General features: G+C 35.5%; 3 non-coding genes across 3 annotated transcripts; 1 reads left to right on the forward strand and 2 right to left on the reverse strand.

Moving 5' to 3' along the window:
• Window positions 1-12,186: 12,186 nt before the first annotated feature.
• TRNAC-GCA (transfer RNA cysteine (anticodon GCA)) lies at window positions 12,187-12,262 on the reverse strand. The gene has a single exon. It is a non-coding gene; the product is annotated as a tRNA-Cys (tRNA).
• Window positions 12,263-12,569: 307 nt separating this feature from the next.
• TRNAC-GCA (transfer RNA cysteine (anticodon GCA)) lies at window positions 12,570-12,645 on the forward strand. The gene has a single exon. It is a non-coding gene; the product is annotated as a tRNA-Cys (tRNA).
• Window positions 12,646-49,474: 36,829 nt separating this feature from the next.
• Window positions 49,475-49,543, reverse strand: TRNAF-AAA (transfer RNA phenylalanine (anticodon AAA)). The gene has a single exon. It is a non-coding gene; the product is annotated as a tRNA-Phe (tRNA).
• Window positions 49,544-72,089: the final 22,546 nt, after the last annotated feature.

Here is a 72,089-nt window from a genome sequence, read left to right on the forward strand (position 1 = left end):
AGACTGAAGTACGTCATCATAAGGCTTACAAACTACATTCCAAGTAAAGAAAAATAATAAGATGGACAATTTTACGTGTTCACATGAATATTTATGGTGAATTCAATTTTAAGCTATTTTTACTTGGTTATTTAATGACGCTGTATCAACTACTGGGTTATTTAGCGTCGATAAAATTGGTAGTGGCGAGATGAGGCCGAGGATTCGCCGTAGATTACCTGACATGTGCTTTACGGTTGGGAAAACCCTCGGAGAAAACCCAATCAGGTAATCAGCCCATAAGGAAATCGACCTCACCCTCGAGTGCAACTACGGATCTGCAGGAAAAAGCGCTACCGCCTGAGCTACGCCGGTGGCTCACTTTTATGTTCTATTTATTGTATTACTTAACATTACTTTCAGCCACCGGCGAGTCCAGGCGCTTGCCTGCTGATCCGGAGTTGCACTCGGGCGCGGGTTCGGTTCCCGCTTGGGCTGATTACTTGGTTTGGTTTTTTCCGAGGTTTTCTCCAACTGTAAGGCAAATTTCAGGTAATCCATGGCGAATCCTCTGACTCATCTCGCCAAATATAATTTCGCTATCATCAATTCCATCGACGCTAAATAACCTCGTAGTTGATACAGTGTCATTAAATAACCAAATAAACAAACAATAAACATTACTTTCAATACACGATTAATAATGTCTCCATTTTGTATTTTTAACTGTAATAAAATGCATACAGTTCCGCGTTGTGTAACTTTCTCCATTCTCCTGTATCTTCATCCCTCTTAGCCCTAAATACATTCCTAAGCACATTATTCTCAAACACGCTTAGCCTCTGTTCCTCTCTCAAAGTGAGAGTCAAAGTTTCATAACCGTACAGAATAATCGGTAATATAACTGTTTTATAAATTCTAACTTTCAGTTTTTTTGAGAGGAGACTGGGTGACAAAAGCTTCTCAACCGAATAATAACAGGCATTTCCAATATTTATTCTGCGTTTAATTTCCTCCCGAGTGTCATTTATATTTGTTACTGTTGTTCCAATATATTTGAATTCTTCCACCTCTTAAAGGGATAAATTTTCAATTTTTATATTTTCTTTTCTTACTATGTTCTGGTAGCGAGACATAATCATATACTTTCTCTTTTCGGGATTTACTTCCAAACCTATCTCTTTACTTGCTTCAAAAATAACTTATACCGTAGCTGTTCCCAAATATTTAAAGGTTGATGAATACTAAATTGTTTCCTGTGCATAACAATTTTTAAATATCTTATAGATTGATGATTCACTATTAAAAAAATATTTGAAACTTTATATAGAGGGTATCATACCAGAAGGGCCTATCAACAAATGCACAGTTATTTAAATATTTTAATGGAAGCTATTTATGTCCGAAAACAATCGTTTGAGAATTAAAATGGGCATGAGAAAGTACCTTGTTATATGGAGAAAGACAGGAAACATTATTATTCTATATTGAAATGTCTCTAATGTGAAGTTGCAGTTTTGTTAATACGCCCTTCTGGCATGAAGCCCTCGATATATTAATTAAATAATTCAATAATTCAAAGTACTGCCCTGAGGATTTATTAAAAGTGACGAAGAAAAGTATAAAATGAAGAAGGTGGTCATCACAACTTTAAAAATTATTCGAAGTAGCAAATTAAGATTTCAGGAATAACTCCGTGTAAAGTTAATTTGAATAATTTCGAGGGAAAAATTGTTCTGGGGCTGCGTATCGCACCCGGGACCTTTGGTTAAACGTACCAACGCTCTCCCACTGAGCTACCCGGGAACTCTACCCGACACCGATCCAATTTACAGGGAGTTATTCCTGAAAGCTTAATTTGCATAATACACGTCTCTGTACCTAACAGAAAACCACAATTTAAAGTCACACAGAGTTAGTGTGCACTCAAATGTTGGTTGCTTGACAGTTGTCAGCCCACTTTGAGGTCTGTGGATATAGAGGGAAAAATTGGATCGGTGTCGGGTAGCGTTCCCGGGTAGCTCAGTGGGAGAGCGTTGGTACATTTAACCAAAGGTCTCGGGTTCGATACCCGGCCCCGGAACAATTTTTCCCTCGAAATTATTCAAAGTAGTTTTTAATTTCGAAACATCTCAGAAAATGACGTCAAGATATTCTTCAGAATTTTTTCCTACTTTAACGGAATTTTAACTGGACTCCTGTCCTGAGAGTTTTCGCACCCTCGTCGTACGCTAAACGTTAACGCAATATTGACGTCAATAATTACGTATTCCGTGTCGTATGTTAATGTTCGTAAAACTTCGGAAAGAAGCTCCTATCATAGTCAATCGCGTCGTAATTTTTTTTATTGATAGCTCAATATCTAAGGAAAACATAGAAAAAAAATTCGAAATGAAAATCTTTTTCCAAAAGTAATAAAAAAAATTACCAACTTCGATGTGATCTATTTAGAATAGACATTTTCATCTTCAAACGTTGATAAGAGGTAAACTTTTTTTTATTTTTCACGTTAGATGGGGGGGGGGTCGAATCGAGAGAAATACTGAGAAAGAATGAAAACTACTTTCAAAAGTGGTCACTACTCAAAATATTTACTGGTTTCCGAGTTACGGAGAGTTAAACAATGGAGCGTTTTCGCTTGGCGGGGTACTCACGACTCAATCTTTTATCTATTGCAACCTCAACTAAAAATACTTCTTGTAGGCCTACTTCTACCTGAACTATTTATCTATTTTGTGCTGTTCTAAGTAGACGAACATCATCCACAGTGATAAATCTCAAACGAGATACCATGTTTTAACACCGAAATAGGCCTACGGTAAACTTCATTCACGTCCACGTTATCCGCCTAGGGATAGCAGGTTCTGCTACTGAAATAATGTGAGGTGAATGGTTCTGATTGGCTCTTTTATCTATGACGTCAACATAGCTTTAAATGTGAACGCTATATTGACGTCAGTAATGACGTATTTGGTGACGTATGTTAATGTTCGTAAAACTTCGGAAAGAAACTCCTATCATAGTCAATCGCGTCGTAATGTTTTTTTTTATTATTGATAGCTCAATATCTAAGGAAAACATAGAAAAAAATTCGAAATGAAAATTTTTTTTCAAAAGTAATAAAAAAATTACCAACTTCGATGTGAACTATTTAGAATAGACATTTACATCTTCAAACGTTGATAAGAGGTAAACTTTTTTTTCACGTTAGATGGGGGGTCGAAGCGAGAGAAATACTGAGAAAGAATGGAAATTACTTTTAAAAGTGGTCACTACTCAAAATCTTTACTGGTTTCCGAGTTACGGCGAGTTAAACAAAGGAACGTTTTCGCTTAGCGAGGTACTCACGACTCAATCTTTTATCTACTGCAATCTCAACTAAAAATACTTATTGTACTTCTACCTCAATTATCTATCCATCTTGGCCACCGGAGTGGCTCAGTCGGTTAAGGCGCTTGCCTGCCGGTCTGAAGTTGCGTTCGGGCGCGGGTTCGATCCCCGCTTGGGCTGATTACCTGGTTGGGTTTTTTCCGAAGTTTTCCCCAACCGTAATGTGAATGCAAGGTAATCTATGGCGAATCCTCGGCCTCATCTCGTCAAATATCATCTCGCTATCACCAATCTCATCGACGCTAAATAACCTAGTACAGTGAAACCTGTTCAAGACGGAAGTGACATGGTCCTAATTTTTTTTTCCGTTGTGGACAGGTTTCCGTATTATTCAGGTGTGATATTAAAATGGAATATTTTGTCATTCATATACATGAAAAACAAAATGGCACGCAGCAAACTGCAAGAATTACAAAATATTCCGTTTAACACTCATCACATTAAATCAGCTTTCTGTCGCTCATTACGTTGGTGACACATCTTGATTAAAATCTCATTTTCTATATTAATGTTATCGTAACTCACTCATTACTCATTAAACATTACTAAAGTTTACTAATCTCATTCTATTTAAAATCTAACACTATACTCTAATACTGTACTGCATATCACTGCACATTATTAATTAACTGGACTAGAAGCCATCTATTAGAAGCCTTGAATTCTGGTTTATTTAATTTCTTTCCCAGTTCAATAGCTTGCTTTGCAGAACAGATCCAGAAATTGGCTTGTTCTTTGAAAGGTCATGAAGAACCCACTCCCACAACAGTTCATTATTTTCACATAGACAGTTGCTTTCTGGTTCCTTTTGTGTTATCAATAATGGCCGCACGCCACTAACTCATTATGATCTTTATTTTTTAAAGTGTCACACCTGAGTTTTCCACAACTGTACTTCTATATAATTTCACATAGACTTTGTTTCTAATTTTCCTTTATCTGGATAACTTTTACTTCATCACTTAATGTTAATGCCACTTTTATGCAACTTTTTTTAAAACTATAAATCACTACACTAGCGCTCTGTCTAGCTACGACAGTGTACGGGTGTGAAGCATTGAACATCTTTGAAGGGACTCGTCTGCCTAGTCAACAGGGTAATAAAATTTATGACCGACAGGCCAACACACCCTCGTACCCTCTAGAATTTTGCAAAGAAAACTTGTTTTTATCTTAACGACCTACATATTTCGTATATTCCTTGAAATTGCACGCTGTTTCAAAATATAGTTACAAAATATAGTGTGTCCAAAATATTGTTTCCGTTTTGAACAGTAGCAGACAGTTTCCGTTTCCGCGTTGGACAGTTTCCGTTTTATTCAGGAAAAATTACACATAATACATACGAATTTCATCGGGACCAATAAATTGTTCCGAAATAGACAGGATTCCGGATTATTCAGGTTCCGATTTGAACAGGTTTCACTGTAGTTGATACAGAATCGTTAAATAACCAACTAAAATAAATCTATCCATCTTGAGCTGTTCTAAGTAGATGAACATCATCCACAGTGGTAAATCTCAAACGAGATACCGTGTTTTAACACCGTAATAGGCCTACGGTAAACTTAATTCACGTCCACGTTATCCGTAGCGGGTTCTGCTACTGAAATAATGTGAGGTGAATGGTTCTGATTGGCTCTTTTATCTATGACGTCAACATAGCGTTAACGTTTAGCTTACGGCGAGGTTAAGAAAACTCTCTATTGATTAGTCTTCCCATAAGTACTGTTAAACGATCTGTGTCGCTATTCTTTGGACGACGGCCAACAAAAGTCTTGTAAGCAGAAGACTCTGCGAGTGTTTTGCGCGCGGTGTGAAAACAGGAGCGAGCTCACAAGTAGCACTCAGCGCTCTAAATTGAAGCGGAGCGCGGTAGCCCGCACGCCTGATTGCTAGGAAGCAGGGGGACATTTCATTCTCTGCGAAGCGAAAATAGAACCTCATTCACTATGACATGCTGCTTTGTGTGACTAAAAACTGCGCTCTTTGGGGCTACAGCGGGATCAATAACCTAACAGCGCAGTGACTGTCTTCTACCTGTCCTTTGTAATTCAGAGGAATTCAACGTGTTAACATTACTAGCCATAATTTGTGTGACAGACGAACGCCGTTGGTTAATACTCGAAAAGTCATTAATAATTGTATGTAATATTTTACAGACTTATTTTATTTATAAATGTTATAATATTGCAATTCCATTTGGGTTGAATTCTGATGATAAAAATTATTCATTTTAGCTAATTCCAATAATGATGAAGGATGAGTGGAACGGAGAAAAATTCTCTCTGGCACCGGGATTTGAACCCGGGTTTTCAGCTCTACGTGCTGACGCTGTAGCCACTAAGCCACACCGGATTCCCATTCCGATGTCGGATCGAATCCTCTCAGTTTAAGTTCCACTCCTTGGGTTCCCTCTAGTATCCTACCCTCATGCACGTAGAGCTGAAAATCCGGGTTCAAATCCCGGTGCCGGAGAGAATTTTTCTCCGTTCCACTCGTCTTTCATCATACGATGACGCAGAATTTCTGCACGGAAATATCATATGTACTTCGGTACATCATAATAATATATACTTTCAATAAGACAAAAATAATAGCAGATAACATAATAAAATTAAGTTTAGTTTAGTTGCATCCGAAACATTAATTTGGACCTCAGATTTTTAGAATCGAATAGGATAAGTTGCAACAATTTTATGTAAAAATCCCTAATTATATGCAACACGTGTACTCCCGAGCAGTGATATTGCCTAATACTAGATGCAATAAAGATCTATGTTTCAGTCTACGCTAAACGAGCCTAAAAATCCGAGTTCTAATTATTCAATACTAATTTTGTAGTAGGGTTTGAAATTTAGATTATAGCTGAAAGATTTTTATTATTCAATCCAATTAACAAGAAGCAAATAATTTCAGTCAACATGGGTAAAGAATTAAGTGCAACGTTTATGTTGGATTTAAAAGTTACTAACTTTTCAAATTAAATTGGGGGAAATTAATTGCATTCGTCCTAGAATATAAGTTTAAGCCTGAAGTTTATGCTGCATTCAGAATGTATTTATTCCATGTATCTTGAATTCATTCATTCAATCATAGTGTTCTGCCCAAGGGCAGGTCTTTCCCTGCAAACCCAGAATTCTCCAGTCCTTCCTATTTTCTGCCTTCCTCTTTGTTTCCTCATGTGATCCACATATCTTAATGTCGTCTCATCTGGTATTTTCTTCTGCCCCGAACTCTTCTCCCGTTCACCATTCCTTTCAGTGCACCCTTCAGAAGGCAGTTTCTTCTCAACCAGTGACCCAACCAATTCCTTTTTCTCTTTCTGATCAGCTTCAGCATCATTCTTTCTTTACTCACTCTTTCCAACACAGCTTCATTTCTTATTCTGTCTGTCCACTTCACACAGTCCATCCTTCTCCATATCCACATTCCAAATGCTTCTCTTCACTTCGTAATAATGTCCATGTTTCTGCCCCATACAATACTACACTCCACACAAAGCACTTCACTAGTCTCTTCTTTTGACTTCTTGGCAGCAGCAGGAACAGTTAATTGCAGTGAACATAAGATAGAAATTTAAGCTTAAAGTTTATGTTGAATTCAAAAGGTATCATTTATTGAAGTATCTGATTGAATATGGCGCAGATGATAACGAGGGAATCATACCAGAAAGGCGTGCCAAGAAGAAAAATAAGATCAATCTTCCTATTTTTTGTTGTATTTTTCCTGGCGTCGAAATAACATACGACAGCATTTGTGTGCTCTTTTCATCTGTCCGTATGGATTTGTGGGAGAGAATGACGATGGCTGCACGATAGCTGCTGTTGAAATAAACAATTGAGTTACCTCCCATTGTGATCACTCTTTTTTTTTCAGCAATGTAACCCGGTGACAACGATAACAATTTATTCGTGTGAGCTAAGTCCACATAACAATACACACAACGTACCGGTAGGTTTTCTACACACAAGCAGTCAACTAGTAGCTTGTCAACAACTGACCGGAAATCCATTTCCAGCAAATCCTATGAACGCAATTTGCATTTCCGTTAGTTTCTTCTTGCTTCTACACCCATTATTATTACTGCCATAACAATAAATAAATATTTACAGTAAACATGTTATTTAATCTTAATATTAACACTTACAGCATTTGAAAATAGAGGCCTTTTTCGTCATTAAAACCGTAAATATATAACATGAGCATCTTCTTTTATTAGAGGAAAAGGTGGAAAATAAGGGTGCACCAAAAATGCACCTGGTCTGGATGAAAATTGTATCTTGAGTCGCTCTTATTTGTGGGACTTCATTGTCTACACCAGTGATGTCAACTGATGCCCATAGGAGCAAGCGCGCGCTCTAAAGCCCAGGAGAGCCTGAGCACTTTACAGCGGAAAGGAAAGAGACAGAAGAAAGAGGTAGTATATGCGACTTGGTCGAGATATATTCAGGGATGGCCAGCACTAATTCAATGGATAAAGGGAAGAGAACTTATTAAAACTGTATCCATGTTAATTTTTAGATTTGTCTGAGAAGTATAAGTGCATTATAAGAATATAAGTTTTAATTTTAATGTTCATTTTTCACAAGTTTGCTTTTTTATTCAAAAAGAATATTTTTTCAACTCTTTTACAGAAAAGTGAAATTTTCAGACGTTTGTTTAGTAGCCTTACAGTTACTGAAACAATGTTTTCGTAAATCTAATATATCGTAAATATGTATTGCTGAAGATAGTGTATTGAAATGTTTGAAAATATTCGCATGGAAAATGTTTGTAAGCAAATACTGTTACATCACAAACAAAAGATATGTGCCTATGTGTTGGTAAAACGTGAGCTCTATAGCTTCAGCAGATTTCAAGATAATCTAATATTCTGATAACAGAAATTTGCACACCAATTTCACCTAAAAGCATAATGCGATAAGAGTTTTATTATGTAATATCAGTTACAGTTAAAACATATACCTAGACAACTTTTCTTTGTACCGTACTATAATATTGTTTTGATTACTTTTATAAGGCTAAAGATATCGGTTTCAACTTATCATGTCATATTCAGTGTCTTTCTTTGCGATAACACTTTCTTTATGAATGATGTGTTTAATTCACTTAGTACAGTATAGTTGTAGTTATTGTGGAATTTGTGTGAATATTTCTTTTTCACTCTTTATTATGTTATTAACGTTTAAACCACAACTGCAATATTAGGCTAAAAAATAAGTGTTAGTACTTTTGTTTTACAGACAACATAGAAAATATCAAACAGAAAGAAGCCATATAAAATAACGACAAAAATTTCACGTTCCGTTTGAAGTTTGTGCACCACTGTTTTCTTAATCCAACAGGCTGCTTATTCCTCCTAGCATACTTAGCGCTTAATGCCCGCGCTCGACGTCAAGGTCAGAAAAATGCGCTTGCTTTGACATCACTGGTTTACACGGTGGTAGACTATGATATTTGCTTTGCTATGTCTATTTGTTAAAAATAATAAGCGATTCTAATGTAACACTTTTTTGGACATTGTCACCGAGCGGTTGGCGAACTATCATGCGGCAGTTATGAGATTAAACTTAAAAAATATATTATAAAATTCAATAGTCAATGGTGGTCTGCAGGGTTTATAAAGTGAACATTCATTTCATAATCCTGAGAAACACTGCACTACGACAGAACGGTCTAAAGTTTGCATAGTTACAGAATTACGGAGTCCCCAACTCTAAGCCAGTGTTACACTACTAAGCCCCTGTTAAGTCTGCAACTCGGACACACAATGCCTCTACATAGATGTTCCCACGTTGTAATCCGTGTCATCACTAACGTTCATTGTCGATGTTTGACAGTGTTTACGTATAGAACAATATTTGCGGGTTTCCTAGCTTGAATTCTTTTAAAACGACCATATAATTAATAGTTATTTATGAGACAAGTTCATAAAGATTCTCTTTTTGGCACGAGTGTAAAGTTTGTGAAACGAGTCGAGTTTCACATACACACGAGGGCCAAAAAAGATAACTTTACGTACGTGTGTCATACAATGTTTTTCCTACGATAGCACAAATTTACATTAAATAAATATTTGAAGTTGGAGAGGTTATAAGGTCTTAATTTCATGGCCGTCTAATCTCAAAATCAATAAAACATAAGTATCCATGGAATGGCAGTATGTTTTATTCATGTTCACTATTTCATGGCCGTCTACACTGGCCATATAATCAACAAAACTATTAGGAACAGTTAAATGATAAAATCTTGTTACAATCAGTACTAGGGGAGAGTCGGGTAGTATCGGACATCGGGTAATATCGGACAGTGAGTTTCTTTCATCTACCACACGATGATAGTACCTGATTGACATGGTTACGTTTCTGTGATGTTTCATAGAGAAACGTAACCATGTCATTCAGGTACTACCATGTGGTGGTAGATGAAAGAAACGCACTGTCCGATATTACCCGATGTCCGATTCTACCCGACTCTCCCCTACATGTAACGCCAGAATAATGACTGAAATGCAGATATGAATGTTAAATTTGTTGCTTATTTGTGTTACTAAGTGTAATATTTAAGTAATGGAAGATCGAGGTAATGTATTATTTTCTTACTGAATGAAGTTTATACATTGAATATTACATTTTCTTTGGCAATACGTAAAATGCATAGAAGTGCCTAAAGTGATTACTTACGTTTCTTACGCACTAGTGCTTTAAAGGCTCACTTTAGGTACTGATAACTTACACTTACTGGCTTTTAAGGAACACGGAGGTTCATTGCCGTCCTCACGTAAGCCCGTCATTGGTCCCTATCCTGAGCAAGATTAATCCAATCTCTACCATCATATCCCACCTCCCTCAAACCCATTTTAATATTGTCTTCCCATCTACGTCTCGGCCTCCCCAAAGGTCTTTTTACCTCCGGTCTCCCAACTAACACTCTATATGTATTTCTGGATTCGCTCATACGTGCTACATGCCCTGCCCATCTCAAACGTCTGGATTTAATGTTCCTAATTATGTCAGGTGAAGAATACAATGCGTGCAGTTCTGTGACTTCATCTCTCTTAGCCCCAAATATTTTCCTAAGCACCTTATTCTCAAACACCTTTAACCTATGTTCCTCTCTCAAAGTGAGAGTCCAAATTTCACAACCATAAAGAACAACCGGTAATATAACTGTTTTATAAATTCTAACTTTCAGATTTTTTGACAGCAGACTGGATGATAAAAGCTTGTGAACCGAATAATAACAGGCATTTCCCAAAATTATTCTGTGTTTAATTTCCTCCCGAGTATCATTTATATTTGTTAATGATAACAGTGGGTAAAATGCAGCTTTACGCAATATCGTAGAAAAAAAATATTTTAAATGACTGCCAATGATTACTGCATTCCTATACGAGAAACCAAATAAAATGCTGTTGCCCAAAGATAAAGAAGATATGTTCAGAAACTTACCCGTTTCAATTAGCAGTATTTCACAAAATCTGCATTATTCTATAACAACGTAGTCTTTTTTTTTTTTTAATATATTGCGTGCGAAGACTTACAACACTGTTATATAGGGCGATTCATAACTAATGATCCGTGCTTTAGGAATCAATTTTATAGGCCATTTTGCGCATAAAATACCATAATAATACCATTACTTTGAAAGTTATTCGTAAAAATCCAAACGACATACTGTGAATCAGGCTTTGGAATTGCTTGCATCGTCATACCAGCGTTGGAACGTAAACTAAGCGGAGTGTTATGATGTGATGTGAAGTACGGCACTGAAGAGGAAGGTAGGTCTGGTAATTATCAGCTGCTCTTATCAAGGACTGTAGTGACGAGATACGGAACGCTACGCGCGCCATTCACATCCGTGCGGCCAAGTGTATTGAAATGGAAAGAGGGATATTTTAAAATCTGCTTCCAAACCGAGGTATGTTCATTTTACGATTAATACAGTATTTTGAATTGATATTTCTGTGTATTTTAAGTGAATAACTCTTAGATCTGCTCAAAACTACTGTTATTTTCATAGGATTCGATCAGTTGTAACTTCTTGACTGTTGATAAATAATCAGACGCATGTTCATATGACATTTTATGCTCAAAAGGACCCATATAACTGATTCCTAAAGTGCGGGTTTTTTTTTTTCTAAAAATGTGTCTCCTTTTTATTCAGTATGCTCCATTGCAGTAATGCAATACTACACACATTTGTTGCTACACTGTTCTTACATTCTGTCTGAACTTAAAACAAAAACTAATAGTAAACTATTTGTAACAATAGTAATGCTTTGACTATTTACAATATTTACAAGGATATAAAGTCAGCTGACTGAATAGAGTTTATGAATTGCTTACAATTATTAATACTAATACTAATTTTAATTGGATAGTATTTTCACTATTTACAATATAATACACTGCCGTGAAGTCTATTGACTTAATAAAGGTCGTGAATTGCTTGTAATTATTTTAACATATCTAACTTGAATACTAATACTAATACTAATTTTAAGTAGAGTAGTATTTTCACTATTTACAATATAATACACTGCCGTGAAGTCTATTGACTGAACAAAGTTTCTGAATTCCTTAAAGTGTTTTAACGATAGTTTCTCATGTGACACTGGCCATCTATCTTGATTTCTATATATTCCCTGCTTCAGTATATCTCTTTGTTTATTCAATTTGACACACGAGTATATTAGGTGATCTACTGCATCAAATATTCATATGTATGAGGTCTCGCCCACCTCATTGAATATTACACGACTAATATGAATTAGTCTATTGTATTATTACTATTAAATACGAGAAAAATTCCTACCGGCACCGGGAATCGAACCCAGGACCTCTCAGCTCTGCGCGCTGAGCGCTCTTACCAACTGAGCCATGCCGGGACACGATCCACGGCGCCGGCCGAACTCCTCTCGTAATGCTATTTTACGGCCTTACTACCTGCACTTGAGACGATACACGTCATATGTATGCAGGAGCGCATATTTTTATATGACTTTGTGGCCATATTCAACATCAGTTTCATGACAACTGCTAACGGTTTAATACATCAAATATTCATATGTATGAGGTCTCGCCCACCTCATTGAATATTACACGACTAATATGAATTAGTCTATTGTATTATTACTATTAAATACGAGAAAAATAGCATTACGAGAGGGGTTCGGCCGGCGCCGTGGATCGTGTCCCGGCATGGCTCAGTTGGTAAGAGCGCTCAGCGCGCAGAGCTGAGAGGTCCTGGGTTCGATTCCCGGTGCCGGTATGAATTTTTCTCGTATTTAATAGTAATAGGTGATCTACTGTTTGTGCATCTTCAAGGCATGAACACGTTGAGTCGTCTTTGACCCCGAAACGGTGTAGGTATTCCTTGGTTTTTCCATGGTCTGAGATCATGGTGGTTACTTCTGCTGTCAGCGTGATATTTTGTTTCATCCTCTGACGTACAGATGGGAAGAACTTCGGGTTATTAGTCGTGAATCACCCTGTATACTCACGCATTTCATGATTTGCTGTGCTCTCAATCCGATTGCTGAACATTATTTACTCTATACTGGAATATGTAACCACGTCATTTATTACCTTTCATCGATCTATAGAATCAAATATGTGTATTCAATTCCTACGTGTGAATTTTCAATATCAGAGATAGGCTACCACCGAGATGGCTTAGGCAGTTAGATCACCAGTCATTAGCTTCTACTCGCATATATGTGTGTCTCCCCAAACTAGGCATTCCTTCTTGTACTAGCAAGACTCGCCAATAGGGCGTTCTTCGAGTAGGAATCGGCAACAGTCCCTATTCCAACGGGTCTCGACAATTGGGCGTCTCCATCTGACGCCGGGAGACAATCGATCTGGGTGATTCTACAATTTAGGGGACAGTTTCATGTCTCAGCTCCGTAAAACTGTTTACTGTACTGGCAGAGGAATTTCAAACAATTTTCCATAAAGAAGAGCTACACCCCTTCAGTTCCTCTAAGCTTCCTTGGAAAATTACTACAAAATAGGAAGGAAAATTATATTTTATATTATATTATATTATATTATATTATATTATATTATATTATATTATATTATATTATATTATATCATATCATATTATATCATATCATATCATACCATATCATATCATATCATATCATATCATATCATATCATATCATATCATATCATATTATATTATATTATATTATATTATATTATATTATATTATATTATTCTATTATCTTACATTATATTATATTTTATGCTCGACCATGCCGAAATGTAGTAATTATATACCTGGTAATAGCCCTTTAATGCACCTCATTAAAGTACACCTATTCATTAAAGCTCAGGTGTTCAGCCAATGACAAATCACCTTTGTACCATTATAAAACCGCAAGTATCGATTATTCTCGGATATGCAATCGAAAGACAACTAGCGAAAAGTCACGGAGGCTGGAAATCCAATACTGTCTGTTACTATAATAATTAGCGTTAATTGTAAATAATATTCAAATAAATTCAATTTGTCATCTCGTTTTTCAATTCTAAATCAATTTCCAGGTTATATCAAGACTAATGTTCATCTTATTCTCTACGTTATATCAAGGTCAATGACATTCGGTCTCGGAAAAAAATCAATACTTTCGCGTCTGCGCACATCTCACAATTCAGGCCAGTTCCGCTCCTCACTTACATAACCATAACATGAATACTTATGAATAATTTCAAGTTAGGAATATGGTCGAGCATAAAAAGTCGTATGAAACTTGCCTATAATGGTAATTAAGACGCTCGTATGAAAATTATGAAACTCGCTTGCGCTCGTTTCATAAACAAGCATACTCGCGTCTTAATTACTACCATTATAGGCTCGTTGCATAATGTACTAATATTATATTATATTATATATACAATTTGTCATTAGCATGAATGTCCCTCATATGACCTGTTTAAGATCAAATGAAATATTTTCCAAAATGTCAAGCTATTTTTCTGAAATAAACGAATGTTGGTATAATAATGAATATTTGTTATAAAGAGTAACTTTTCCATCAATAAAAGAGCAATGAGGGGCTAATAAACTTTGTCCCCCAAATTCTATATCATTAGCATGGATGAATTAAATTCGAACATGCGAAGGAAGGGAATTTTTTTCTTTGGTTTAATAGTACATGTGGTAGCACTGATCCAAGCTACAGTGAGTGGCAGTGTGTTGTGGGTGAAAATTATGAAACCGATATCTCTATGAATATTTTCCTTCAGAAACTGAGGTTATTATGCATTTTTTTTGTCATTAGCATGGACTATGTGTAATTCAGTGTAATAATATTAAAATTATGACAACATAATACATTTACTTATTGAAATGTTCACTATCAAGAGCCCATACTTGGGGGCAGTACAATCTAATTTCTAGAACAGACAAATCAAAGATGTCTACTTTGTCATTGACATGGATATCACCATTGTTATTAGCATGGATGTATTTTGTCCACTTCAGTGATTCTATGTCATGTTAATGATACTTTATTTAGTTTTTACTGAAGCGTGTGTGAGTAATATTTTGACAGTTATTAGCCCAAATTAAGTAATATTTTGAGAAGTTATTAGCCCAAATTAAGTAATATTTTGACAAGTTATTAGCCCAAATTAAGTAATATTTTGACAAGTTATTAGCCCAAATTAAGTAATATTTTGACAAGTTATTAGCCCAAATTAAGTAATATTTTGACAAATTATTAGCCTAAATTAAGTAATATTTTAACAAGTTATTAGCCCAAATTAAGTAATATTTTGACAAGTTATTAGCCCAAATTAAGTAATATTTTGACAAGTTATTAGCCCAAATTAAGTAATATTTTACAAGTTATTAGCCCAAATTAAGTAATATTTTGACAAGTTATTAGCCCAAATTAAGTAATATTTTGACAAGCTATTAGCCCAAATTAAGTAATATTTTGACAAGTTATTAGTCAAAATTAAGTAATATTTTGACAAGTTATTAGCCCAAATTAAGTAATATTTTGACAAGTTATTAGCCCAAATTAAGTAATATTTTGTCCAGTTATTAGTCCAAATTAAGTAATATTTTGACAAGTTCTTAGCCCAAATTAAGTAATATTTTGACAAGTTACTAGCCCAAATTAAGTTATATTTTGACAAGTTATTAGTCCAAATTAAGTAATATTTTGACAAGTTATTAGCCCAAATTAAGTAATATTTTGACAAGTTATTACCAAAGTAATATTTTGACAAGTTATTAGCCCAAATTAAGAAATATTTTGACAAGTTATTAGCCAAAATTAAGAAATATTTTGACAAGTTATTAGCCCAAATTAAGAAATATTTTGACAAGTTATTAGGCTAAATTAAGTAATATTTTGACAAGTTCTTAGCCCAAATTAAGTAATATTTTGACAAGTTATTAGCCCAAATTAAGTAATACGAGTATGTGGACAAGTTATTAGCCCAAATTAAGTAATATTTTGACAAGTTCTTAGCCCAAATTAAGTAATATTTTGACAAGTTACTAGCCCAAATTAAGTTATATTTTGACAAGTTATTAGTCCAAATTAAGTAATATTTTGACAAGTTATTAGCCCAAATTAAGTAATATTTTGACAAGTTATTACCAAAGTAATATTTTGACAAGTTATTAGCCCAAATTAAGAAATATTTTGACAAGTTATTAGCCAAAATTAAGAAATATTTTGACAAGTTATTAGCCTAAATTAAGTAATATTTTGACAAGTTATTAGCCTAAATTAAGTAATATTTTGACAAGTTATTAGCCCAAATTAAGTAATATTTTGACAAATTATTAGCCCAAATTAAATAATATTTTGACAAGTTATTAGTAGAGTCGGGCAAACAGCCTCTTACTCCCGCTCGTCTCGTAGGCGAGACTGGCTGGCCGATAACGCCAGTTCCGAGAATCGTATTCTCGAGATTGGCACTCTCGGGAACGAGGAATACCGGGTCCCGGCCTGTTATCGCACGGCCGACTTATCGTTATGAAATGCGTACACTGATTGCCGGCTTAATTGCCGCTCATCACTGCAATTCGTGACTCTTTCTGAAATATTAATGTTCATAAAGTGATTTAAGAAGGCACAGCAGTGTGGTATGCAATAAATAATACAGCACATTATGATTGTCGACATTCTTACAGAAGTCACACTATTTTAATGAACTATTTATTGCCTTTCCGGAGAAACAAAATAATGCAGCACTTTCAGCCGTTACCTAATCCTAAGCTAGTCTAAAACAATAACAAGTTATGGTTGGAGCTATGATATACTTTCTTGCTATCAGCATTTCGTTGACATTCCATATTTAATCTTTCGATAGTGTTTTGTATACGCTATAGTAATGGATAACACACGACTGTATTATTATATTGCGCGTTCACATCTGGATGTTTCGTTGTTATGCAACGGCATCTTCATCAGCCTGGGTAATTATTGCGCTGCGTAAGGACGAAATAAAATAATACTTATTTATATTATTATAAAGGACCTTTAAGTTTATGATTATCAGGATTATTATGATGGTTATTATTTATTACTGTCTTGTAAGTTATCATTAGGTACCGGTACAAGTATTAGAAATCTGATTAATTCTTAATTTGTTATTCTCGTTCCTATAACATATAGGATAATTATTATAAACCATATAGGCCTATATAATTTTATATTGTAACATGGCTAGAATACAATAATGATTGTTCTGTAACAATAATTTATAACGTGCACACCAATAGAAAGTGTAGTTTTCTATAATATAGGCTGGTTCACAATAAACCGGGAACGGAAACGAGAACGGAAATAATGTTAAAATAAATGTACAGTATTTAAATGTGAGCATTCAGAATAGTTAATTGTGAATGCTTACCTTTAAATACATTTATTTTAACAATATTTCCGTTCTAGTTCTCGTTGCCGTTTCCGTTCTCGGTTTATTGTGAACCAGCTTTTAATATTTTCATGTTTCATATCATTGTGTTACAAACTATTTTTTTATTTAGTTGTTATAAAAGATAGCCTAATTACTGTAAAGTGTAAACCATCTTGGACTATATAACCTCATTTTCAACTACCGGTATTAAAATACCATTTAATACCATCCGTACAATAACGAATTTTCAAGCGTTGAAGGGTTCCGTACAAATTTCACGGAACAAACGTTTGAGTCATGAGTCCCGAGCTAACAGGTTAACTCGCCGTTATTCGAGAACCAGTAAAAATTTTGAGTTGCCATCACTTTTAAAAGTAATTTCCATCCTTTCTCAACATTTCTCTCGCTTTGACCCCCCATCTAACGTGAAAAACAAAAAAGTTTGCCGCTTACGAGCGGTGAAGTCTGAACAGATCAATCTCCATCGAAGTTAATATATATTTTTTTCACTTTCCAAAAAAGATTTTCAGTTCGATTTGTTTTTCTACGCTTTCCTTAGACATTGACCTATCAATCCAAAAAATTACAGCGCGATTGATCAAGTATTATAGGAGCTACGACATGATATATATTTAAAGAACCGGGAAGTGTATAAGCCAATGCTTCCTATAGGAGCGCGGCCCGAGCGATATTGCTTGCTTATCAGTACTACAGTCCCGCCTAGACCTGCGAGACTGTCGGGAGTGATCTAGTATCGGTAATCTCGGGAGCAAGAGAATCTCGTGTTCTCTATCAATGAGTCATTTGGCTACGTTAGGTACTCGCGCACTGGGCGAGACTGAGGTGATTACGCAACCGAGAACGGGCGATAATATGAGGCAGTCTGCCCGAATCTAGTTATTAGCCCAAATTAAGAAATATTTTGACAAGTTATTAGCCCAAATTAAGTAATATTTTGACAAGTTATTAGCCCAAATTAAGTAATATTTGGACAAGTTATTAGCCCAAATTAAGAAATATTTTGACAAGTTATTAGCCCAAATTAAACAAATTAAATTAAAATTAAATGACATTTACTAGTACATTCATAGTAACAATTTCTATGTATATAGAGCCTAGTTACGAAACATATGAATATTAAAAAAAAGAAATGATTTTTTTACATGGTTGGTTTTTATTGGATTTTAGGTTCTGTACAACATCTGAACATTAGAATTAAGGATTGAGTCATTAGTATGTCCGTAATGTCATTATAATGAATCATCATGATTTATATACCCAGCAGAGCTGAATTTTCATAAACATCTGTTCTGTTTACTTGTTAATTGCATCTTTCTCTAACATATTTTGGAACAGAGGGAATATTATTTATTATGAAATTAAGGGGAGGCAGAGGTGAAATTTTCGAACAAAACTGAAGAAAAAATGAAAATTTGGTTTTTTCCATTTTTATTATCTTTATTTTGATATTCCGATGTTATTTTTTTATTTTGTGCCCATAAAAGTATAAAATTAAAACCAACATAACTGTATTACTATATTATTCCCATAATAAACTAATACTTATCATTATTTATATACCTTCTCTGAACATATAAATAAAAAGAAACATTGAAAATTTCTTACAATATGGTGCATGGAGCATTTTATATCAAACGATATAAAGTTTTATAAGATTATTAATATTTACAGAACTATTGTACTTAGAAAGTTGAAACTTGGTATGTCCATTACTAATAACATTCTTATTATCCATGATAAATTTAAAATAAATCGGATAAATTTTGTGGATTTTTAAATATTCACCTCTGCCTCCCGTTAAATACAGATTTTAGACGCTTGGCAGATTCTGATAGACAAGTTCATATCTAGACTTCTTAACTTACGAATGCAGCAATAGTTGGAATATTGTGTGCATAATCTCAACCAGAATTGATCCCTGCGATTGCGCTGTTTCCGTCAGCATCTCCTGCCTCACTCATCTCCTCACCTGAGCCGCTCACAGCTGATAGCCCGGCTGTCTCCTGCGTTGTATTTCATTTCCGAAACAAGCATTGAGCGGAAACAACAGCCTGCAATGTATCTCGTTGCAGCATACCTTCTCATCCGGGGTTCGTGGCCCCAATACACGCGCTCTGTCTATCAGTGCAGCGTACCACAACCTGCAATGAGCATTACATACATAGCTTCAATGTTCGGATATGTTAAATCGGATTTACGAACAATAAAAAAGCGTCTTGCGCTTTACTCGAAATTATCAGCTACTCCTTCACGAGAATTTATCATAAAATGTTTGAAGTAATCAAATAACAAAAAATAAGGATTTATTACAGGAAGCTGGTAATGCATGTGAAAACTTTACATTTACATTAATTGAGGCGCTGACATGGGAAAGGTAGTAACTGCCAAAAACAAAATTTTTCAGGGGAAGCAAAAAACAAATTTATGAACACTTTCTCACTTACATTATTACAGAAACTGCTTTAAATGAAAGGCATACACTCATGTTTGTGTTACATGTGAAATTTGAAAAGTCTGGCACAGATTTATCTGTGAAATTCTATTTTATGAAAATACAACATTGAAATCACTCCTTAGCCAAACTGAGAATTAACGTTATTTGTACATTATGCACAAATTTTTCGGTAAAATGCATGATACTTTTCATCGAGGAAGTCTAACATAAATAACAAGTCTCTCTTTTTGGCATCAGGGACGACTGGTCTTCTTTCAAGGCATTGCAAGCACTGCAAGTTAGTGATTGACGTTAATGACTGTTCTTTCTTAAAAATCCTGTGCTCTGTTCACATTTCAAGGTCATTAAATGACTGTCTTGTTTTTATTAGAGGCAAATCAGCTCTTAAGAGTCTAATCCAGTTGAGGGTGCTGATTTTGATAGGAGTTGTATTCAAAAACTTGTCACATTCTGCAGAAAAGTCGAAGAAATCCTCATCCTTCATCATTATTACATTATTAGGCCTTATCTCTTCTGGAACCATGGTCTTGCATCTTTTTTTTTTTTTCTTTTCTCTATGATGCCAAATTCCCTATCACATGGCATGTAGGAATGTTCTGAAACCAGGAATTTCAAGTCCACTGTATCAAAATGTTTCTTGGCAATAATGTAAATCAGGACCATTAGAATCATCCGATTCTTATTCTGCCCTGCACAGTTATCAGCCCATATTTGTCTAGACACACTCTGATGTTGTAAAAGGAGTTACTACCTTCTCCGCGCCAACAGCTGTGCACATACAACTTACAACATCTAGTGACTACGTTTCCAACTTCGTTTCATTACATACGGACATACTACCTTCTCTGTGCCATTGGCATGGCCACTTACTACCTTCTCAATGAAAAACCTAAACATTCGAATTTTTGGCAGTTACGACCTTTCCCATGTCAATGCCTCAATAGTCAATATATTGAGCCATTTGTTTTCATCTATACTAATAATAAATCTGTAGCCAAAATGTTTCTGGTAATTTTCGATTTTCCAAAAATAATTGTTGTTAACATGTATAATTAACCATCCCGAAACCGAAAATCGCTTTTTTGACATTTTTGTTTGTATGTCTGTCTGTCTGTCTGTTTGTCTGTCTGGATGTTTGTTACATTTTCACGCGAAAATGGCTGAACCGATTTATATGAAAATTGGAATATAAATTAAGTTCGTTGTAACTTAGATTTTAGGCTATATGGCATTCAAAATACTTTATTTAAAAGGGGGTTATAAGGAGCCCTGAATTAAGTAAATCGAAATATCTCGCTTATTATTGATTTTCATTAAACGTATTACATAACAAAAGTTTCTTTAAAAATAATTTCCGATAAGTTTTGTTCTATACAAAATTTTGATAGGACTGATATTTAATGAGGTAAATGAGTTTTAAAATTACAATAACAACGCCATCTAAGGCGCTGTACTGAAATAAAAACAAAATGGCTTCGGCTATAAGGGGCCTTGGACAGCAACAATCGAAAGCTATTAAACATAGCCTACAGAGAATGTTTCTGTGTTTGTGTGAAGTAATATCGGAAGCTAATTAATTGTTTAATTATTATTTCACCATTGGAAAGTTTAGTTTCTCTAGATGGACATAATTCTACAATGTTATTACAGTAACTTTTGAAGCATATAGCAAGTAATATAAAGTATACACATTAAAACTAAATGGTATGTCAATCTTCATTAAACTATGGTTGCATGTCATAACAAGAAACATGTTAAAGGAATTGTCATTGCACCAAATGATTGCTCTCTGGACCAAAATGACCGCATTTTAATTATTTAAATACAATTTAAATTAAGTAACACATTAAATGATTTATCCTTCTATCAAACACGAATGTTCCCTGGATCAAACGTCCTATTTTAATTATGCAATTACTTTATATTTGTTTCTAACTGGTGCAGCGGAGCGCACGGGTACGGCTAGTCTTACAATATATACGTACTTCTTAACATACCTTCGATTTCTGAAGAAATCTAGATGATAACAATTTTCGGGCATTTTTCTCTCATTCATTCATTCATTCATTCATTCATAGTGTTCTGCCCAAGGGCAGGTCTTTCACTGTAAACCCAACATTCTCCAATCTTTCCTATTTTCTGCCTTCCTCTTTGTCTCCGCATATGATCCATATATCTTAATGTCTATCATCTGATATCTTCTTCTGCCCCGAACTTTTCTCCAGTTCACCATTCCTTCTATTGCATCCTTCAGTAGGCAGTTTCTTATCAACCAGTGACCCAGCCAATTCCTTTTCCTCTTTCTGATCAGTTTCAGTATCATTCTTTCTTCATGCATTCTTTCCAACACAGCTTCGTTTCTTACTCTGTCTGTCCATTTCACACGCTCCATCCTTCTCCATATCCACAATTCAAATGCTTCTACGCGTTTCTCTTGACTTCGCCATAATGTCTATGTTTCTGCCCCATAAAATTCTACACTCCACACAAAGCACTTCACTACTGTCTTCTTTAGTTTTTTCTCCAGAGGTCCGTAGAAAATGCTTTTCCCTCAAAGTCTTCTTATTGCGTTTCGTCATCTCTTGCAATATCGATGAACTGATTTTCATCTTTTCAATCTATGCGATTATTTTCACTCGTTTTGAGAACATTCTGTGCATTTCGCAATATTTTGGATTTTTCGTTATTTTCTTGACTTATATTCCTATTTTCTTCTGCATTCAATTTTTACACAATATTGTTATAAATAATAATCTGAGAATTAGAATTTATAAAACAGTTATATTACCGGTTGTTCTGTATGGTTGTGAAACTTGGACTCTCACTTTGAGAGAGGAACAGAGATTAAGGGTGTTTCAGAATAAGGTGCTTGGGAAAATATTTGGGGCTAAGAGGAATGAAGTTACAGGAGAATGGAGAAAGTTACACAACACAGAACTGCAGACATTGTATTCTTCACCTGACATAATTAGAAACATTAAATCCAGACGTTTGAGATGGGCAGCGCATATAGCACGTATGGGCAAATCCAGAAATGCGTATAGAGTGTTAGTTGGGAGGCCGGAGGGAAAAAGATCTTTAGGGAGGCCGAGACGTAGATGGGAAGATAATATTAAAATGGATTTGAGGGAGGTGGGATATGATGAGAGAGAATGGATTAATCTTGCTCAGGATAGGGACCAAAAAAAAAAATGTTATGTTTTATTTAACGACGCTCGCAACTGCAGAGGTTATATCAGCGTCGCCGGATGTGCCGGAATTTTGTCCCGCAGGAGTTCTTTTACATGCCAGTAAATCTACTGACATGAGCCTGTCACATTTAAGCACACTTAAATGCCATCGACCTGGCCCGGGATCGAACCCGCAACCTTGGGCATAGAAGGCCAGCGCTATACGATAGGGACCAATGGCGGGCTTATGTGAGGGCGGCAATGAACCTCCGGGTTCCTTAAAAGCCAGTAAGTAAGTATTGTTATAAATAATAATAATAATAATAATAATAATAATAATAATAATAATAATAATACTGTTTGTGCTCACAAAAATACAGCACAAAGAAATTGTAAATTTGTAAAATTCTAGCACTCCCTTGAAAGAGAGTGATCTCGTGTTCAGAGCAGGATTTGATACATAATAAATTTACATGCATAAATTACAATAAAATAACACCTAATAATTAATAATTACTCATAACAAATTGCTTACATACATTTTTAAATTGTTGGAGATATATATATGTGGGTATTTCTTTATTAATTTTGTTATAAATTCTAGGACCGATATTAGTACGTGGTTGAAAGCAGTGCTCGTTAGTCAAACGTATTGTATTTATGTCTCTCATGCATGTTGTATTCATGAATGTTGAGCTCGAGACTCACATCTGTATTGATACTGAAGTGACCTCAATCTCGCATACTTCACCCATTCCATTTGTCAATCATCCCATCTATCTTATTCGTCTACACCATTCAGCTCATTCATCCATCCATCTTAAGCATCCGCTATATCGGGCCTGGGCGCTAATACCTCAATTGAGTCACTTCAGACCATCCCTTAACTCCCCACTGCACCTTCCCTGGCTGTGCTAATAATGTTTTGGTGTTGAACGAGCAGACAGGAAGGTCAGTGACGAATTGTATTAGATGGACATCGTAGTTTTTACGAACTTTCGGCTCTCTGGTCGCCTATAATCCACCACTGATGCACAGGGCTTTACTGTGAGTTTGTTAATAAGGCGGTGTAAGCGAAAATGATATGGGCGGGAGTTTTTCCATCCCTTTTACTTCCCCAACCGTAAGGCAAATGTAGGGTAATCGACGTCGAATCTTCGGCCTCATCTCGCCAAATACCCTCTCGCTATCACCAATCCCATCGACGCTAAATAACCTTGTAGTTGATACGGCGTCGTTAAATAACCAAGTAAAAATTATAACGAAAATAAGCAATATATCAGTAGAGTAATAATAATAATAATAATAATAATAATAATAATAATAATAATGATGATTTATTTTAGCTGGCAGAGTTAAGACCTTCTCTTCTACTCAACCAGCAAAAAGTATACATACAAAGAATTCAACAATTTGATTTAGATAAGAGCTACATGTATACAAGAGTTATTACGAATTAAACAACAAAATACTATGAACTGTTAATTAAACACTGAGGGCCGTATTCATAGACATTTTTAGCGCGGACTTCCGGTGGATGATCAGAGTTTTTCGTATTCATAAACCAGTGTTAGCGATAGGATATGATTTGAATTCTGTACTAGTGGATAGCCGGGGCTAGCTTAGTACGCTCGTAGCTCGTGCTGCGAAATGTCTATGAATAGCACCCTGAAATACAAACTATGTAGCAGAATTAAGCTAAAATACATAGAATGTTAATATATTTCAAATAATGTTAGATAATAGAAAGAGATTATTATGAGACAATTTTGAAAATACAGCACTATCAGGATGCATGTCTAAAGGAAGGAGTAACAATGTAGACAGTGATAGTTTAAGTCAGTATGATTGGAGTGAAATGCTAATAAGTAGGGAACGGAATTTGGAGTAGTAAAAGCTAGTATTGGCATCTACACAGCCATTTGTTTACAACCCTTTATACCAAGCCCTCCCCTCCGTGACATACTCGCAGCTCTCTGGACGTCAACAACAGGTGAACGGGACAGTTGTCGCATAAGAACCTCAACGTGCAGGTTTGCAGTTCAGAGTAGTGAAGTGCGGGTACAATGCCGAAAGTGAAACCAACTAACAATACAAAATTGAAAGACTAGCCTATATTTGTAAAAGCTCCAGATCGAGTATCAAAATTCAGGAAACAATTCCCTAAATTGTCGCTTCCCCCATGTCCAGTTCTTAAGAGCTGGGGGTCATGGTTAGAAGCTTGCAATTTTTACGCACATCACCTCAAATCTGTGAAGAAAGTGGTTCAGTCTTTCGATCTCGATGATGCCGCTGCGATTCAAATACGCCAGGAACTGCTAAATGATAGAAAAATCGAGAAAGAAGTCATGGATATTAAGACAAATTTTGGATATTTACCGGATGCCATTATTCAATTAGAATAGTCAGGAGTGGAACTAGTTGAGCAAATAAATATGATGAGGACTATTGTAAATAAACTGAGTGCAGTAGAAGGTAAAATAGGAAAACGTGTTGGTGAAAAAATGAACAGAGGTTTGATTAAAAATAATGGGTACGGTATTCTTAGTCGGATTTCAGATGTACTAACAAGGATGTGTCCCAATGACATCATTCAACATGTGAATTTAATTGACGTATCTTGTTTCAAGTACTTTCCAATTGTCTCTCCTAGATGTAGAGCGGAGTTTTTCCATGTTAAAAAATTTCCTTCCTTGCAACAGAGCAAAGTTGTATTTTGAAAATTTGAAAATAATATTTACAATTTATTATAATAAGGCACTGCAGGAATAATTGTTTCATCAACAAAACATAGCATTAATTGAAAATGCCATTTCGTTTGGTTCTACATTTTGTTCAACATTTAATGATACTGTATTAGGCTATATTGTAAATATTGTAGTATATTGCATATATTTTAAATACTGTAGTATACGTTGTATACATATTATCATATTTCATGATATTGTAAATAAAGGTTTTAATTTAACACGCTCCTGACAGAAAAACACAAATATTCAGAGGCGAGTTCCATACAGAAGACAAATGTCTATCAGCCATCAATATGTCCACTGAACCGCGAAGATGCAGAGGTTGATATTTAACTATATATATATATATATATATATATATATATTTGTAATGTTGTTTATTGGTGTCTTGTGCGTTGCCAAGAAAAGTACATATAGTTAAAAAAGGAATGCAGATTATGTATGTAGGTCACTATATGTCATTAAACTATTCCATTTGTTTATTCTGAAATACGTTTACAGCACGTTGCGGGTAAGTGTGTATGAAGTGGACTGTACTCGTCCATGCTCTGTGACGCAGCTCGCTTGACAGTCACTGAGCTACAAATATCTATACTACGTTTCACCATTCTTTATAATACTCCAAATCCCTTTCCCTGCTAATAAGGTTATCTTTTAAGCTGTTTTTTTTTAGTGTTTATTGTCTTGCAGCCCCTAATACTTTGTGACAGGGAATTCCATTGTCACGAAGTGGATACTGTAAAAGATGATGTAAAAAAGGATGTAACATCAAATTCTTGAAATATGTGATTTAAGTGGAAGAAGTAATGTTGAAGCATTCAGGCCTATTTATAAAAATGAATTATTAATTCGATGGCTGAATAAACTTGTATCCTTGGTTAGTCAAATTTATTTATGTATTTATTTTTATTGCTAGTAAGTGTGAAATGAATACAAGTTAAGAAATACAATGAAAGATAAACTAGCCCACTCCTGAATGAGTAAGACTCGTGCTCAGGGGGGGATTCCAATACAGACGAAAGTAAAATTAAAATTTAGAGTGAATATAGATTAAATAGTGTTTACTGTAATATGTTTAAACCCAAACTATAAATCCAATACAATTTTTTTATATTTTTTTATTAATTTGGAGAGGATTCGTGGTTGAAATATTATTGGAATAAAATTTGTTTAATAATCTGGGACCTTGACTCATGCTATGATAAAAATTAGTTTGCTTTCTGCTGAAACTTGAATTAAAGTTTTGTAGGTTACATCCTTATGTTTGTGTTGTACCGGAGGTGGCCCTGGCATTGAGCTGATCCCTCATCCGGGGAGGCCCTCCATGTCCTTGTGTGGTCAAAAAGTATGTATGTGATCCATAGATTAATTCCTCTCCCGACAGGTCGCGGCCCTGTAAGGCCCTTGTGGCATGGGTCGTATAAATGAACCTAAAAGGGAGAGGTTAAACTAAGGTAAAGTAAAGAAAGAAAGAAAGAAAGAAAGAAAGAAAGAAAGAAAGGTTATATTCTTATTACAGGGAGGTCTTCAATAATAAAATATAGGTCACAGAAATAGATTTATCCGAAAATAATAAGATTACTATAAAGGAAACAATACTTACTTACTTATTTACTGGCTTTTAAGGAACCCGAAGGTTCATTGCCGCCCTCACATAACCCCGCCATTGGTCCCTATCCTGAGTGAGATTAATCCAGTCTCTACCATCATATCCCACCTCCCTTAAATCCATTTAATATTATCTTCCCATCTACGTCTCGGCCTCCCTAAAGGTCTTTTTCCCTCCGGCCTCCCAACTAACACTCTATATGCATTTCTGGATTTGCCCTTACGTGCTACATGCCCTGCCCATCTCAAAGTCTAGACTTAATGTTCCTAATTATGTCAGGTGAAGAATATAATGCATGCAGTTCTGCGTTGTGTAACTTTCTCCATTCTCCTGTAACTTCATCCCTTTTAGTCCCAAATATTTTCCTAAGCACCTTATTCTCAAACACCCTTAACCTATGTTCCTCTCTCAAAGTGAGAGTCCAAGTTTCACAACCATACAGAACAACCGGTAATATAACTGTTTCATGAATTCTAACTTTCAGATTTTTTGACAACAGACTGGATGATAAAAGATTTTCAACCGAATAACAACAGGCATTATATAAAGGAAACAATATTTAAATAAAACATTTAGAAAACAGTGTGTTCTATTTAACATAAATCTACTCCCGGTACGAGTAAAACTTTGTTCGCCGACAACGGAGTACAGGAAAGGAAGTAAAGGTCTGGATTATGAAGAAAATGTCTAGAAGATGAAAATAGCTTTGTGATAAAATAACGGTTAACAAATAAAGGCTTCGATTATGAAGAAAGTGTTTAGAAAGTGAAAATATATTTCTGTAAAAAAAAAAACGAGAAAAATAAAGGTTCGCATTCGCAGCCGTGGGACTGAAGCCGGATGGTCTATGGCGAGTCCTCGGCATCAACCCCTTTGATTTGATTACCCCTCTTTGATTTGATTACCTGGTTGGGTTTTTCCGAGGTTTTCCCCAACCAAAAGGCAAATGCCGGGTAATATTTTGGCGAATCCTCGGACCTCACCTCATCTCACTACATCTCGCCAAAATATTGTAAAAAATTGCACAAAATTGTAAAAATTGTAGAAAATTACTGAATTGTAAAACTATAAATTTTTTTAAAAATTGTAATTTTAATATTGTAAAATTTTGACTTGTTCCACATCTTAAAGCTTCATTGCTCATGTAAGATCTATGGAATAAAATAAATGGATGAATGAATGAAAATAAGAAGAAAGTAAAAATGACTTTGTGGGATAGTAACTGTTAGTAAATAATAAGGCTGTGAATTATAAAGTACATCAATTCCATTTCCTTAGCAGTAGGTTTAGTAATGTTCGACAGAGAAGTATATACGACAATTTAGGAGCAACCCTTATACAGATATAACATTTTGAACATCGTAATTTACGTGAAGAAATATATAGCTACGTACTACATACCGAAATTATCTCTTCTGTTACTTAAGCTCACGCCACAATGGAAAAAGAGACACAGGTTCTTCGTCTTACAACAATAAACGTACTGATCGAACTTTCGATAACATTGGTCTCCTAAGATGACCTCCACTCTGAGGTGACGTAGCTGGGTCACTAGGGTTCCGTTCGAAACGAATATACATGGAAACGTCGACATTAGAACTTGGAAACGACTCTAGGGGTCTCTTCTCCAGTTGGTACCGACTCCGTTCTCCGGATTTAAAGGGGAAAGCTTGTTGAAGTTGACCGTTCGCTCTGAAGTTTGTAATGCTAAGAATTTTAAGTGAAGGGAATTCATATAGTTCCGGGTTATTACAAGGCATTTGTTGCAAGACATCAATATTTTATGCACATACTGTTCTCGTAAGATTTGTTTACATAGCACTCTCGTTGTGACTTGTATCTCATGTCACTTGCCCAACATATATATATATATATATATATATATATATATATATATATATATAATTTGAACTGGTAATTGAAATTACGGGAAAACGGCTGAACGGATTTTAATAAATGACCCCTCATTTTGAAGCTTGGAACCCAACGTTTTTCAGAATAATAGTAGTTTTTAGTGAATTGTCAATTTCTCAACATAATTTTCCTATTTTCCAAAATCCATCTGTCGTCAGTTTTGAGAACTAGCTAATTGCATTTCCGAATAAAACAAAACACACACTACAGTAAATAATATTACACGAAGGCCATGATCTGCAAGAATGCTGACATATTTAGAGCTCAAATTAAATTTGTTATAAAAAACTTAACTTATTAAAATGAACCTACGGGTTCGATTCTGTGGTGTGTAATTTTCTGAGTACAGCTGTATATTGGATATTAAAATCTACAAAACTTGAGGTGGTTTGATGACATTATTACCATTATAGTTAATGCCATGCTGTGACTATTTTTCATTAATTATACTATTAATGCTATACTGATGATATGAAAGTGAAACGTTTTGGGGTTATATAAGTAGATGTAGAGAATATCTTAAATTAGATCTTGATTTCTATAATTTACTAAGTGGCGGCTATAGGCCTATAGTATATGTTATTGAAAACTATAAAACTTACGTAAGATAATAATATTGTTATTAAAAATCAAATATTTTTGTAGTTATTAATCAAGAGGGGTTGGTCTTTTTCATATATTTAATGGCGGTGTGGTGGTGCGTGATTTTCTTCAGTATTGGCTCGAGAGAGCGCAAAATTTAGATTTCCTAAGGAAAGACCAAAATGTATTACTTACTGATAAAATATGAGGCCTACAAGATTTTGTAATCTCCCTATCATTTCAGTAAGATCTCTTAGCAGGATAAAATGATTTTACCCTCTACATTTACGAAACATGCAGCAGCTATACCAAGATGCTATGTCTATTGTTCGAAAGCATAGTAAGCCTGACTTTTTTTTAACTTTCACCTACAATCCGCAATGATCTGAAATAGCTACTGCTTTACTCCCACATGAAAAACCGACTGATCGTCCTAACATTGTTACTTGCGTTTTCGCGTTCAAACTAAAAAACTGAAGGTGGATAGATTCAAGAAAAAGTATTTGGCATAAAAAACATTCAGAGGGAGTATGTTTCATTATTATGGAAGCAAATAACTTTCAGAATGTCTGATATTATTCATTGAAAATAAATCGGAAAAATGTTTACTTGAATGTCTAATGAGCTTAGTTTGCAGCATTTGCTGCACAAGCCACTAGTATAAATCTAATTTACAATCAATCAATTAAAATGTTTAATAAATCATTAAAAATCGTTTCTTATTTTACAAATTGTTTGTATATAAAAACAAAAAATAAAGAAAAGGTTTGACCGAGGAACAATCCCCAGTATAAATCTATACTAATAATAAATCCGTAGCCGAAAATTTTCTGGTAATTTTCGATTTTCCAAAAATAATTGGTCCTAACATATATAATTAACCACCCTGAAACCGAAAATCGCTTTTTTGACATTTTTGTTTGTATGTCTGTCTGTCTGTCTGTCTGTATGTTTGTTACCTTTTCACGCGATAATGGCTGAACGGATTTCGATGAAAATTGGAATATAAATTAAGTTCGTTGTAACTTAGATTTTAAGCTATATGGCATTCAAAATACATTATTTAAAAGGGGGGTTATAAGGGGGCCAGAATTAAATAAATCGAAATATCTCGCTTATTATTGATTTTTGTGAAAAATATTACAAAACAAAAGTTTCTTTAAAAATAATTTGCGATAAGTTTTATTCCTTGAAAAATTTTTATAGGACTGATATTTAATGAGATAAATGAGTTTTAAAATTAAAATAACTGCCATCTAAGGCCGTGTAATGAATTAAAAAACAAATGACTTCGTCTATAAGGGGCCTTGGACAGCAACAATCGAAAGCTATGAAAGATAGCCTACAGAGAATGTTTCTGTGTTTGTATGAAGCTAAATTAACCGATTTGTATCATTAATTATTGTTTCACCATTGGAAATTGTAGTTTCTCTAGATGGACTAATGCTATAATGTTATTACAGTAACTTCTGATATAATATAATATAATATAATATAATATAATATAATATAATATAATATAATATAATATAATATAATATAATTTAAGTTATTTGAAGGGTTCAGAACCATAGTGGGCCAAGCGCCATTTACTGAATACGTAGAAAACAAGGGTTAAAATTAAGTTATTACCATAATTCAATGGAAACCTATAACAAGTAAAATAAAATATACACATTAAATCTAAATTATGTCAATCTTCATTAAACTATGGTTGCATGTAATAAAAATTAAGAAACATGTTAAAGGAATTGTCATTGCACCAAATGAGTGTCTCTGGACCAAAATGATCGCATTTTAATTATTTGGATGCAATTTAAATTAAGTAACATATTAAACGATTTATCCTTCTATGAAACACGAATGTTTCTTGGATCAAATGTCCTATTTTAATTATGTAATTACTTTATATTTATTTCTAACGGGTGCAGCGGAGCGCACGGGTACGGCTAGTAAATAATAATTATAGACTTCACCATTTTACCAAACGATTGCATCGCTCGGCAGCTATTAACGTTTGCATGTCTGTGTTGCACATTTTACGCCTGCGTGACCTCAGACCGCTGCCATGCATTCATTACTACAATATCTGAAATGAATTCAGCCACTGCGAGCAGATGAAAACGTCAGCTCAAATATTAAACAACCTCCCCCATTTGTCTGTGCTGCCTCACGCTTCAGAGTCTTGCTTCTAGATTTACTAAAGCAAACAGTGAATACCGAGCTGTGAATTGCAATAAAACATTTTCTTCATAGTTCTCGCAGTTTACTGTCGTACATTAGACAAAAAAACCGAATTGGTGTTAACATTACATTTTCCTTACTATTAATATCTCCTCAATTGTTGCTTGAATACAACAGATCAACGATATAGGCCTATGCTATGTCAATATTTAATTCAAATCTTGTTTTCGGGAGAAGATGAATCCACGTGCAAGATTTGAGGAATTATAATTTTGTTTATTTATTAGGTGTTTTCTCGTATTTATTACTGATCAGCCAGACAGGCTAGCTGTTCGTAACGATATTCACAGTAGGTTGTCACCTGATGACGAAGAGAGATCCACTCTTCGAAACGTTGTGTTGGAATTTTTTAAAAATTAGTAATGGAAAAAAAGTTCAAAAAGCTTAACTATTGTTCAAGATTTAGAGTGTTCAATTCCAATAAAAAATTCATACAGTGTCAAAATAATAGAAATTCGGTACATCATAGTAATATGATAAAGTGTAAGTAATCACTTTGTGACGGCGCCATGTTCCGTCGGACCCCGGCCACTTAGTCACTCGTAATGAGTGCACCTCTGTACTTGTGGTTGGACATTGCATCTACTATCTCACATACTGTGACACGGTACATGAGAGTAGGCCAACAAAGGGAGAACTTAAAATGAGAGGGATTCAATCCAGCATCGGAACTGGAATCTGGCGTGGCTTAGTGGATAAAACGCCAGCACGTAAAGCTGGAAACCCGGGTTCGAGTGCCGGTACCGAAGAGAATTTTGCTCCGTTCTACCGATTCTTCACCTAAGACATAAAGACTTGCATCTTCACTTATTTGAGAATGATCACTTTCGAAACATCCTACTTTACATCCCAGACAATGATTTTGAAAAATTACCCCTAAAATGAACACAGACATGAAACAAAGTATTACTAACAGTTGAATTTAAATATATAATGTTGGAATATGAAGGTGATTTATATTCGTATGCTGATGATATTTTTTTTTTTACTTTTTAGTGGAAAAACTTGGACTGGTGCTTATTATAGTCTAATGTAAATTGCGGCTTAAAATTAATAAAAAAGTGGTTCGATTTAAATTCACTTGTAATTAATAAAGGTAAAACAATAGCTATCCCATTTTCTTTAAATAATAAAGGTAATAAACCAATTTCATCTACTATACTACAAATTAAAATGCATAATTCTGATTTTTCCGATATAAATTGCAATTGTTAGTTATTAATGAAGTTAATGAAACAAAGTATTACTAACAGTTGAATTTAAATATATAATGTTAGAATATGAAGGTGATTTATATTAGTATTTTTACTTTTTAGTGGAAAAACTTGGACTGATGCTTATTATAATGCAAATTGCTGCTTATTAATAAAAAATGGTTCGATTTAAATTCACTTGTAATTAATAAAGATAAAACAATAGCTATCCCATTTTCTTTAAATAATAAAGATAATAAACCAATTTCATCTATACTACAAATTAAAAAGCATAATTCTGATTGTTCCGATATAAATTGCAATTGTTCAGTTATTAATAAAGTTAATGAGGTTAAATACTTAGATATAATTATTGATTATTATTTAAAATGGAAAAATCATATTCATTACATTTGTAATAAATTACTTAAAGCATTATGTTACTTTGTTGTTCTAAGAAATATTTTGTCAGGTAACTGTTTACGTATAATTTATTTAGCATTATTTCAAAATCTTTGACTGCAGTTCATTCGGGAAGTTACGTTCTTCTGTGAGAAATTTACTTTCCTGCGAGCAGCCCTTTTACTGAAATTGCAAGTGAAAAAAAAACAGAAGAAAATGTCATGGCGAAAAGACTATATGACTACTTTATTCTATAGTTCACAGCAAGTAAGCTTAGACGACTGTTCATCAATATGACATGCCATATGTGCAGGCGCTGCATTTCTTGTCACGGTGTACATGCAAATGTTCTCCTAACAAGTGTCACGTCTAGAAAAACAAATATGCTAACGATGGCTAAGGTCCGTTGAAGAATGTAGTGCATAGAAGAAGTTCTTTATTTAACCAGCCGCGTTGAAGGTATGCAGTGGTAGATATCAACCTCCATGTGGCATGAAACGTTCGATCGTGGGTTTGAATGCCACCTCAGAATATGGCGTCTCTTCGCTGTCATTGTGTTGTCTTGTATTGTCTTAGATGGAGGTCAGACATTGTGCTGACTAATTACACTTGATGATAGTCATTTTATATAGACCAGCGGTGACCAAACCTCCAACTGCAATGATTACATGCGACAGACAGCCTATGAAGTAAGGAGACGGAGGAAAGGTGCTTGGCATGAAAACTACAACCAGTGGTGGTTCCTGTACTAACATCTTGATCAATCCCGCGGATAAAAATCTCAAGCTTTGCTGTATCAGTAATGTCACTGCTGTCATCAAGAGCCAGTGAATAATATGCGATTTTTCTTGCTTCCTCTTGAATATAATCAGGAATTTTCTAAGTTCTTCTCTCGAAACTTGGTCGAGGAATTCGTAGTTTTTCAAAATCAAAAACTTCTTATGGACAAGCTATTTTAATCATTACTCTTTTTAGAAATTCTGTTCTATTAAAAGGGTTTAGAGCACGAGATATTTCAAACCCCATTAGGTAGCCGACTTTCTTACATTTATTTATCTCATCTTTCTCTTCCTGGCTATGATTTAAGTCATGTCAATTCCTGGCGTTTAACAGTTCGTGGCACACAATATTGAATCAATTTTTCTATAATAATATTATTATTATTAAATTAATAACTAATAAATAGTTACCCTCATCTAAAGATCAAAAAGATTATAATTGAGATAAAACCTAATAATTTTATCCTTCTAGGGAGAAGATCTAAAAATATCAATATTCATGCACGTACAGAAGAATTATAGAAACACATACTTAGTGGTCAGTAATAATAATAATAATAATAATAATAATAATAATAATAATAATAATAATAATAATAATAATAATAATGGTGTCCACGCTGTGGAGTAACAGTTACAATGCGTGGCCGTGAACGAACGGGCAAGGGTTCAAATATTGGTTGGGACAAGTTATCTGGATGAGGTTTTTTCCGGTATTTTCCATCACTCCATTAAGAGCAAATAATAATAATAATAATAATAATAATAATAATAATAATAATAATAATAATAATAATAATAATAATCATAATAATATTTATTTGCTAATAATTGTAACATAAAATATAATATAAACAGATAAAAAATGCTGGGTAACTTTCGGCGCTGAACCCTGGACTCATTTCGCCGGCATTATCATCTTCATTTCACTCAGACGCTAGATAAACATAACAGTTGATAAAGCGTCGTAAAAACAATTTAAAATGATAATGATTTGGACTACAGGCCTCTTTTGTTTCCATATTATGACGGATCTCTCCACTTTCAACATCTATTTGTCTGCCAAGTATGTAATTCTGCATTTCTTTGAAATTTTACCTACGAGAATTTTCACTTCGTGGCTAAGTGCTGAAGTGAACAAATTTAATATTTTTTTCTTTGGAGACAAAAAGGGAAATGAAAAGAGAAAAGAGTGAAGGTAAGGAAAACAAGAGAAATTCAAGGAGAACAAAGGGAATACAAGGAGGACAAAATGAAGATAAAGAGAACAAAGGGAAGGCAAGGAGAACAAGGGGAAGACAAGAAGAGCAAGAGGAAGGCAAGGAGAACAAGGTGAAGACAATGAGAAAAAGAGGAAAACAAGGAGAACACGGCGGAGACAAGGAGAACAAGGGGAAGACAAGGAAAACAAGGAGAAGATAGGAAGAATAAAAGGAATACAAGGAGAACAATGGGAGGACAAGGAGAGCAAGAGGGAAACAAGGAGACCGAAGGAAAAATAGGGAGACCAATGGGAGGACGAGAAGAGTAAGAGAAAACAAGGAGAACAAGGGGAAGACAAGGAAAACAAGGGGAAAATAGGGAGACCAAGGGGAGGACAAGAAGAGCAAGGGGAAGACAAGGAAAACAAGGGGAATATAGGAAGAATAAGAGGAATACAAGGAGAACAAGGGGAGGACAAGGAGAGCAAGGTGGAAATGAGAAGAGCAAGGGAGAAACAAGGAGAACGAGGGAAAGACAAGGAGAACTAGGGGAAGGCAAGGAAAACAAGGGAAATATAGGAAGAATAAAAGAAATACAAGGAGAGCAAGGGGAGGAGGGAAAAACAAGGAGAACGAGGGAAAGACAGGAAGTATAAGGGGAAGACAAGGAAAACAAGGGGAATATAGAGAGAACAAAGGGGAAGGACAAGGACAGCAAGGAGGAAACCAGGAGAACGAGGGAAAGACAAGGAGAAGGAGAGGAAGACAAGGAAAAGAAGGGGAATATAGAGAGAACAAAGGGGGAGGACAAGGAGAAGGGGAGGACAATGAGAAGAAGGGGAGGACAAGGAGAAGAAGGGGAGGTCAAGGAGAGTAAGAGGGAAACAAGGAGAACGAGGGAAAAATAAGGAGAAAAAGAGAAAGACAAGGAGAACAAGGGAAAGATAGGGAGAATAAAACGAATACAAGGAGAACAAGGGGAGGACAAGCGGAGCAAGAGGGAAACAAGGAGAACGAGGGAAAAATAAGGAGAAAAAGAGAAAGACAAGGAAAACAAGGGAAAGATAGGGAGAATAAAACGAATACAAGGAGAACAAGGGGAGGACAAGCAGAGCAAGAGGGAAACAAGGAGAACGAGGGAAAAACAAGGAGAAAAAGGGAAAGACAAGGAAAACAAAGGAAAGATAGGGAGAATAAAACGAATACAAGGAGAACAAGGGGAGGACAAGCAGAGCAAGAGGGAAACAAGGAGAACGAGGGAAAAACAAGGAGAAAAAGAGAAAGACAAGGAAAACAAGGGAAAGATAGGGAGAATAAAACGAATACAAGGAGAACAAGGGGAGGACAAGCAGAGCAAGAGGGAAACAAGGATAACGAGGGAAAAACAAGGAGAAAAGAGAAAGACAAGGAAAACAAGGGAAAGATAGGGAGAATAAAACGAATACAAGGAGAACAAGGGGAGGACAAGCAGAGCAAGAGGGAAACAAGGATAACGAGGGAAAAACAAGGAGAAAAGAGAAAGACAAGGAAAACAAGGGAAAGATAGGGAGAATAAAACGAATACAAGGAGAACAAGGGGAGGACAAGCAGAGCAAGAGGGAAACAAGGAGAACGAGGGAAAAACAAGGAGAAAAAGGGAAAGACAAGGAAAACAAGGGAAAGATATGGAGAATAAAACGAATACAAGGAGAACAAGGGGAGGACAAGCAGAGCAAGAGGGAAACAAGGAGAACGAGGGAAAAACAAGGAGAAAAAGGGAAAGACAAGGAAAACAAGGGAAAGATATGGAGAATAAAACGAATACAAGGAGAACAAGGGGAGGACAAGCAGAGCAAGAGGGAAACAAGGAGAACGAGGGAAAAACAAGGAGAAAAAGGGAAAGACAAGGAAAACAAGGGAAAGATAGGGAGAATAAAATAAATACAAGGAGAACAAGGGAATACAGGGAGAGCAAGGAGGGGAACACGGAGAATGAGGGAAAGACAAGGAGAACAAGGGGAATATAGGAAGAATAAAAGTAATATAAGGAGAAGGGGAAGACAAGGAGAGCAAGGGGGAACAAGAAGAATGAGGGAAAGACAAGGAGAACAAGGGGAAGACAAGGAGAACAAAGGGAAAGATAAGGAGAACAAGGGAAGTTAAGAAGAACAAGGCGAATACAATGAGAACATGGGGAATACAAACAGAACAAAGATAAGACAAGAACATCAAGGGAAGTCAAGGAGTAAAGGCGGATTACAAGGAGAAAAGGGCAAATACAAGGAGAACAAATGAAAGACAAGGAGAACCAGCAAAATATAAGGACATAAAAGGGGGGAAAAAGAGAACAAGGGGGTGATTTTTGTATAATAGTCAATTCCCAAGTTTCCTTTCATACCTAGTGAAGAGAAAGAATAGTTCTGCTTCAAAAACATAGTTAAGATCAAATTTTATAGATGATGATGAAGATGATGATGATGATGATGATGATGATGACGATGATGATGATCCATGTTCGTTAAGCTTAGCACCCACTAGAAACTAGACCACAGAAGACGACTGCTGCGTGCACAGTCTCACACAAACAGGTCTAGGAATTGTGGAGCAAGCAATCCACGGGCATCAATCTGTTCTCGCGATGACACACAAGCTGCTTGCCGTCAGACTTGTACTCTAGCCGCGCCTGGCGGGGCGGTCCAGGTGCCCTCCTCAAAGACGCCCGCCTCATTTAATATTCTTTCACTGATGTAACAAGTTCCTGATTCCTCAAGTCACTGCCAGAGTCATGTTCACAACACAACTAGAAATTCATCATTCGCAGATGACAGTGATAGATGGCTTAAGTTTAAATTTTTTTTTTAATTCCTTTCAGTTGGATTGAATACCGCCGGCCTGCTCATCACTAAGACAACATCTCACTTGATGCATTAATCCTTGTTAGTGTCATTTCTTTCTCTTCTGTTCAGTCATGCACAAATGATGCCTTTGTACATCTGCAGAGGCCATTTTCTACCGGTGCACAGTGTCCAATTTTCCCGATCTAGGTGGACAAAAATCAAATTTTTACTTGTTTAGTTATGCATAGGTGAATATGAACTCGTGTCCTTTAATATTTGAAGAATGTTGTGAGTAATAGCTTTTACTAATTTATCAGCGGAATACTATACCTATTTATAAGGGTATAAACTTTGAGTTCTCCCTAACGCTTCTAACTCCGGTTCAGTCGTAGATAGAGAGGCTTACTATTTGGGTGAAAAAGAGCGAATTGTTAGTGATTTATTGTGTTCTGAAACATGGAATATGTTCATAATAGGTACGTTCTTACTAATGTAACTTCAATTACAGGTTTATAAAGTATTTTCCTTCTTACAGTAGGGTTTAAATATTACAATTGAAAAACTTATGTTTTTAAAGTTATCCAAATATAATGTGAGTTTTAGTATAGCCAGTCACGTCCGGTTGCACAATTTTTTTTACCATTTAATACAGCATCATTTAGAGTGTTGAATCCTTGTTTTAAAGTTTGCACCTTCTTGCGCATTTATCAGTAACTAATTTTTTCAGTGGTGGGGCGTACGGTAACTGTTCCATGTTTGGCTTAACAGCAGAAAAGAATCATTGACTAAGGAAGTTTTTAATCACTGTGAGAGTGGTTTAGGCCTACAATATTATTCACATGATATGAAATACCACATTTTTATCCAACCTTAACAAACGCACAGTAAATAAAAATGCAAATCATTAGCTGGACAAAATTAATAACTTTTCTGCATTGTAACGCATTATTATGAAACTTTGTACATGACTTACAGGTGGCACATATGATTTGTGTACAAACTTTGAATATGTTTCCACAAGAAAAACTACCCCTTTACAGTGGGTGCATTAGGCAAAATTAATACCTTTTCTCCTATCTAAAATATTTTTATGATACATTGTACGGAAGTTACAGGTAGTATATATTTTTTTGTGCACAAACTATATTTACGGTTCCATAAGTGGAACTACTCCTTTTAGGGATGCATTTAAACAAAATTAAGCTTAATAAATTATCTCCTATTTAACAGATTTTTATGAAACAATATACAGAAGTTTCAGATGGAATATATTTTGTCTATGAAGTATGATTATGGTTTATAAGAGGAATTGCCTCTTTATGGTGGTGCATTTAGTCAAAATTAATAACTTCTCTCCTATATAATATATTTTTACGCAACTTTGTACAACTACTAGGCCTACAGGTAGCATACAGATGTAATCAGAATTTGTACACAAAAAATATGTGCTACCTGTAACTCCTGTACAAAGTTTCATAAAATCTGTTATGTAGGAGAGAAGTTAATGTTGTGTAAATGCACCTCCTGTAAAGGAGTAATTCCTCTTTTGGAATTGTAAATATATTTTATACACAAATATATCCTACCTGTAACTTCCGTACAATTTTTCATAAAAATCTCTTAGGAGAGAAGTTACTATTTTTGTCTGAAACCACCCCGTATAAAGAGGTAGTTTCTCTTATACAATCGTAGTCAGAGTTTTCACACAAAGAATATGTGCTATCTATAAGGTCTGTATAAATATTCATAACAATCCGTTGGAATGTAGAGAAGTTATGAATTTTGTCCAGCTACATTTGCGTTATTGCACACTGTGCGGTGTGGCGCGAGATAATGAAAATACTAAAGGTTGTTGTAGTAAATTGGAAGAATAAAAGTGAAAAGAGTAGTAAAGAAAAAGTGAGTCCACATTCCACAAAAGTTAACTTACAGCGAACGCGGCACAAGTAAACAACATTCAGTAAACACAGCGTAGGTGTGCGAGCGGCAGAGAAGAGAATGGCTGACTCGGAATCAGGGTAGCCAGAATAAAGTTTAAATATTGTAACAACCTTCAATTGAATTTAATTTGAATTTAAGAAAGGAGACACTACGACCTGTCACTGTGATCTTATTAGATCTATACCGCTGACCTTCAAGTTACACTCCGTTTCTGGAATCTGTAGAGTAAGTCGACGCATTTGGTTGGAGCCGATGACAAACGAATGGGCGGAGTCTATCAGTGCGAGAGTGTGACTGCACCGACTCACGGCCGCTAAGGGGTAAGATGCGTGTGGCAAGAGGAGTAAGGGTGGCATTTTAGACGCTCGTCTTCAAGCAATGCTTTTCCCCAGATCGGTCATTGGACTGGTCCCCTCTACTCATTGCGAATCTAAGTGCATGGATTCATCTGATTCTTATCCTGGAAAGACAGCCAGCAAGCTATGAGACAAATTTGGTGTATGATAATGAATTTCCGAACTGTAATTAAATTAACAGATTGATGCATATGTTAGCAGCGTTTCTATGGTAATAGCTTCTTTGTAATAAATTTGTTTGGGTTCTGTAATTTGTCATTTTAATTTCTTCGTATTTTGTTACTGAGTATATCTCTTTTTTTTTTTTCTTTTTTTGAATAATGTTTGTATTAATCATGGGCTAAAGGTTGTTCGCCGGAACGAAAGCGCACACACCAGTCCTTTACAACTAAATTCCCTATGAATGTGTGTCCATATACTATACAATCATTCTGAGATGGATTTCTGTAGCCATAAAAGAAATTACAGAACGCTATTAACTTTAGGAAGCCTTCATCTCGCACCATTCGCATTTCTTTTTCCATGTATTCTAAACAACAATGACAGGTATGCCAACCATACCTAGGAATATAAAGTCTGTAACCATTGTTGTCAATACCCCTAAAGCAAATTCCGGTCAGTACTTCTGTCACACATAGTTAAGCCTCGGCCGAATTTCATTTGAACTAACCACATATACCGTATTTTCTCGAATATTCCGCGCCCTCGAATAAGCGGCACACTCCAATTTTGAAAGACAAATAAATAAATAAATAAATAAAACTTTCAACAAATGTATTCATGACAAATTAAAAACATTTAAACACAAATACAGTTCCGTTAACAATAAATTTTACACTGGAACAGAACGCATTTCAAACACCATCTTTCCACTCATGTCAATTATCTTGTTCAATCGGCCATTTACACGATATCCTGCAATTAACTGTCTTTATTTTGTATGATACTACTTGGTTTTCACGTTCCTCCGCATCTTTGATAATTTTATTTATTTTTTTTTTCGCTGCAAATAAAGGTTCGCAATCCTATACCTTTAGTGTAGGCCTACTCATTTTCAGAAGTGAAAATATAAGACACACAAACTATACGCTTATTACACTTGAACTTCATTCTGTAGTACACATGTACTACTAAACCAAATGCCATTTAACAATATCAACAACATAAATATCTGTCCGCTTGGGAGAATACCATTCGCTACCACCTTAGGGGTTGTGCGGGAGGAAAATCGGGCATTTCGAATAAGGCGAGCGCCCGTAATATTTACTTCTACGTGGGTGGTTCAATAAGTAATACACATCTTTTTTTTTTTTTCTCGGCTGCCTTTCATTGGAAAATAACGAAATTTTATACACATCATCTTTAAAGCTTGCTGCATTTCGTCATAAAGTTTCGCTGTTTTCCGTTCGATGGCTGTGATGTAGTTTAGTTTTAAAATGGCGAGTGCACGTGAAACACGCACAAAGAGAGCTGTGATTGAAATTCTCTTTGCGGAACAGGAAACCATTATAAATATTCACAGGCGCTTACAACGTGCGTAAGAAGAAAAATTTCAAATCAGCAGGTTACGGCCACAGTCTTCTGGGATTCTGAAGGGGTGATTCTGATTGACACATTGTCAGCTCGTGAAGCAATAAACTCAGAGGTTTACATCAAGGCTTTGAAGAAGTTGAAGCGACGATTTAGGCGTATTCATCCGCATAAAGATGTCAACAAAATTCTCCTTCTCATGACAATGCGAGGCCATACACAAGCGTGCGCATTCCTCAAGAAATCACAAAACTTGGGTGGACTGTTCTTCCTCATCCGCCCTACAGTCCTGATCTCGCATCATCTGACTTTCATTTGTTTGATCCCCTAAAGGATACGATCCATTGGAAGCGATATGACGACGATGAACAGGTCGTAGGAGACGTTAGGACGTTGCTGAGAGGAAGACCAGCTGAATGGTACCGAGATGGGATACAGCTCTAGTATCTAGGTGGCGTAGGACCATAGATTTGAATGCAAACTACGTGGAAAAATAGGTATTTGTAGCCAATTAATTTGGGAATAATGTGGTATATTTGGATTTGTAATAAAATTAACTTCAAATAAGAAAAAAAGTGCATTACTTATTGAATCGTCTAGTAACATACTTCTGAAAAAAAAAATGTAAGGGGTAGTCGAGAAAATACAGTATTTATACATATACTCTATTTTTCCTGCCAAGACTTTATCGTAATCTCTAATAGTAATATACGTTACAAGAGCGGTATGTTGACGTTTTCATGGTCGAGGAAAAGATTGAAAAAGCGAAACGTAGTTGAGCTTTTTTAATTTCCGAGAACATGAAAACAAACATACCGCTCGTATAGCGTACATTATTTTGTGCGAAGATCGTTTATTACATACCTGAAAGACGAATTTCTAATTAGTTGCAATGAAATCTCCATGTTGGTTTCTGTTTAATGACGGCAACTTCGGAACACCAAAATATCTTTCTTCAACATTGTTGCTATAAAATGTTTTCTGTGTTTACTATACTCCAGCAGGCCGTGATATACGTCTGTCTTTTTTTCCCCCAGTCTATAAATGCGAACTTAAAACAAACGGTAAGGTTATGTAATGATTTATTTTTCATTTCAATATTTTAACAATATTATTTATATAACATATCGCAGTAATAACATCGGCATCTGGAATCTTGTTGATTTTTTTCACGGCTTCCTTAATGTTACTAGTATCAGGAATGCAATAAGTTTCGTGGAGTAGTAGACTTTACTAATTTTTGCAAATATTTAAAAACAATAATTAACATTGCAATTTAGGTGAAATTGCAGTGGTAAGTTTCCAATTTATAATTATTACTATGTTGAACGTCTCTAAAAATAATATGTTAAAAGCCTAAAGCAGTAAAATGAATGTCGCGCTTAAGCGGTAAGAAGAGGGAAATTGTTATGTGTGTTACGTTGGGAATACTGAATGTGGTATTTCACACTTACCGCGTATTGGTTCTGTGCGGAAAACAAGCAAATGAGCACGATCTCGCACAAAGGTAATATCTCTTTTTTAAATTCTCTCTCCTTTTCTTTATGACTTCATTAATAATGAATACATTGGATATGATCCTCACTTTTTAAACCATTAAGTAAATTAATAGCAAAAGAAAGATTAGTAACAAATACGAACGAAAGTACTTCGTATATTGAACACTGTCAGGAAGGATAGGAACAATCTCGCACTACGTTCTTTAGTTTGTTATTTCAGCATTGTCATTTTTTCTTGGTACCAAGTGAAGCGGTATTGTGGTTGCAATTAGCAATATTGATTCCACAAATCAATACTCTTGCAGCTTGCGTCACAACTGTTGAGATTACCGTGCCTTAGTTGTTTTGTTTCCCAAATTATATTTAATAAACTGTCAGAGCATATGAATGTCGAGAACTCAACGCGCTCTTCGTAATATGGAGACGTCCAGCAATGTGGAACATGTCTGCTGTCAGTCCTGGATTTAGGCTTAGGCCCAGTAGGCTAGGGCCTAGAGGTATATATATTTAGGCGCTAAGATAGAATTATATTCAAAAGCTTTATTTATTTTTTATTATTATTATTATTATTATTATTATTATTATTATTATTATTATTATTATTATTATTATTATTATTATTATTATTATTATTATTATTATGGGTTTACTTTCCGGTTGTTCTGTATGATTGTGAAACTTGGACACTCACTTTGAGAGAGGAACAGTGGTTTTTGTATAAACTGATTGTGCTAATTCTTTTATAAAATGTTTAATACGCATGTCTACACCGTTATCTATTATTGGTTTCGATTTTCGACCCAAAGAAAAAGTTAGTAAAAATTTAGTTTTTGCGGATTTTAAGGCATATAAACATGAATAAAAATTACAAATACAATCGGATTCTTCTAATTTTTTTAACATTAAATTCGAGTGTCTGCACACATATCTGTGAAAGGATTCATGGTCGCATGCAGAAAAACATAAGTTTTGTTAGTGTATGACTTCCATGAATAAAAATTACAAATAGGCCTACCATCGGATTCTTCTAATTTTTTTAAAACGTATTAAATTCGTGTGTCTGCACACATATCTGTCAAAAGTTTCATGGTCACGTGCAGAAAAACATAAGTTTGTTAGTGTATGACTTCCAATTGGGAAAATCTTTCGTTTCACGAGCTAAAAACGCGATTTGTATAACCGTTAATAAAATCTATAAATTCTAACCGATTGTGCTAATTCTTTCAGAAAGTGTTTAATACGTGTGACCACACCGTTATCTATCATTGGTTTTGATTTTCGACCCAAAGAAAAAGTTCGTAAAAAATTAGTTTTTGCGGGATTTTAAGGCATATAAACAGGAATAAAAATTACAAATACCATCAGATTCTTCTAATTTTTTTTAAATTATTAAATTCGTGTGTCTGCGCACATATCTGTCAAAAGTTTCATGGTCGCATGCAGAAAAACATAAGTTTGTTAGTGTATGACTTCCAATTGGGAAAATAGGCTGTTTGAGAATAAGGTGCTTAGGAAAATATTTGGGGCTAAGAGGGATGAGGGAGGTGGGATATGATGATAGAGGCTGGATTAATCTTGCACAGGATAGGGACTGATGGCGGGCTTATGTGAGGGCGGCAATGAACCCTTAAAAACCACAACTAAACTAAACTAAACTAAACTAAAAGGGATGAAGTTACAGGAGAATGGTGTATGTAATGCGTACTCACTTCACCTCCGTGATTCGAGTTCCGCATACTGCGCATAGATGGCAGGACTGTGACCCGTTTTTCAAGTTGCACACCACTTCGACGGGCCACGTTATGCATGATATGTATCTGTGAAGAGTTATGTCGTGTACTAGGGTGATTATATGTGTAAGTGTTCATGTAAGTGTAATGTAGGGAATTGGTGAGGATGATGATGATGAAGGTGAGGAAGAAGAAGGGAAAACCCAGTGCCGGCACGTAGCCTACTCCTTTCCAATTGCACCAAGGGGGCCGCCAGGCTTAACGTCCCCGTCCGAAGGACGAATCACTATCAACAGTGACATATGCTTCTCTTCTTATGCACTGCGGAGAGATTTGGGATTTAACCCAGGATAATGTTGTACAATTTAGTGATTAGAAGTTCTGCACTGCCATCTCTCCTAGTGCCGACGTAGAAATTTTGCATGAAATGCAGAGAAGTTCGAGATGACGTCGAGATCTAGTAGGCTCTGAGGATGGTGTGATAAGCACCGAAACAGCTGTAAGCCGCACAAACTTACATGATTAACACGAGGAAGCCCGCTAGTTAATCAATTATTTATTTGAAGTAAAATATTATAGCATAACTATAAAAGTTTGCTATTCCATTATTTAAAAATTGCTAAACGTCTCCATTTTAAAGAAAGAACATTTTATTCCTTAGGTGGGCCTTATTACCCCAGGTTACCTTATGTAAAACAATATACTAGTGTTTGTGTACGTATATGCAGTATATGATGGACCACAATAATTTGTAAGCACTAGTATTATGCCAGGGGCTCAGTAAACGCCTTCAGAATGAGCCCTCATCCAGGAAAGACAGAGATGTGCATGCAAGATGCAAGTAGAACACTCACTCTGCTTTGTTGTAGCTGCTGTGCGTGCATTGCTACATGTACAGAGTACAGTTTGTCCTGTCATCTCGGTTCCTCATCCCATAGAATGATGAATAGGTGGCCGTCACACCAAGTTCATCGTCTCAACTTAAAGGGGACCTGACAGCCTGTCACTGACGTAACACATCCATCTACCTCTCCACTACCAACATAAAGTTATCCTAACTAATCTCTCCTAATTGCTATGTCCATTCATATAATCACCCATATACCTATCCACCCATTCACTAATCCATCCAATCTATCTAATTTATGTAATCTAACCTAATCTAATCTTATCTATTTATTTACCTACCTATCTAATGCAGAAACTAATCAGGAAGGGAAAAAGAAAGTGGCTGGGTCACTGGCTAAGAAGAAATTGCAACTGTCTACTGAAAGATGCACTGGAAGGAATGGTGAACGGGAGAAAGTTCTGGGAGGAAGAAGATATCAACTGAGAAACAACATTACTTACTTACTGGCTTTTAAGGAACCTGGAGGTTCATTGCCGCCCACACATAAGCCCGCCATTGTCCCTATCCTGAGCAAGATTAATCCATTCTCTATCATCATATCCCACCTCCCTCAAATCCATTTTAATATTATATTCCCATCTACGTCTCGTCCTCCCTAAAAGTCTTTTTCCCTCCGACCTCCCAACTAACACTCTATATGCATTTCTGGATTCGCCCATACGTGCTACATGCCCTGCCCACCTCAAACATCTGGATTTAATGTTCCTAATTATGTCAGGTGAAGAATACAATGCGTGAAGTTCTGTGTTGTGTAACTTTCTCCATTCTCCTGCAACTTCATCCCTCTTAGCCCCAAATATTTTCCTAAAAACCTTATTCTCAAAAACATCCTTAACCTATGTTCCTCTCTCAAAGTGAGAGTCCATAAAGAACAACCGGTAATATAACTGTTTTATAAATTCTAACTTTCAGATTTTTTGACAGCAGACTGGTGATAAAAGCTTCTCAAGCGAATAATAATAGGCATTTCCCATATTTAGTCTGTGTTTAATTTCCTCCCGAGTATCATTTATATTTGTTACTGTTGTTCCAAGATATTTGAACTTCTCCACCTCTTCAAAAGATAAATTTCCAATTTTTATATTTCCATTTCGTACAATATTCTGGTCACGAGACATAATCATATACTTTATCTTTCTGGGAATAACTTCCAAACCTATCTCTTTACTTGCTTCCAGTAAAATTCCAAGTACCAAATCTCAAAACCTTATTCCTTTGCTGTGGTCGTGCCAGAGAATCAGTCCCATTCCGAGGCTTATTTGAAGGATTCGTAACAAGCTGTTTTTTACGGTGATGGGTTGTTAGCCCTTCGCCCAACCCCCAAGCTGGAGGACCACCCCTCATCGGCTGTCCGCGACTGCTTATTCAATATATTCACAGCTACCCTCCATATCTGGAGGCCGTCTCCTCGATCCGCAACCTTAGGACGCGCCATGCCGTGGTGATAGGGACCCAAATACAACATTAAGATATATTAATCGAATGCAGAAACTAAGAGAAAGGCGAAAAAGAGGGAAGATTGGAAAATGCTGGGTTTGCAGTGAGAGACCCGCCCTTGGACAGAAAGCTATGGATGAATGAATGAAATGCCTATCTAACTATTCATTTGTCTGTCCGCCTATTGACTGTCCATTCACCCACAACCCTTAAGGCCATGGATCTGTGAAATTTCTAACTTTCACATTTTTACATTAATTAATCTGATATGTTAAAATTACTCTTAGGTTGAAAATTTACTCCGTTTTCCACCAGTTACTATCAAAATCCCCTACATCCACTTTCACAAATTAAAGGATTTTATCAACAGTAATCTCACTAGAGGTTCTGATTTTATCGATAAATCTGCGATGGAACACGAGCACATTTATCTAGAAAAAATCAAAACTCGAGTGGGATTTAATTGACTGTTACACGATTAGAAGAAAGTATAAAAAGATTAAAAGTAACGAAGTACTCCAATACAATAAAATATTAATTGAATTACAAAAATACAACTGTCTTCATATGTTTTTTTTTAAGATGTTTTTATTACAAGTACCAGGTCTCTTGGACTCTTGCCTTTTACAAAAATATGATTATACAAATTGAAATATAAAATAGGTTACATTACAGAAAATTTCTTAATAAGACCGTCAAAGACGGAGGTATTTGCTTTCAAATGTATTATTGTACCATCTCAACATTACAAATATTACGCTAGATGGCAGTAGTGTGTTATGATTAGCTGTTTTCTTGTTATCAGTTGTGCCAACTATGGAATCTTTATTGAACTCTGTGGACGGTTACTAGTCAAGAAGGCTTTGTTGATTCATTTTCATTTTTATTAAAACAGTTGCATTCCACTTCAGTTTTACGAATCCCAGTAATCAACGTCACTTGACAGATGATTTTCAATAAATCTTAATATTAAACAATATCTGATACGTGACTATCTATAATATCATAATATAGCAAAAGCTATAACTTAATCTAAATAATATAAACAAGTGTTAGAAAAGTTTTAATTAGGGATGATGAAATAAACAAGAAAGGTTTTAATTAAGGACGATGAAATAAAAAATAAACATGAATAATTTTAAAAGGAATAATTATTGAAAGTACAATTTTTAAATTTGAATGTTTTACTGGTTGGTGGTTCAGTTGATGTTATATTGGACGTGTGCTTAAAAGAAGTGGAACTTGTTGATCTACATGGTTTATTCCTCAACTTATTCAGGATTTTCGAATGGTGCTCTTCACTTAGGCTATTTGTAAATAGGGTTTCAGGAAAGATGTATAGTTATGACCAGTGGTCTTTATTAATTCTTGTTCTTGAATGCCAATGCGAGTCATATTTGAAACTGCTGTGCATCGACTGCAGTGGTTTGTAATTTTCTGTTTTTTGACGTCCAGGCCAGTGCAGTTTGAAATGTTGGCAAACAAAGAAACAAATGTTAGGGTAGTGATAAAAATAAACAAATGCTAGGGACGCGATAAAATTAAATAAATGCTAGAGACGCGATAAAATTGTGCGATAAGCAGCCATGATCAGTTGAAAGACGTTCTTTCGTACCGTTTTATTGGTCAAACGTAGTATTATAATTAATATTTGAGGAGAAAAATTCGCTCCGGCGCCGGGGATCGAACCCGGGTCCTTGGTTTTACCAAGCGCTCTGACCACTGAGCTACGCCGAATTGAATCCACAGCACCGGATCGAACTCTCCTCCTTCAATGTTTCCCTTTGTGGCCTGACTCCAAGTTAGGCATATATGTTGACGTAGGGTCTAGTGTCAACTGCCATTATACTAGGAGCGCACTCAGTTGAGTGACTTATTTGGCCGGGATTCCGCAGTTATGATGCACTGCTAGCTATGAGAATATTATGGACTTATTAATTTGTCCTACAGAATAATCTCTGTAATGTTGACAATTAATATTTGAGGCGTAGCTCAGTGGTCAAAGCGCTTGGTACGTGAAACCAAGGACCCGGGTTCGATCCCCGTCGCCAGAACGAATTTTACTCCTCAAATATTAATTGTCAACATTACAGAGATTATTCTGTAGGACAAATTAATAAATCTATAATATTCAAAAGTAGTATGACGTAGTAAAGGTGTAATAGTCATAATAAACTGTTCTCTTAAATTTACTGAGCATATGAGGAATTAAATTAATGGCTTTCTCAAAACACGCTATAAAATGTTTCATATAAAACAATTCTTATCTTGAAAAGGAAGCAAAAACGAGTAAAACTGAATTAATTTTTTTAAATATCTCAAAGAATAAGCCTAGTCCCTGAAATTAATGATACTACTTACGGTTCACTCTGTAAATATCCAACATTATTAACTGCTTCCAAAACTTCATTCCTTACTTATTTTATTGTACAGGGACATCATTTTACTTTTACTAACATTTTCAATATTAACCTGGCTATACCTTTGGAGTAAGGTAAAAACCGTTTGCTACCCCCTTCCACGACTGGAGTTCGATGATACTGGCGTAAAATACAAACAAATCACTTTACTAAGTATAGGAGGGAAGAAAAGTAGTTTATCCATTTACGTAAACTAGGAAATATCGCGTTTTTCAGCTTGATAATTTTCATTATAGGTTTTTGTTTAATCAAAATACAGTAATGTATTGGCAATAAGTAGACCGTTGAACTGCCACACGCAGTATGCAATCAGGTTGCCGATGTACGGTAGTATAGAGGAGGTGAGCGACCGCCCGGTCTCGTAGTATAAGCAGTTCATGTTAAGAGTTGTGACCGGTCCAAATAGACAGAGCAGCTACAACTAATGTATACGTATGTAAGCACTTGTTTTTACATTACTGTGGTTGGAATAGTCAAAGCTTAACATTTGTTCAGTGCAGACAAGAATTCAATCAAGCATACTACAATGAGAGTGTTGCTGTTCCAAATTATTGCCCCTGGAATACCCTTACACCCGCAGCCAGTCTTGACCCCGGAACGTGGTTGGAGGCATTTAATTATTATGCAGGAATTACGGCAAAATAATGGAGGTAATTGATGCACTGGGTAGCACAGACAGCTCCGCTGTTGCAGCTGTAAAATTATATTCTGTTCATTGATCCTAATTTTAAAATCGTGTCCAAAAGCATCATCCTGTTATAATCGTCTAAACTACAACTCTCAGAAGCTCTTAATATAGTGGATAAAATATCACAAACCGTTATCCAAAATAACAATTCACTAATTTCAGAAAAAGTGAAATGTAAGTTGAGAAACATTATTGCTAAAAATTCTGCCTATTCACAACTTCGTATTATAAATTATGTACCATCAGGTCACGACAAGACGTCTGAAGTTGGTGTACTAAAAAGTAGTGACTTTCCGTTCTTCAAATATGTACGTATTACATCGTGTGATGTTGAACGTACATTTTCCCCAAAATAAAAACTGTTTAAGTGACCATCGGAGGAGGTTACTTTGCAGTCGCTCAAAATGTACGTAACCCTTCACTGTAATGCACATACTCAAGGATGATGCGAGTATGTTACATTTAAGAGTTAATATATCCACTATAAAATAATTGTGTATTTATATGTTTAGACATTTCCTATTCAATGATCATTCATTATATTTCTTGAATGCAGGATACAGGTTTTATTGTAACCGCAGTATACTGCTCAGTGTTTACATTAGAGGCATACTCCATCCCCTTCTCATACAGTCTATACCGCGTGCGTAGTAAACCTTGCGATTCTCGTGGCAATTCCACGAAGTCTAGCAATAAGTGTTTTTACTCACGAATTGAGCTATCCATTCGGACGTATATATTATACTGTCTACAGCACATTAGCGTATAATATAGAGAATGAAGTTAAATTGAAAAATAATCATAATACGGATATTTAAACACATTTTTTAAAATAGTGGCCGTTCATTTCGATAAAGGCTTCAGTTCCTTTGTGTATATTATCGCACTATAGAATATTGCACCTAATTCCAATTAGCAGCTTCGGCCTTCGTACTAGTAACTCATGTTGAAATAATTCTGTACCTACTCTATAAAAGAGTACCTTACGTACTGTAAATTCAATCTTCACTTCTACCCGATCCGAAAAAATAAAATTACTCAGACATGTATATCTACTGTCCGTCCAAGTGGTTATGTCGCAGGGTCGTAGAAAGGGGGGAAATCACGTGACAGTTAATTACTTAACGAGGCCCTTTTATTTAAGTTATTTTAAACAGTTGTACTGTATAATATTACTTACACGTCCAATTCCTAACAGAAATTAATGTTTTCAGAAAAGAGCTCAGACAGCCCAGCCACTAGTCTTTACAGAGGGCGAGCAGAAGCGAGTGGGGGAAACCGGGATGCGACGTAGGCAAACGGACGACAGTACCTGTACGAAAATATGATTCAATATTGAAAGCTCTTTCGTCACTGGAAAACGCGAACATATTTCTGGAACGTACTATACTCACTAACTCAGTATTGCTTACTATGACCGCATACGCGGCCTTGGTTCTGTGTGGAGAATGATTGGAAGTTTACTAGTAGAGAGGGTGGGAGTGAAGTACATTAAAAAATTCAGGTACAATAAAAATTGAAGTAAAAATAAAATGATGTCCCTGTATATTCCTATCATTTGAGATGGACTGTACTGTGGCTGGCTTCAATTTAGTTGAAGGCAGTCAATTTCTCTGTCACTTGAGCATTCCGCACAGCGTAACCAAATGCTGCAGGCAGAGTGGTATCATGTAACTTCGTTACAATATGGTAGGTGGGAAGCTCTTCGCCAGGAGCTCACAGGGACCTTGTTCAGACTTCTTTTAAGTACAACAGAATTACTCACACTCCATCGTAACAGACTTTCCAAACCCAATCAAAGGCAAGCAGCTCAGTAACCAACACGCCTGCTTTGATCACGAGGATCTCCCCGAAATTAACACCTCCTCTTTCTTCTCTCGGTTATTAAGGGGAGAGGATGGTATTTTTTTTAACTTTTTTTTCCTATTTGGTGTAAAATATTATTTTTTTTTGTATATAGGGAGTTCATAGCTGTAGCAACTCAACCAAATATAAATATTTTGAAAAAAAAAAAAGAAATTATTTGGGGGCCCAAATTTGAAAAAAATATACCCAATGCAGGACTGTACTAAAACCGATATATCTAAACCGTTTTTAAAGATAGATTCAAACGGTTTTTACAATGTATTTGCAAAAGCATGTTCTACAAACTGTCTGTAACAGAATTTTGATATTAGTCCCTACGTTTGTAAAATAAACAATTAAAATTTAATAACAATTTTCTGATTTCCTTTCTCGCAAACAAACGGACGTCATTTTAAAATGAAATCATTTAACAAAATTCTGTTACAGAGACAAGTTTCTTAATAGTGTAAAGAATGTGTGTTCTAAATTTTATGCATGTAGCTTTAATAGTTCAGAAATTATGTCCATTTTTGTCTGGCAATGTAGCAAAAAAAGAATGAAGTTACTGGAAACCGATAAAAGTGGGCGTGTGCTTTAAAAATCCATAGCGCAAGAAGTTTAAAAATGACGTCTCAACATCCGATAAGGGCACAAATACCTACAAAGTATTATGCAATGCATTCCACAAATATCAAAGAGTTTTTTTTGAGGAAAATTTTTTTTTTTATTTAATTTACTGGAAACAACAATAAAAGTTGGCGAGTGATTTAAAAATCCATAACGCAGGAAGTTTAAAAATGGCGACTCAATATGCGATAAGGGCACAAATACCCACAAAATGTTATGCTATGCATTCCACACATATCACAGAGTATTTTAAAGAATTTGTTTTTATTTACTCATTTTTCACCAAAAAATACCATCCTCTCCCCTTAATGGAAGTCAGGAAATAAAATTTACAAGTATCATTGTTCGGATTTTTATTAAGTTACTGTTATATTGTTTAAAAAATATACATTTTCTCCACATGGGTAAAATCGTCAAAGAATGCAAAACAAACTTGTTCACCGCTGTGGAGTAACGGTTAGCAAGTCTGGCCGTGAAAAGAGCGGGCCCGGGTTAAAATCCTGATTAGGACAAGTTACGTGGTTGAGGTTTCTCCGGGGCTTTCCCTCAACCCATTAAGAGCAAATGCTGAGCAACTTTCGGCGCTGGATCCTGGACTTATTTCGCTGGCATTATCACCTTCATCTCATTCAAATGCTATATAACCATAGCAGTTGAAAAAGCGTAGTAAAATAACCAATTAAAAAAAAACATTGTCATACCGATATTTAAAAAGGAGATAAACAACAGCCAGAAAATTATCGAGAAATTAATTTACTAAGTAACTCCTAAAAACGGTTATTAAAATCATCCTCCAGAAACTTAATCCGATTTTACCAATAACTGATGAGCAACACGATTTTCAAACTGGACACTTCTGCACTGTTGCCATATTTTTCGTCAGACAAATCATAGAGAAATCAACAGAATTTAACAAGTAAGCTTTTTTTATTGACTTGCACAATGTCTTTGATAACTTAGTCTTAAACTGGAGCATATTCTAAACATTTAAGATTTTCAAACTGGACACTTCTGCACTGTTGCCATATTTTTCGTCAGACAAATCATAGAGAAATCAACAGAATTTAACAAGTAAGCTTTTTTTATTGACTTGCACAATGTCTTTGATAACTTAGTCTTAAACTGGAGCATATTCTAAACATTTAAGATTTTCAAACTGGACACTTCTGCACTGTTGCCATATTTTTCGTCAGACAAATCATAGAGAAATCAACAGAATTTAACAAGTAAGCTTTTTTTATTGACTTGCACAATGTCTTTGATAACTTAGTCTTAAACTGGAGCATATTCTAAACATTTAAGATTTTATAATGTACCTAATACATTTAATTTATTAATCAAGAATATTTATATTGACTATTTCTTTTATATGACGTCATTCCATTTTCGACCAATGAAGTGTAATAAAATTTTGAATTCCAACCAATCACAGTCATATATCGCAATAATTATTGTAACTCGTTTTTATCACAATCAATTTATCGCATGGTCGTTCTTTTATTTAGTCAAGAGTCGCCAACGGTTTCCCCGTAAATTGATGAGCGTGAATCCATTAATGTAACGATGAAGTACTAAATAAAGTGCGAAATCCTACTTCCACATCTACATCTTCATCTTCTAATTCCATGTCCATTGTATCTAAAGAAAATGACACTCCTTCACAACAATTGTTCATTTAATTAATGTATTAATCAGGTTATTAATTTGTAATTGAAGGGCTCAGAACCATAAATTATTATATTCCTTGTAAATCATTCCGGATGAATTGAGCCTCTGATCTTTTAAATAGTTCATGAGGAATCGCTATTCATAGGCAGGCATAAGCAGTATGTATAAAACCACATCCTGGAATACTGAAAACGTTATGTCTCAGCAAAAAATTTTTGATTTGTATTTTTTGCAATATCAAAATATTTCCTCATTACATTTCATAATATGATATTTTAAAATGCTGCAGGCATCATTCCGCCGCTGACATCGAACTCCGACCCATTCTACAAGTCCTGTTTATCACCTCTCGTGCATTTACAAGCACTGCAGTTAATTTCCTTTGTAGTCACAGCATCATTAGCGAAACTCAAAATTCCTGACTTCGACAGATAATTCCGCACAAAGCCTAACAAACAACCTCGCACAATTTACACAAGGAAGGGAGGCACACACGCCCACTCTGCTTTGTGTTGTGAAGAGGAGACAGGCGCTTCAGATACGGATACTTCACTATCAGGAGTTCCTGATAATCAAGCTCCGTGCACACAGGGATTCTGTGAAATATTCAGCGAAAATCACCCGGTATTCGACATCTCTAACACGCAAGTTTTTTTAATTGTTTTCAGAAGGTAAATTGTCTTCTTTAATCACTTGGAAACTTGATTATATGGGTGGCTGAGCATTTAAATCCAATTACTCCTCTCATCAGCATCATCATCAGCAGCAATAGCATCCGTAAAATCAACATCAAGGTTATGGTTTAGGACAGTGATGTCAAAGCAAGCGCATTTTTCTGACCTTGACGTCGTGCGCGGGCAGCAAGCGCTAAGTATGGAAAGAGGAATGGTTGTGTATATGAATAGCAACCTGTTGGATTAAGAAAGAGTGGTGCACAAACTTCAAACGGAACGTGAAATTTTATGTCGTTATTTTTATATGGCTTCTTTCTGTTTAATATTATCTATATTGTCTGTAAAACAAAAGTACTAACACTGATTTCTTAATATTGCACTTATGTTTTAAATCTTAATAACATAATAGAGAGTTAAGAAGGAATATTCACTTAAATTCCATAGTAGTATAATATTATACTGTATTAAGTGGATGAAACACATCATTCATAAAGAAAGTGATATTCCAAAGAAAGAGCTTGAGTATGACATGATAAGTTGGAATTTATATTGATGGTATCTTTAGCCTTACAAAAGTAATAAAAAAACTAATCAAAACTATATTACAGTACATAGAAAAGTTACCTAGGTAATGTATCTGTTTTAAGTGTAACTAATATTACATAACAAAACTCTTATTGCATTATGCTTGTAAGGTGATATTTGTGAGTAACTTCCTATCATCAGAATATTAAATTATTTTCTCGAAATATGCTGAAGCTATAGAGCTGACATTTTTACAACACATGGGCACGTATCTTTTGCTTATGATGTAACAGTAGTTGCTTTGTTAATTCATTTCCTTACAAACAATTTCCATGCGAATATTTTCAAAATTTTCAAAACACTATCTTCAGTAATACGTATATACGGTATATTAGATTTACGAAAACATTCTGTAAGGCTACTAAATAAATAGGCTTATACCTGAAAATTTCACTTTTCTATACGAAAAGTTGTGAAAATATTTCTTTCGAATAAAAAAATCAAACTTGTGAAAAATGAGCATTAATACATTCTTATAATGCACTTATACTTCTCAGGCAAATCTAAAAATTAACATGGATACAATTTTAATAAGTTCTCTTCCCTTTATCTATTGAATCAGTGCTGGCCATCCCTGAATATAGCTCGACCAAGTGGCATATACCACCTCTTCCGTCTGTCTCTTTCCTTTCCGCTGTAAAGCGCTCAGGCTATCCTGGGCTCTAAAGCGCGCGCTTGCTCCTGTGGGCATCAATTGACATGCCTGGTTTAGGATCTCTGGAACCTGTTGCATTTCTATTTGTTCTCTCCATCACTTCCTAGGACAGCCCAAATGTCTTGCCTGTTATATTGATGTAATCAACTCGTTCTTCCATTCTTTGATCTTCCTGTTAATTTATAGAATGTACAGTAGTGACAAAAAAACCGGACCGACCCTTGTAGCTGAATTCAGAGTCACAGATTCAAATTATGCTAGTCACAAAACATATCCATCTTGTACAATTAATTGTAACAATGAAATTTATTGCATTTGTTCGATTCTTATTGTCTTTTGTTTCCTTCAGTGCCTCAAACTTACAGACGAAATAAGTTTGAGAGTTTTATTTTCACCTGGCATCAAAATTACATTTCTACCTCTATTCGGTAAAGATAACTGCGTATTTTTACATTAAATAGCAGTATATACCTCTGGCTTCACTATCCATATTGAAATTACCACAGTTTGACACAATACATAGCACAGAATTCTTTCGTATTCTGCATAGAATATTGTTATACAAACGCAATTCAGAACAAATTGTTTTACGTTTGAGAAAAAACTTTAATAACCATATGTATAAACAAAAACTAAACACACCTGGTTAGTTCACAAACATATAAATACATTTTTGTTGCGTTACGTTGGCGAGCCGAGTGGTTTGCAGCAAAATTATTTTTTGCACCATCGTGTTTTTTGTTGTATTTTCAACTGTTGTTGTAAGACCTTGAAAGTTAGAATTCCCACACAGAAACTTGTTGCTAGGGAAACCATAAAACTATACTGAAATAGACCCGTTACAATTTACTTATTGTTACTTAGTTACCATTACATTACAGTTTTGTGAAGGCTTTGGAATAATATTGCTCCAAATATTCAATGCAAAACATAATGTACCTGCAATTTTAAAAATATGATCGTGAAAAAAATGTCCAATACACGTTTGTAAAATGCACTAGCGTAATATACGAGTATTATGACAAGAGAGTTACGACTAATACGATTCGTAAGAGGTTTTAATACTGCACTACAGAAGTTTTTCTTCTCTCTCGTCTTTCATAATAAATAATTAATTAACTCTATCTTTCAGAACCTTCGATAAATACTTCTTGCAGAAAACTCGTTTCTTTGGCAATTAGTACAGTCATCGTAGGGATGTCTATTGTACTTACAGAAGAAGCAAATGTGTTTTTTAATTAGTCAATCAATTACTTATTCTTTCTTTGTCTTGTTAAAACTTCGCCATTTGTACCAAATTAAAATTCAATGCGGTGTAGGGGAGGGTATAATCCTTGGACCAATAAGAAGTGCTTATACAAATTTTGGCCACTCGACCGCAATTATGAGGGCCGTAAACAAAATAAGTTCGCCAGGGTCCGTTCACAGAAAGAAAACATAATTTCATTGTAAAAATTTATTGGACCAGACACAGCAATTGTTGAGTTATTTTAAACATATTCCCTACCTGAATTGAAACATTTGTCATATCATGGGATCGACAGAAAAGTGCACACGGCTGTCAAACACTGGTTCCGATCCCAGGCGGCTGACTTCTACGACACAAGGATACAAAAATTGATCGCATGGTATGATAAATGTCTCAGCTCCAGTGGGGGATATGTTGATAAATAGCGCAACAAATTCTGTATCTGTTTCAATAAATCGTTCCCTGCAATTGTGCTTTTTTTCTGCAAACGGCATCAGGGAAAGTCACTTTCTGGACGGCCTCGTAATTGCGGTCGAGTGGCCAAAATTTGTGTAAGCACTGCTTTTGACATTATTAACATGGTGGAAGAAAAATATTTAACTTTTTTATCTCCCCCATCAGAATGATTGCTTGTAAGATGGTAGGCATCTTTATAATATGGAATGGTGGGCTCATATATGTTTTTTTTTTTTGCGTCCACATCGTCAGGTTGGCTTCTGTGATACTCAAACCTGATAGTTGGATCTACTATGTAGCCTTTGGTATTACCAAGTTTAAAGGCGATAATGTCGATTCGACGTACACTACTGTTTTCAGCTAATCCCTGGACTTCTTCATATGTTGTGTATCCAAACTCTGTAACGCTTTAGCAAGTTTTGATCTTATGGTGTGATGTCTGTGGTTGCGAAGAGCGTCGCCAAAAGAACAGGACGATGCAGGGCCACTGCAGAAGCATCACAGGACAAGTAACCTACAGGAAAAAAGGGACAAACACACAATACAATCCTAAAAAATAGAGATAAACTCCGCTCACACCTGGAATCGAAACACGGACCGTTTGATAGCAGCGGACACTGTTAGAATAATAGCAAGTAAATATATTAGTTATTGTTTTTAATTGATTATTTAACGACGCTGTATCAACTGCCCATTTTTCTGTCTATTTGGAATTGGTAATAGATTATATTTGGCGAGATGAGCCTTAGGATTTACATTACAATAAATTGAGGGAAAGAAGACAGAGGACGGACACTAGAAGGTTTTCTTTTCTCAATCATACTATCAGGGACTGAAATGATTTATCTTTCAGACTTACTAAAGGCTTTACCAATAACCAAATATGTATTTATAAATAGGCTTAAGGACTTTACTAATAGATGGTAGCATATCATACACAATATTTAAAGAGTGTAATTGATATTTATTATTGATGTGTTGTATCAGTGAAGAAGTGTGTTGTGTCAGTGAAGTGTGTTGTGTAAGTGAAGTGTGTTTCTATCAGTGAAGCTTTACAGTTTATAGTGACAGTGCAAAGTATTTGAACAGTGAAATGTTTTTGAAGTGTTAGTGAAATGAGGATAGAGTCAGTGAAATGTGTCGTAGTTCCAGTGCAATGAGTGAGTAGTCAGCGAAATGAGTGTAGTGCTGAAAGGTACTTGTTCAGGTATAAACATATCATATTCGTGGGTTTTAGTTCAAACTTAGAGTTAAGATACAAATTAGATTTACTTTAAATGTTATTTTAAGTGATCGTGCTTCATTTAATTTAGGATGATGATGATAATAATAATAATAATAATAATAATAATAATATTTATTGCCAGAGCAAAGATTCATATCGATTTTTTAAATATAAGAACTTTCTAGCACCCCCAGAAAGAGAAAGTTACACACTCATGCTCAGGGGGCATTCCACATAAGACATTTTATTGAATAACAGAGTAAAAAGCAATAAAAGAAAAAAATAAGAAGAAAAAACACATATCGCAATAATTGAACTTTAAATGTTCTCTGTTAACAGCAATTTTTAAAAGATTTTTTAAAATAAGGCGCATTAGCAAATTGTATGTTTGGGAATTTATCTATTATCATATTATAAAGCCTTGGACTGAAGTTGTTACTGTGATTATATGCTACAGTTGTAGTACATTTAGGAACTGTCAAACTCCCTGTTATTATTATTATTATTATTATTATTATTATTATTATTATTATTATTATTATTATTATTATTAGTATTACTTACTTACTTACTTACTTACTTACTTACTTACTTACTTACTTACTTACTTACTTACTTACTGGCTTTTAAGGAACCCGAAGGTTCATTGCCGCCCTCACATAAGCCCGCCATTGGTCCCTATCCTGAGCAAAATTAATCCATTCTCTATCATCATATCCCACCTCCCTCAAATCCATTTTAATATTATCTACGTCTCGGCCTCCCTAAAGGTCTTTTTCGCTCCGGCCTCCCAACTAACACTCTATATGCATTTCTGAATTCGCCCATACGTGCTACATGCCATGCCCGTCTGAAACGTCTGGATTTAATGTTCCTAATTATGTCACGTGAAGAATACAATGCATGCAGTTCTGTGTTGTGTAACTTTCTCCATTCTCCTGTAACTTCATCCCTCTTAGCCCCAAATATTTTCCTAAGCACCTTATTCTCAAACACCCTTAATCTTTGTTTCTCTCTCAAAATGAGAGTCCAAGTTTCACAACCATACAGAACAACCGGTAATATAACTGTTTTATAAATTCTAACTTTCAGATTTTTCGACAGCAGACTGGATGATAAAAGTTTCTCAACGGAATAATAACAGGCATTTCCCATATTTATTCTGTTTTTAATTTCTTCCCGAGTATCATTTATATTTGTTACTGTTGCTCCCAGATATTTGAACTTCTCCACCTCTTCAAAAGATAAATTTCCAATTTTTATATTTCCATTTCGCACAATATTCTGGTCACGAGACATAATCATATACTTTGTCTTTTCGGGATTTACTTCCAAATCTATCTCTTTACTTGCTTCCAGTAAAATTCCCGTGTTTTCCCTAATCGTTTGTGGATTTTCTCCCAACATATTCACGTCATCCGCATAGACAAGCAGCTGATGTAACCCGTTCAATTCCAAACCCTCTCTGTTATCCTGGACTTTCCTAATGGCATATTCTAGAGCAAAGTTAAAAAGTAAAGGTGCTAGTGCATCTCCCTGCTTTAGCCCGCAGTGAATTGGAAACGCATCTGACAGAAACTGACCTATAGGAACTCTGCTGTACGTTTCACTGAGACACATTTTAATTAATCGAACTAGTTTCTTGGCAATACCAAATTCAATAAGAATATCACATAAAACTTCTCTCTTAACCAAGTCATATGCCTTTTTGAAATCTATGAATAACTGATGCACTGTACCCTTATACTCCTATTTTTTCTCCATTATCTGTCGAATACAAAATACATACTAGGTTCAAAAAGTTCCCGGAATTTGCTAGTGTCATAGAAACAACATACCTTAAACACTATTCTACAGCATTCCCTTCAAAATAGTTGCCTTCCGCAACAACACACTTTTGCCAACGCGTGTAGAGTTCCTGGAAGCAGGCCTGGAAGCCATTTTGTGAAACCCGTCTTAGTGCTCTCGTCGCGTTTGCGATAACCTCTTCAACATTGAATCTCCGTCCTTTCAGACGACTTTTCAGACGGGGAAACACAAAGTAATCAGGTGGTGAGAGATCAGGAGAGTATGGTGGGTGATCCAAAGCAGTTATGTTGTGCCTGGCAAGAAAATTCTTTACAATAATTGCGCGATGAGCAGGTGCATTGTCATGCATAAGGAACCATTTGTTTTCTACCCACTTTTCTGGACGTTTCCTTCTCACTGCGTCCCGGAGGCGATGGAGGATTTCTACGTACAATTCTTTCGTTACAGTATGACCTTCTGGAATGAACTCATGGTGGATGAGACCCTGAGAATCGAAGAAAACTTCCAACATAACTTTGCCTTTGGAAGTGTCCCTAGGAATTTTTGCTTCCGAGGAGATGTTTTCGATTTCCACTCAGATGACTGTCGTTTAGGGACTGGGTCATACAAGTAGCACCAAGTTTCATCACCAGCAATAATTTTGTTTAAGAAATCACCATCTTCATCAGCCATACTGATCATGTCCCCAGCAAGAGTCATTCTTGTTTCTTCTGTTCTGCCGACAACATTTTCGGAACTAACTTCTGAGACACGTAATGCATGTTGAGATGCTTGTGAAGAACATTGTGTACACTTCCGACTGATATTCCGACCTCTGCTGCTATCTCTTTTATGGTTTTACATTGGTCGTCCCTCACAACATTACGCACACGCTGAGCGATTGCTTCATTTGTTGCAGTTGTTGGTCGGCCGCTGCGTACGTCATCTTTGATGCTATCGCGGCCACCAGAAAAGCGTTTATGCCAGGCATACACTCCAGTTTTTTTCATTGCTGCTTCGCCATATGCTTCTTCCAACAATCTTAATGTCTCTGCAGGAGTTTTGTGTAACAAAACATAGAACTTGATGTTTGTACGTTGCTCTGTGGACATAATTACAAAATGCGACGAACAAACAAAACACTATGATAAACAATTGCCTACAACTCAAAACCAACAATCGCCATTATCAACAAACTTTAAGGAAATGACATCATGAATGTCACCAACAAAACAAATGTATAATATCCCTTGTTATATATTAATACGAAAAATGGTAGTAAAATTCCGGGAACTTTTTGAACCCAGTAGTATATGGTCTATAGTTGATCTATTACGCTTAAAACCACATTGATGATCCCCAATAATTTCATCTACATATCGAGTTATTATTATTATTATTATTATTATTATTATTATTATTATTATTATTATTATTAGTAGTAGTAGTAGTAGTAGTAGTAGTAGTAGTATTAATTATATTATTGTCATTATTAGTTTATTATTAATTGCATTTTTTTATTAATTGTGTTTATTATTGTCATTACTGAGTGTAATTAGTTACCACTGCCACCGGGTATATACCCATTTGCAGTGTGAATACATACATACATACATACTTACATACATACATACATACATACACACACATACATACATACACACACATACATACATACATACATACATACATACATACATACATACATACATACATACATACATACATACATACATACATACATACATACATACATACAATTGGGAAAATCTAGAGAAAAAACCAACCTGATATTAAGCCCAAGGGAGATTCGAACCAATGCCCGTACACAGCCTTGGAGAACTATTTCAGCTCGCTAATCTACTGTTCAGAGTGGATCTCAGATATAATTTTATTATCAACAAAAAAAAAAAAAAATGTAATTTTTCATTACTTACCGAAACTTGGTTCCACAACAAAATGCAGTGATAATTACATTTTCATTATTCAATTGTCGAATTACAGCAAGAATTGTTACTAAAACATGATTTAAATATTATTTCTTCTGTTGCAGATTTCGGGAATAAACTACAGACGATGATATTGAAGTTGTAATGTGATATGAGAGCAGTGCGAGTGGAGTGTGCACAGATGACGACGAGACAGTCGTGAGAGTCGCATCATGACGTGTGAGCACGTAGGGAAAAGAGAGCAGCTGTTCAGCTGGCCGCCCTCCCTCCTGTGCGGCGCAAACAAGCGGATCTAATTGATACAGCGCAGTTATCGGTCCAGGTCACCTCACACAATCGCTTCCGGATGCGCGCCCACTCGCACCACTGACAGTCCCGATTTTACTTAGTCATTACATCAGAGACAGCATTTGAAATAGGACGCAGGCACTTCACACTTTCATTTAACAGTAATTCATCCTCTCTTGTTTATTAACGTGGCTTAAGACTGCATACTACTATAGTCAAACGCACGGTTGAAAGTTGCTGGGGAGATATTCTCGCGTATATAGGGAGTGGGATATTTTGTGACAACACAAAATGCCTGTTTTATGGAATAAGGGGGCTTACAAAGACATAAAGTGAACCTTAAAAATTGAAGTTACAAAAGTTGTATGCTAATAAATTCTTATTTGAAGTCAGACCTTCTTGAATAAAATTGAAAGAATTTGTTGAGAACAACATTCTAAATTTCTTACTTCTTTAGCCAAAGGACAAAGGTAGGATTAGTATTTATTTGTATTTAGTATTTATTTATTTAACCTGGTAGAGATAAGGCCGTCAGACCTTCTCTGCCCCTCTACCAGGGGATTACAACTATAATATGAAGAATAAAATTACAATTAATAATAAATTTACAATTACAATTACAATAAAAATTAAAGTACAAGATTACCTGATTAATGAAAGCTAGACATTTTATCACAGAAGTTAAGAACGAAGAATATTCTTGTATTTACTGAATTACAAATTGAAACTAGAATAACAAAATCTATAGTGATTAAATTACAGGATATTGAAATATTTTGTAATATATTAACAGAACTATTTACAAGAAACCATGTCTGAGCGAGTCTCAATTACTGACCAAGTGCCTAGTAAGTTTGTGTTTGAATTCAATTTTATTTCGACAGTCCCTGACGGTAACGAATTCCAGAGTCTTGGCAGGGCTAGTGTGAAAGAGGATGAGTATGAGGAGGTGCGATGGGATGGTATTGTTAGTATTGTTTCATGGCGAGAGCGTGTGTTCAGATTGTGGTGGGAAGAAAGGTAAGTGAAGCGAGACGACAGGTACGAAGGAATAGAAGAGTTCAAGATTTCGAAGAGAAGGAGAAGTGAATGTAAATTTCTTTTCTTATCTAGTTTAAGCCAACTTACTGTTTTCAGTGATGGGGTAATATGATCATATTTACGAACATTGCTTACAAAACGTACACACAAATTATGAGCACGTTGAAGTTTCGTTTTGTTGTCGCTGGAAAGGTCAGTCAGTAAAATGTCAGCATAGTCAAAATAGGGAAATACAAGCGTCTGCACAAGGGACTTTTTTAAGCAAGAGGGGAGATGAACATTTATCCTTTTTAGCACATGGATAATAGAATATACTTTTCTGCAGGTTTCTGTGATTTGCGTGTTCCAGTTGAGATTAGTGATTCCTAGGCTATGGCGTGACGACTTTGCCTCACTCCACCGTCGAAGAGTTTCCATTCTGTTCTCAGCACATTACTCTACTGTTATTTCTAATCCTCAGCCGTTAAAGGTTGTTTTCAGAATCATTTCCACTATGACGATAGCAACGAAACAACAGAAAATGAAATTGCCTTCTTTTATTGAAAGAGAACGGACATTATGTCCAGAGCACAAATGAAGATAAGATTCCGATGACTTTCGAACTCCATCAACCCCTTCCCAGTTTCCATTAAATGACCAGGGAAATTCCAAGGCTGACTACGCAGTCACAACATAACAGCGCTTCTCATTCCTACCTGATTAGTCTGTTTCTACTGTTCAAACAGTGAATGTAACTTATTGTATAAAAATGTCGAAGTGTAAAGTGTTTTCTTTGGAAGATACGGTGAATATTGTAAGTGAAATTGAACGTGGTATTTCGCAAGCAGATGTGGGTCGACAGCATACTTTAAGTAAATCATCTGTGAGTAACAGTTTAAAGTGTAATTCATTTCACAAAAATGAAATATTTTAATTACTGCATAGTATTTTATTTTCTTGTTCACAATTTCATTCATTTCTGTCATTTAAGGTTAGGGGAGAGATACTTCGGATTTAGTGAACCTCGGATATAGTGAACGAAATATGCAAGTCCGCAGAAGTTCACTATATCCGGAGTTGACTGTATATATATATATATATATATATATATATATATATATATTTTCTATATATGGAAGCACTTAGCATGTATTTGTTTGCTTCTAGCACCTTTCTGTATGGCGGGAAAATAAGACCGTTTCATTCTTCAACCACGGACCTGATCAGCTTATATTGGAATTTTGTTAATTTAGCTTCAACTGGAATTGACAATGACTTGTTCCAGATAAAGGTATACAACGCTCTGTACTTAATTTATTGTGCGAGCTATTCCATCTCAAATCGACCGAAATATAGAGAAAATTGACCTTACAATTTCTAAATACAATGAAACTTTTTTTGTCCATAGAGAACTGTGATACAATGCTTTGTGCAAAGTTTGAGGCATCAGAACTTCATAGTGTTTAAATTAAAAATATTTAAATTTATCGTATTTTCATAAAATTAGCAATTTTAAACTGTTGTAGCTCCGAAACCATTTCACCCAATGATCAAAATCATGGTTTATTTTGATGTTGCGAAATTAAAGTTTATATTGACATATAAACAGATTTTCTTACTTTTTATGGAAATGGAGAAATTTAGATTTTTCCTCATTAAGACGCCTTTGCCAAGGAAAAAATATTTTAAAAATATATAGTTAGATTCCGCATTGAAAGTACAAATAAACACATATTTTTACTGATGGTGTGTTGATAAGAAAGTATCGGAAATATCAAATAAAGAAAGTAGATAGTACGCGCGTGAACTAACCAGCTGACTGTGAGGCGAGAGCTAGCCTAGGCAAGCAAGGCCAGAAGACATAAACACGTGATGTGTCGTCTAGCAGCGCATGGCTGTGCTAGCTTTATCACAGGTTTTAATAAACAATGGAGTAAAATGATGTCCAACGCTCGCTTATCTTCAGTTCTCGGTCAGTGCATGCGGTACTGCACCATTCAAGTCTAGGCGTGTGAAAATAATTTATTTAATACCCTCGAAACTTATTGCCGTACCACTAAGCAAACAAATGCCGAATAATGCAAGATTTTTTCTCAACTTTTTTTACATTTTTACAAATGAGCAAAAAGCCTAAAAGTAAGTGAAATCAGATTATCTGTCTCTCTATATATAATGAAAATAAGGATTACTTCTTAACATAACCTACCAAATGTCAGCTTCAAAATAAGCTCTCGTTCAACGTTCTGCAGTAAACGGTTCCAGAGTTCAGAGCGCTGAAAGAGGCTTGGTTTTATAAAATACGCTAAATTTGTCGCTCAATAATACGAAAACCGTTTGACTTTCGATAGTATATTTTTGAAAATGCACTCTCCTCAGCACTTTGTATAAGTAGGGAAAAAATTAGAGTATAAAAAATGCGAGGTTTTTTACTGATCGATTTCATATGGAATAGCCCGTGCGTTCGCTCGAGAAAAACCAGGCGGTGGGGGCTGAAAACAGAAAGCCACACAAGTTACTGACTGTTTTGCTCGCCCCGCGAAGACGTAAACACCACACAGTTGTCAGTTCTGTAACGACTTGGAGTGCACATAGTTTGCATTATCTGTTTAGTTTTCTTAGTGCACATTAAAATTAGTGAAATATGTGGCGACCATGGGACTCTGTTGGAGAGTGAACAGCATAGTGATGACGACAAGAATTGTAATGTTCGTAGTTCTCCTGTTGAAAGAGGTCATTCATTACAGAGACAAGCTGCACATATTATAAAAAATGTATACCTATTTTTTTTGTGAAGGAGAAGGCAAATGTGATTCATCAATTGCTAAAACTGTTCGCGCTACGGGTGTTTCGAGATCATTAATGAATAAAATAATTTCTATCAATATAACCTAGTATAACACTCCTAAAAATAAAACTCAGACTACATTACAAACAGTTAAGAACTTGAAAAAACTTCATGCTTTCGGACGTGATATAATACGACGCACCATTTATGAATGTTACAACAACCACATATCCTCTACATTGGACATCATTTTAAGTGCAGTGCAACAAAAAACACAAGGCACAGATTGAGAATTGCTGTATTGATAAAGAAAAAAATATATATGATTCAATTGTTATAGGTTATATTTCTCTGAAATTTATTATAACTATATATTGTCGGACCATCGGATCTGTGCCCCCGTAAGATATGCGAAATGAACCCTAATTCCTTCTCAGCCTCGGTAATTTATTTCTCTCCCTGCATTCCTATCTCTCCCTTTTCTATCTCTCTCCCTTTCTCTCCCCCATTATTCACAATTTTGAGCCTTCTTGCAGGACAGTTTATTTGCACTTGCAGTCCAGTGTTGTCAACTTAACATGAACACTGTAGCACGGAGTGGCGAAAGAAATATTATTAAGCAAGTACGTAATATCATTTTGCGATGAAGAGAAACAAACAAGTCAATATCTATTTCCTATAAATCAGGCAACGAAAAGAGCAGCTGCGATCACAGGTGGGGCTTATTTTATTTCAATTGATTACGTATTAAAATTACTTACTTAACTAATACTAATAATAAAACATTATTATGTAATTTATATAGGCAGGTCAGAGCGCCTAGCAAAGAAAATCAGGAGAGAGGGAGGCTGTGCAGGTGATGAAAAGCTAGAATCACCAGGGAAGAACAGACCAAGGAACCTTTAATTCTTGTAGATGATATGAACAGAATGTATTTTAAGAAGAAAGATACAAGAATTTTATACCGTGTAGAATGAAGTTCCGACATTGAAGAAATTACTGAAGGTTGCGAGAGACAATATTTTCCAAGGTTGGAGAGAAACGCTGCGGAAAGTGATTCGAGAAATGGAATTTAGGTTTAAAAAATGTAGAAATACAAGATGTATTTTGATTGAAAGAAACGATATTGTAGCATGGAGGACCAGTTATTTATGATACCGTTTGACGGAAGTTTGGCAACATCCCTATTCGGCAAAGTTCGTGGCTTGCTGTTTAACGTGGTGGGAGGAAAGCGGGTGGACTGGAGTGAGTACAGGCGTTAACTTTTTCAAGAACGACGACAGCGCTGAAGGGGCACAGATCCGATGGTCCGACAATAGAAGAATAAAACTAGTATTCATTCACTCATTTAGTGTTCTGCCCAAGGGCAGATCTTTCACTGCAAATCCAGCATTCTATTTTCTGCCTTCCTCTTTGTTTCCTCATACGATTCATATATCTTAATGTCGTCTATCATCTAATATCTTCTTGTGCCCCGAACTCTTCTTCCGTTCACCATTCCTTCCAGTGCATCCTTCAGTATGCAGTTTCTTCTCAGCCAGTGATCCAACCAATTCCTTTTCCTCTTCCTGATCAATTTCAGAATCATTTTTTCTTCACCCACTCTTTCCAACACAGCTTCATTTTTATTATGTCTGTTCACTTAACTGCAAAATTGAGCTGTAAATAATTAAGCTGCTAGAAGTCGTGTGATTTGTAAAAATTTGTTTGTAATAAGTACGTAAGAATATTGTAATTTTTGTTAAAATTTTAAAAAAAGATCTGTACAAAGTAACCAAGGAATTCTCAACACTTTTCTAGCTTTAGAATATTAGCCGGTTAAAGAAGTGATAGACCTACTTCTGAATAGTTCATTCTCTATTTTTAATATTCTTTTGCCCTTAAAACTAAATAAAAAAGCTTTTTACGAACAATTTCAAATTAGTGTAATTCTGAAAATATTGAGAATAGGACCAATGTTGATATGACTTTTTTGCTCAAAATGTCTTCCGAAATAAGCTCCGTAAGTGACAGTAACTCATCGTGAATCACCCTTTATAATGAAGTATGATATGAACTGCTGCAATTGAAGCATCTTTCTCATAAATAAGCACAAACAACGCATATTTAATTAATACTGTAAGAATCTGAACATAAATTACAAATCATTAGAGTTACGCCCCTTGTTTAAGAGGTACACAGGTGCAGGGTCTCGTAAATCACGCCCTTTATCTCAGAAATACTTCACATTATTTGCCTTAAGTAGTTCAAAGCCACTATGGATTCATTGTCTCTATAAAGCCATTGTTTTAGCAAGGCATTGCCAGAAGGTTGAAAATAAAGGGGATAGAGAAATTTCTCGTACAAATACAAAGTAAGAGGCTTACTTACGCAACATGAAATTCATTCTTTGAACTCCTGATTTTATAAGTAAACCACAACTAAAACAAACGACAAAGTTCTCCGTCGTTCAAGCTGCGCTGCGCCTTTGTTTCTGTCCTGTTACAGATGTTACTTAGTTTACATTTCATTAGACATTCAAGCTAGCTTGCTTCCAACTTCGATATTTGTTGTGTGGAGTGTTTCAAATAGCTTCTTGCAAGAATATTTCAATTCTGATCATTATTTTATCAGTCGTTTGTTTATGTCGCAGAACTAGAATAGTAATCGCACAAAAAACTACATATTATTTAAAGATTCATTCACATAAATAAATAACGAAAATACTTGTAGAGAAAAGGATTCCCTCTCAAAAATCAGTAAGAAACTTGCGTTTAAATAAGCTGTGTCATATAACAAAACTTATTTTCTCATTATACGGGGTTATTCATAAGTCTATGAAAAATTTTGAAGTTTAATAAGAAATAAAGTACGCAACATATCGTGGGAATTGATATGTCGATATAGATAAAAACTCTCTAAGTTTTTTTTAATAAGAAAAATGATTTATCGCCAGTTGGCATTAGTTCTGTTTGTTCCTTCCCCTTTAACATTATTTATAGTTTGAATAAAAATTATTGTAACAATTAACATTTTATCTAATATAATTTCCCATCATATAACTACATAAATTTTAATTTTCAATAGATAAAAGATACAGTACACACACAACTTTTGAATTAAATTTGTTCAAACTTGATCAAGAATTATTTTAAAAAGTAACAAACAAACAAAACAACATTATTTACTGGTACTCTTCCTGGTTGCAATATATGATCAAAATACTTTTCAAAATTCTCGACTGAGAAGTTTTTTCTATTGTCTCTCAAAATACATTTGAAGGCCGAAATGGTTCTTTTGACAGCACATGACGTCTTAAGTGCAAATTTAATCGCTGCCACTGCAGCAGGTATCCACGGTAACTGACAATTGAAGCTTTCCTCCTCGAGAATGAAGCACACGTTTTTCATTTTTTCAAACCCTGGATTCCTCTGCAATACTTTCTTCAGTTTTAAAGTGACGGTTTCATCCACGGGTCCTGGTACTTGTTTCTGTAGAAGCGAGTAAAAAAAATGCATCTTTCGGTTGTAGTGACGAAGATTCCAAGTACTCAATACATTTTGGAAGGTCACTGAAATGTGCCTTAGGGAAAGCCAGGGAGCCATAGCTGTTGTCACTGCTAAGTACAGATTTTGCCTTAGGGATTGAGGCAGACTCCTCCACGTCGAGAGTGTTCTTTTATCCATCCACCTATCCACCCACCCACCCACCCAGCCCTCCATCCATCCATCCATCCATCCATCCATCCATCCATCCATCCATCCATCCACCTACCTACCTACCTACCTACCTACCTACCTACCTACCTACCTACCTACCTACCTACCTACCTACCTACCTACCTACCTACCTACCTACCTACCTACCTACCTACCTACCTACCTACCTACCTACCTACCTACCTACCTACCTACCTACCTACCTACCTACCTACCTACCTACCTACCTACCTACCTACCTACCTACCTACCTACCTACCTACCTACCTACCTACCTACCTACCTACCTACCTACCTACCTACCTACCTACCTACCTACCTACCTACCTACCTACCTACCTACCTACCTACCTACCTACCTACCTACCTACCTACCTACCTACCTACCTACCTACCTACCTACCTACCTACCTACCTACCTACCTACCTACCTACCTACCTACCTACCTACCTACCTACCTACCTACCTACCTACCTACCTACCTACCTACCTACCTACCTACCTACCTACCTACCTACCTACCTACCTACCTACCTACCTACCTACCTACCTACCTATCTATCTATCTATCTATCTATCTATCTATCTATCTATCTATCTATCTATCTATCTATCTATCTATCTATCTATCTATCTATCTATCTATCAAAATAAAAAAGTAA

Source organism: Periplaneta americana, chromosome 11 (assembly GCF_040183065.1).
Source record: "Periplaneta americana isolate PAMFEO1 chromosome 11, P.americana_PAMFEO1_priV1, whole genome shotgun sequence".
NCBI classification, from domain to species: Eukaryota; Metazoa; Arthropoda; class Insecta; order Blattodea; family Blattidae; genus Periplaneta; species Periplaneta americana.